The sequence below is a fragment of the Populus alba genome, chromosome 3 (assembly GCF_005239225.2).
Source record: "Populus alba chromosome 3, ASM523922v2, whole genome shotgun sequence".
Classification (NCBI taxonomy): domain Eukaryota; kingdom Viridiplantae; phylum Streptophyta; class Magnoliopsida; order Malpighiales; family Salicaceae; genus Populus; species Populus alba.
Genome location: NC_133286.1, coordinates 16,991,563 through 17,060,346, shown reverse-complemented (window position 1 = coordinate 17,060,346; position 68,784 = coordinate 16,991,563). Strand labels below are relative to the sequence as shown.

The following is a 68,784-nucleotide window of genomic DNA, read 5'->3' as shown; positions in this document are numbered from 1 at the left end:
AGACTAGTAGGATGACGACATAAGGGGAACAATTGAGTTCCGTATGATCAAGGATCTGATGGAGTGGTGATTTCTCCAAAGAAGTTGGATACGGTGACTGTAATTTCTCGAGGGGAGAATTGATGAAGACCCTGATAATGGAAGAGAAATACAGCAAGGGGATAAAGATTGGCACCCTATTTTGACTTGGATAGGTGTTGTGACAAAATGAGCTGTTGTCAAACATAAGTAAGGAATAAGGAAAAATCTGGAGAATAAAAATTGTACGAAGGCACACGGAGATTGTGCAGGAGTACTCGTAGGATTTAACGAGGTACTGTAATGAGATAACAGGTGCAAGAAGAAGAAGAGTTCCCAGATGAAGCTCAGAGCAGAGACTGTGTAAAGGTTATACAATAAGAAGTCTCTTGTGCTTTTAATGAAGACAACAAGCGAAGACCTTTCTAATACATGCAAGGATGGAAAGATGAGCTATTGCAGAGGCACTTAATTAAGGGGGTGCGAACGCCTGTGATAAAAGGCGACCGTTTATGAAAGACGAAGACACTAAATAGAATTGGTGTAGGTGGAGCTGTCAAGCAGAAAGGCATAGAAGCTCCAAACATAGAAATCAAGGTGGAGGATTGCGAGGAGTATACCACAACTTTCTCTTTCTATGTAGTCAATGGCAGTAATCTCTCCCAAGTCCACATAGTGGTAGAGAATCTTGGAGCCACTGAAGTATCCTATCTAAATGAGGATGCGATTGCCTATGAAAGGCGAAGACACCTTAGAGAGAAAGTGTGAGGACCATGATATGAGTCCCAGATTCAGACCGCCGCATGACGACGAACAGAGACACCTTAGATGGTGTGAGGGCCACAATGTGAGCCCAGATTCAAACCGCCGCATGACGACGAGCGGATACACCTCAAATGGAAGGTGTGTGGGCCATGATAGGAGCCCCAGTTCAAACCGTCTTATGACAATAGGCGGAGACACCTTAGAGAAGGTGTGAGGGCCATGAAAGAGCCCCAGTTCAGAATACTCAGAGCCGATGTGATGGCTAGATATAAGTGGACATGTGTATAGTCAATGAAGTGGCTATGATGAGTATGAAGACAAATGCAAGATTAACTTTCATGGATATTGCCCCCATGCTAAAGATCAATAAGCTAGAAGACATTTGTCTTGGACAATAAGTGGGTGACTTGTGGAGCATTAAGGCGCGACTGTTAGGAATGAGTAGAGGGTATGCCCAAGTTTCTGGAACAAGTCGACTCTTGTCAAGGTGGTGAGCTCGGTGATGGTATTGTAATACTCAGAGTATAAAGATAGATATGGATCAACCTTTAATGGGCTGCCCCCATGGTTAAAGGTAGAGAGTTACTTGGACTCTTGAGACTAAGAGCAGGAGACTCACGGAGAAGTAAGGCGTGGTTCCTAGGGTGGAATAGAGGGCAGACGTAACTCCTAGATAAGTAGACTCTTGGAAGAGTGGTGAGCTTGTGATCACATTAAAATACTCAGATAATGACTATTGCACTTGGAAATATCTGTTTGAGGGGGTGTTGTAAGCCTTGGTGTGAGGCTTGATAAATCATTCCGGACCGAGCATGGTTGATACGCTCGAAGAGGAATGTTATGTCCTAGAGACAAGCGTTAACACTCTTCAGATGTGATGTGGGAGACCATCTAGTTGAAGTGATCCTTTGGTTTGAGCAAGGGTGTGCTTAGGTGACTCTGGTGATTGAAAGGTTTGGTAAGTACCTATAAACTTAGTCGAAGACGCTCTCAGAATGGAAGCTTGGAAAAGTTGTAAGCTTGTGCTAAAAAAGTAAAAGGAAAATTGCTCAAATAAATGACAAAGGGGGTGATTGTTAGGATATTGCCATTTAGTGGCAATACCCCACCACCAAGCAAGTGGAGGCATGAATTATGGCACAATTCATGCCATGTTTTAAGGCTTTATTGTCTCCTCCATGTTGACAAAATGTGCTGGAGGAGCTCATCACATTTGCCTATAAAGGAGGCATGTTTTTTAGAGCATGTAGAGAGAGAGAGAATGAGGTGAAGAGAAGAAAAGAGAAAGAGGAGTGTATGTTTTATGGCAGTAGCCCTGCAGCCATATGCAGCAATGTGTGTGTGAGCTGGGAGTTGAGTTAGAGTGGATGTGATCCTTATCCTCTATGTATTTGTTTTGTATTTTTTCTCTATCTCTAATAATATTGACCTCTCACGTGGATGTAGGCGATTTGCCGAACCACGTTAAATATTGTGTCAGTGTGCTTACCCTCTTATGAGCAATTATCAATACATCACCGGTCGAATTTTCCCAACACTTATAACGTAGTGAAAGATGGATAACATGCCTACAATTTAGAAGCTAGTGAATAACCCCATTTGCAATGACTTGATTGTCCACCTCAAAATCGCAATCTGTTAGTCTACGCAAAGTATCTTCATTTGGTGCTAGAGCATTGTTGACACCAGTGTTTTCATTCCAATATCCTAAATTGAGAGAGAAATACTAGAAAGAAAATGTGTAATCGACATGATATTGCAGCCTAAAAAATCTAGCAACCTTATAGTCATCACTTCTCGGATCATAGCCAATTCCCAGCAAAGTGCTTTCATTAGCGTCCTATGATCTTAGAGCAGGAAGATCCAAGGTTTTTCTAATGGATGGATTCCAAAAAATAATTCTCTTGCTACTATTGATTAGCATAAATCTACTTGGGAGACATACAATTCCATTACAGGATCCATAAATCTCGAAAAGATCAGCTTTGTTTTGTATCGGAAACTCTAATTGTGAGTACCTATCTAAGCTGTTATTATCAAGATGCAAAGAATAAGATACTATAGGGTTGCTGGTTCGAAGGAGAAACAATTGTTTCCTTTGTTTGAATTTGGACAAATGGTTTTTGATAAAGATAGGGCTAGTAATTAGCGAGTTCCAGAATTTGGATGCACAACTAAATCTGATTATAGATTTAACTGGTAGTTTCAGAAAAATATCCATTACCATATCTTCTGGAATATGATTCTTTGTCCCTTCTTCTACCATATCTACTGGTATAGGATCCTTTGTCACGTCTTCTGCCATCTTCTCGGCATTCTTTTCTTTGCGGGTCTCAAGATTCTTTTCTTTGCGGGTGCATTGCAAAATGTCCACGGGGGTGGTGTTTTTCTTGGCAATGGTGTCAAGAAAGAAGGAAAAACTGAGAGAAACAGCAGAGAGAGCCCAAGGTCTTTTCTTTAGCTTCTTGGTTGAGGCAATATCTATGGGATGGGTGTTTTCTTGGTGGAAGAAAGAAAAAGGAAAAGAGCAACAACAGAGAGAGTCAATGTACGTGAGGAATTGGGTGGTGCTTGTTTTATAGCTTCATTGGTGACCTGGAGTGGGAATGACCTAGAGTGGGAATGGACTTCTCTTGAATGGAGGAAAGTAGGCGTAGAGGTTAAATGCAACTTCACACAAGGTTCAGTTCTTTAAATACATGTATTTACTGGATTGTTATTGTATTTCAAATGCTAACTTGTCAATCAAATGATGTGTAGAGTTTAATTTCTGGTAATCACTACCGCCTGTGTTATCCGGCTCGTGAATTTAAGATATTAACTAAAGTAGAAAATCAAAGAATTCAAACAAAAACATCAATGGATTTTTTCCGTCGGTATTTTAAAATAATATTTATTGATCAAATTTTTTTCATCGCTAACTCTGTCGGTTAATATATACCAAGAGAATCACCAACGAAATAATTTAAAATAATAATATTTAATGTCCCGTCGGTGATTCACTCGATAAAACATAGTATAAAATCCAACGGGGGCACCGGGAATTCATTTTTTTCTCTCATTCTCACAAACACTCTCACTCTCTCAATCCTCACCTCCTCCAATCCTCTCCTCAATTATAGTTCCATGTAGTAGAATTTAAAGTTCTTTCTCTCAACACAATTAATAGATACGTATGGTGAATCTTTTGATGTATTTTCTTTTTTTCTTTGATTTATTAACAATGCATTTTTTTTTGTATTACACGTAGATAAACTCTAAAAGTAAGCACGCCATTAAGGTAAGAATTTTTCATTCCTAAAACCTATATTTCTTTTTGTATTTTTTTTTTTGTCTACATTGCAATAATGTTCTCTTGTTTTGTTGAGTTTTAATTTTTATTGTCAAATTTTTAGTATAAACGTCAGTTAGATAGGGGCTCAATTGACAAAAATCGGGAGTGAAGTTTTAGGGTCAATTAGGGGTTAAATTGACAAAATTCACAGCCAATGACCGTTTTGCAATAAGCGGCAAACTATGGGGGCTCAATTGACAAAAACCGGGAGTGAAATTGAAAGTTTAATGGTCAATTAGGGGTTAAATTGCATAAATCCAAGACCAAGAACCATATTGCAAAAGATGCGTAAATACAGCGCTGAAGTTGAAGTTCTGCAGAGGCCTAATTGCATTAAATCAAAAGTTTAGGGTCAATAAGGGGTTCAATTGAAATCAATTGAAAGCTAGAGGTCTAAATTGAAAATCAGTTAAAATCCCTAATTCAATCCAAAACGGCGTTGTTTTACTTAAAAACAGGACCAGACGATGCGTCGTCTGGTCACTGTTCATTGTCTTCCCCGTTTTACCCGAAAAAAACAGCGTGAGAGCCTTATTTGCAGATGCATTTAATACTTGATTTCTCCATCAAATCGAACAAACTTGCACGAAACAGATCCCCTGTAGTTCTTCTACAACCCCATGTGAACGTTTCAGGATGAATGACAGCACGACAACACCGGCGACGGCGTGAAGAGGTCAACTCAGACAACCTTTTCCTGTGGATTTGACAACTCAGGGAGGCTATTTTGAACCAACGGTTAGGATCCTTCCCAACCAAATCAAGGGCTGAAATTTTACCCTGATGTAAACGAGATTACACTCTTCCATCGCCTCTAAATTAAGGCTCCGTTAATGACTTGAGAGGAGAAAATCGGGTCCAAAGTCGGCCAAAAAACCAGCCATTTTCCCGGTTTCTGCAATTTCTCTCTCTTTCCTCTCCCTCTTTCTCCATCGTGGCCTTCAACCACCACCATTCCTATCCCAAACACCAGCTCCACCATAAGAAATCATCGCAACCACCAACCGGCCTCCAAGTAGCCACCGCAACTCTCTCCCTCTTCTTCTCCCAGCCTTTCTCTCTCCTCTGCAACCTTTTCTTCTTCCTCTCACAGCCGACTTCGGCCATCGTCACCTCAACCGAAGCCTCTTGAGCCACTGGCCTAACCACCTCATCACGTTTAAAACCCCTATGCCAGGCAACTTCCTCCTCCCTGCTTTGCCTCTTTCTCCCTTGTTATGGCCGCTGCATGTAGAATTTATTTCTGCATGCAGCGGCTAGTTAATTAGCCCCTGGTTTGGGCCTGGCCAGTTATAGCCCAGCCCAAGTGGCTGGATCTGGCCTGACCCCCCTTTTTTTTGAAAAAAAATCCAAAAAATTTTAAAAATTATTTTTTAAAAAAATTATGATTTTCTCAAATATTTTCCTATCCATTTTACAAAATATCAGGTTGGATATTTACACAGTAAAATACAAATCCGGTATTAAAATATCTGGTTTTCTCTGAAATATTTTTAAAAAAAATTTCAAAAAAATTCTCAAAAAATTCTCAAAAACTTTTAAATCATATATATATATATATATATATATATATATATATATATTTGTTTTCATGCATACAGCCAAATCCTAAAAAAATTTCAAGCATATTTACATTAAAAGATTGCATCTTTCTCGTGTTTTGAACATCTAAAAAAATGGATATCATAACCAGTTTATGATCATTCATTAGGATTTGATCAAAATATCAAAAATCTTTTTTCAATCTTTTTTTAGGGGTCAGATGTAGACTTTAATATTTGTGGGGTGTAAAATTACACGATAAAGTACACCATCAAGCATTAAAGATACAATGTGTAAATAAATGCGATGCTAAAATTCAGACTTTAGAATGGTTAGGGTTTAACCCGATTAGGTAGAAATTTTCTCATGAAGAGAGATCTACCTTGAACCTTAGAGAAGATCAACGAATAGAAACCTGACTTAGAAAACAATCAAACAATAATGCAGCTTACCTTAGGTAGGGTGCACTATGGGTGATGCGTCTTCTCCTTGCACAACCAGTACCTTACCCAAACTCTCGCAGACCATTGGTTCCAAGTGACCATAATACTAGGTGGCGACTCTTAAACATTAATCATAATTTTATGATTAAATCCAAAAACCTTCCCAACACACGACACCTCACACAGAAGGCACGATAGAAAGCCTCCACCGTTGCCAGATGATGTTGCACCGGCCCGCACCCCTGTGAAATGCATGATAATGGCTTGATTAGCAGCAAATAGAATGAATAAATTGATTTGAAACTATGGGTTTTGGGATGGCAACATGGTAGGAACTTCGGCAGCCATGTCTTGGAGTTACACCATTGGATTAGGTTGATTTTGTGATATGTTAGTATGGTCAATGTAACCTACATTCTGACTGGAGGGATTGTCAATATTAGACTCCATTTGAGAGTTGTCACCCTAGGAACATTTCTGGAAAAGCACCCTTTAAGACAATTTTGTTTGTTAGCTGTTATCTCATCTTTCCACTGTTGAATTGGTTTGGATCTTGGATATGTTGTTCATTCAAATATTCTATAAATTCTGGACGGTTAAGATCGGAAACAAACACTCTGACCAGAAACATTACTTCCCGAACAGTATGTCTCCAGTTTTCAGGTCAGTTTGGTATTGTTCTGATATAGAGAGATTTAATCGTTTGATTCATATTAATTTTTGATATGTTATTCTAATGATGATGAGGTATGATGCCGTTGCTGGGATATATATATATATATATATATATATATATATATATGAATTAAATACGCTTGGGAGGTGAAACGAGACACAAAATGAAAATCTTAAATGATTTATGGAATCATGAATAACGCAATAAGAAGGTTAAATGAGAAGTTCAAAGAACTATAATTGCGTATCATTGAATATATGTTTAATTACATGTGCATGTATTGTGTGATTTTCCTTCTATGCTATATTTTATTCTTACTATATCTATTCTATACATTATGAAATTGCAGGTCCTTCACATTCACACCAATAGTAGTGTTTTAGGTCCTCTAGTCTCCTTTTGTTTGATTAGAGAAGAAATTGAACATTAATGTATTTTGTCTTTAAGAAATTAAATGACTTAATATGTAATAGTACTCCTTTTACATTAAGTGTCGGGACGTAAAATTATACTATTTTGTTTTTGTAATCTTAATGTTTGTTTACTTCCATTTATTATGAATTATGTGTTAATGAGAAAGAAATGAATATGCAAAATGTTATGCATGTATCATGAATGATGTGTTATTGAGGTTTAACATGATTATGATATGATTGAGAAATGAGTATAAGGCGTGTTCAAGATGATTGTTGATAACTTAGGATCTCCTATAGGGAAAACTCTGCCGAAGTTTGGTAGAAATTTCAGCGAGTCCTAGATAAGTTCGGCAAAAAAAAAAAAAAACCATTTTCTTAAGCTAAGGCTCAAAATTCCTTTATGAATGTATTAAATTACAGGGTTTTGGAAAATATGAATGATTCTCTACGAATTGTGAGGAACTCTGCCAAATGGTCATGGACATGAGATCATAAATGGGTGGTACGTGTGCGCTTTCTTTCTGGCCATATGGTCCCGAGAGCAACCGGCTTCCTCCTCCAGTACCGTCATTGTTCTAGTTTAATTTTATTTGAACATATAAATTTGGAACGTGTATTTGGCTTTAATATTAAGATAATTTGTTTTTACATACTTGAATTTTATACAATTTTATTTTTGTTATTATTTTATTTTTTTGTTCAATAGATCTTTCTAAAAATTATTTTTTCTTATAAATTCTATTTTTATTGTAATTTGTTTATGAAAAACAAATTTTAAATTATAATTTAGAGTCACAGATTAGTTTTCTTATAAAATATTAAATGAACCCTCAATAAGACAATCACGTAGAAGAGAGAATCGAAAAAGAAAAGGAAAAGGAAGTTCGATCCAGGGGCAGTATTCTTCAAGAGAGAATGGAACCGTAACTGGCCTTTCCTCGATGGCATTGCCATCACTGGCACGCTCATCACCAAATTCTCTCTCAGCAAAAACAAACAACCCTTAATGTTGATCTTCAACAGTGCATTTGGTTTATAAAAACGACAAAACTATGAAAGGTAATTTTCCCAAATAAAAACCGTAAGAGATTATGTACTATAATCGATTTATCCAGCCGGCTGGTGTTCTTCCAATTTTTATTAATCGGGAGCTGAGCCTAACCACGCACTTTTACACAAAATTAATTTGACCAGTTATCCAAGGCACCGCAAAGCCATTGCAATGAGTTCAGCTATAACAATCACAATCACAATCACAAGAATTACATGATGATAAAAGGCCACGTTCATGCATGGTAGCATAAAAGACTTGTAATATGGGGATTAACTGGTTAGTCAGTCCGGGTTAACCCGCCAAACTTACATTTTAGATCATGAAATCGCGATAACTTAATAAAAAAAAAAAACTAAAAAAAACACAAAGCCAATTTAAAAAAAATATTCAAACATCGAAATCAAAAAAGAAAAAGAAATAAGCCAAAAAGAAAAGATGTCAATCGGTGACTCGGGTTATCAAACCAAAAATACCATGCATAAAAAAATTGCGAAGAACAATCCCCAAGAAATGAAATGCTTAAGGACAAAATTAGAAAAAAAAATCACAGAAAAAGATTCAAAATAAATAATAATAATAATTAAAATAATAAGAGTTAAAATTGAAAAAAAAAAAATGAGAGGGAAACAACAAATTTATGATGAAGAGATTAAATTGAAAAGAATAATAACTTTAATAAAAAGATAACAAAAAAAAATTAGGATCAAATTATAAAAAATAACATACCATAAATTTAGATTAAATGATAAAATTAAAAATCAATAAAACTTCTATAAAAATACCAAGAAAAAAAATCATAAATTTTAAATTGAAAAAAATAACAAATATTTAATTTTAGTGTGAGTGTATGAAAGTTAATGTAATTATACTATTATCAGTAAAACAAAAAGGAAGAGTAGATTAAATTACTTTTCAGGTGGATTACCCACCACCTGTATAGTTACTCTAATACATCCATACAAAAAATAATTATAATCCTTTCCTTGTAAAAATAAAAGTAAAGCTTATTGTTCAATTGAATTTTAACAATATCTGAAACAAATTCCTATGTGATCCCGACACAAATTTTTAACCATAACTTGAGTTTTGTTTGGTAGTTTTTATTTGAGAGAATCACAAAGATATTTGAAGTTATGATTTTTTATATAAATATTTAGTCATGAAAGAGTCTATTTAGAATCAACATAAATGTAAAATCAAATTAAATTTTATATATGATTTGAATTCAATTCATAACTTATTATAATTTTTATATTTAAAATAAAATATTAAATCTTATAAATGAACTCAATTATATTTTTAGAATATTTAATTATAAAATTGAATTAAATTAACAATCTTGACTATTTTATCTTTGATTTAGAATTACATTTGACATATTTTCAGTAAATAATTTGATATTAAGATCGGTGGTATTATGTGCAATGGCCTCCTCAAGTTTTCTAGTGTCTGAACTTACTATTCAGAGTAAAAACATGGTTTGTAGATTGAATGAAGAATCTGTTTCTCTTTTCTTGATCAGATTCAATGGAGAATCCCCTGAACAAGAGAAGGGAAGGGAAGAAGTCTCAAACTTTCAAGATATAACGAGGCAAAAAGAGAAAACGAGTTGCCATTTTAGAACTGATGTGAAAGAGTCTGTTGGAACTTCCAATGAAGAACAAGAAGAACAGGAACTGTAAGTGCCAAAAAAATAATGGTTCTCGGGGACACCGTTTACTATATGCTGACCATGTCCGGCGTTTCCAGGTTACAGGGAAGCTGCCCATATTTTAGGCAAATGTGGTTGTTGATTTAAAAAATTAAGTTTTTAAAAGGTGTGGTTAAAAAGCGTGCTTTGATTACCGACAATCCCTGCCATCAAATCCTTAACAACATCGACAGCCCAAAGCCGTAAATACTAACAGATAGTTCTGAGTAAAGTCACCTCACAACAAACCATAAATCTTCAGAATTTGCCAAAATTATAGAATGGTTTGATCTGTTCATGCCCAGAAACCTCCAAGAACAAGTAAGTGTGAAGAAACATTAACATATAAAACTGGTAGTTCTGAGTAAAGCCACCTCACAACAAACTATAAATCTTCAGAATTTGCCAAAATAATAGAATAGTTTGATCTGTTCATGTCCAGAAACCTCCAAGAACAAGTAAGTGTGAAGAAACATTAACATATAAAACTGATAGTTCGGAGTAAAGCCACCTCACAACAGACTATAAATCTTCAGAATTTGCCAAAATTATAGAATATTTTCATCTGTTCATGCCCAGAAACCTCCAAGAACAAGTAAATGTTAAGAAACAATAACACATAAAACTGATGTCTTTTATATATAGAATACTGTCTTCCTTTTCAAATACAACCTCTCAAGTGCCTCTTTTGTTCTTTTACTAAGCTCCACTAGTTGTTGCAGGTCCAGCAGCCTGCATAGAAGCAAGAAAACACCGATCAATACACAAGAGGGCCCTTTTCCCATTACATGGTCTCGAGAGCATGCTTGGATGTATATTAATTTCACCTATGGTAACAATCTTTTTGCAGAATATAGTGTCTTTCACCAAAATCTAGTGGATGAAGCGAATATCACAAAACAGACTAGTAGAGCATAAATAATCAACACTCTCGGCACAAAACAGGGAGAAGGAACTTGTAAAAAGTTTGAAATGCTTACCGATCGATTGACAGGGGATCATGAATGCATTGCAGATTAAAACAAAGCTAAACTAAAAAAAGGCCACGTTCATGAATGGTAACCGGTCACATGCACAAGGATGAATACAAGATGAACACGCGAGTAATTCAAGAACGAAGAAAATTTAAAGAGAAAACATCCCAATTCATATCAATCCCAAAGAACAGTTAAAGATATTAAGATATGATCCGTACCTTTTGCTACCGGGTCTAGTTTGATCTATCAAGTAAAGCGAGACTCTCAACAAAATAATCAGCGTAGTCATCAAGTAACACCTCCAGCCCCATATCATGAATTTCCCGTGTCTGAGGATCACATGAAACTAACTGAGAATTTGCATATCCTGCCATTAATATCTCTCCATTACTCCTAAAAACCACCGGCCTTGCTATATCGAGCATTTCAATCCGGTATTGTTTGTCCCATGATTCCCTCGCACCGTATTGGTTCATCAACCATACCTCACAAACATAATTTCCGCCATAATCCTTAAGGACATTGAAAGAAAGAGAGTCCTTGAACACTGAAATGGACATCGCCGCCATCCGTTCCGTCGGATCGAAACATTCAGGCAGCATTAACTCTCCGAATGAATTATTGCTTAAATCAAAGGATAGTGCCAGCATACCGTTATTTTCTCTAGGATGTAGAAGCCAGTGAATGACCCCATTTACAATGGCCGGATTGCCAAAGCCATGTAGGGTGATGCTGCGCAAAGTATCTTCATTCGCAAGACTACTGCTGACATCAGCGTTTTCATTCCAAGATCCTGAATTGAGCGAGTAAAATTGAAAAGCAAATGGACGCTCGTCCGCATATTCTGGGCCTTTTAGCCTCACAACCCTGGCAACCTTATAGTCGTCACTTTGTGCATCATAGCCAAGGCCCAATAAAGTCTTGTCAATGGCAGCCCATGAACTCGGAGCTGGAAGATCCAAAGTTTTTCTAATTGATGGGTTCCACAAGACGAGTCTTCTGCTGCTATCGATTTGGAGATATTGACTCGAAAGACATGCAACTCCATTACAACAGCCAATAAAATCAAAAAGACCAGCTTCATTTGGAATAGGAAACTCCAAACGTGAGCACATATCTACACGATCATTATCAAGATGCAAAGAGTAAGATACTACAGGATTTTCGGTTCGAAGGAGAAGCAGTTGCTTGGCTTTGTCCAGATGGTTCTTCATGAATCCAGGGCTAGTAATGAGGGAGTTCCATGATTTTGATGCACACCTGAATCTCAATATAGATTTGACGGGTAATTTTAAGAGAATCTGCATCACCATATCTTTCGTAATAGAATCCTTCGGCATTCCTGTCATCTTGATGTCTATCTTGGAAGGCAGTTGCTGTTCAGAGAAAAGGGTTACAAAATTGTGAGATAGAAAGAGAGAGAAGTTTTTAAGAAAGAAAATTTAGGGTAAGCTTGTTTAAATATAAGAAAAATACTCTAATTAGTAAAATCTTAATTAAATTAAAAATTCTAATCTAAATAGAAAAAAAAAATCCAAATATAATAAGAATTTAAGTTTTGTTCAGTTTCAATAACAGTGTAAATTAATCCAATACATTGATTTTGTAAAGAAGATATACAGTTTATTTCGACTATATCAAAACTCTAATAAAATTATACTTGTAAACCAAAAATAACTCAATTGAGTACGGTAAAAATTTTATTTATCATTCTTCTTCTTCTTACTACTGTGAATTAACTATAATTTCTTATACCTCATGGCAAGAGGTCCATTGGATTCGAAACTCTAAAACATGCAAACTATTATTATTGAATTTGGATTTTACGTTATTAATTCAATAATCTTGTAGTCATATAATAACGGCAGAGTTCTATTCATATCCAAATAATTAAAAAAAAAACACAATTAACTAATTTTAATCGCATGACAATTAATCTATTAGTCAATAAAAATTAAAAAAAGCAAATAACATGAAAATTAGTCTAATCTTCTCTCTCCCCTCCCGTAATTCCACCAACAAACAAAACCCCATAAATATCACACTCACCACAGTCACAGTCCAGACTTCAAGGTTCAATCCTAAGAGGGTGTTTGGGAGTGTGGTAGCTGTTGCTTTTCAAATAGCTTTTCGTGCCGAAAAGTATGCCAATAATGTTTTTTTATTTTTTAAAAATCATTTTTGATATCAGCACATCAAAACGATCCAGAAAGTACAAACCGAACTCAATTTTAGCAAAAAAAAAAAAAAAAATTTGAAATTGGGCAAAAAGCCGTTTGGACCGCAGTACCAAACGGCCCGTTAATTTCGCTAACCTCAAAATCACCACCGCCGTGCCAACCCTCACGGGGCCTCACCCAGCTCCGCCACCTCTTCCCTCGCATTTTTAAATAACCAAAAACCCACAACAAAATCCCTAATTTCCCCCTCTCATAATCAAATACCCCCTCAATTTCAAAACCCTAAAAACCCCTAACTCTCAATCAAAGCTAAATCCTCCTCCTCGTCCAATCCCTCCATCGTCAATGGCGCCTCTGCCTCCTCCGCGCCCGATTCCCTAAAATCACGCCTCCAAAACTTTAACAACCACATTATTATTTTTAGAGAAAAAAAGTTACATTAAACTCCCTTTAAAAACAAAACCTTATGGACACTAATATCACTCCTTTTGATGTCTTGAATGTCGAAACCTTTTCTTTCGTAAATATTTTTGAATGAATCTCTCTCTCTCTTCTTTTAACTTTTAAGGATTGAAACAAAAAACATAATAAAATTTTGGACCAAAATGTAAAATTCAAAAATAATATGGACCATACGATGAATAAACTGAAAACTATAACAATCAAATTATCTGTTTTCGCCAATATCAAAACAGGTTTGTTTGTTTGGTTATTTTTTTAAATTTGGTCCTTCTTTTTAAATTTATATGTATAATTACAAATAAATTTTTATTTGGTAGAAAATTGCTCTCCAATTCATTACTAAAATATCCCTTACACTTTACATGTATAGAAAAACATAAATCAAAAGACATCTCAACATGTAATATAACTTGAAAGGATGAAGTTGCAATTAAAAAGGTTGAATAACTACAATTAAAAAAATGATTATTGTTCTTGTAAACAGCAATATTACCCTAGTTCTTTTAGTGTTTGTAGTAATGGTGACGGGGTTGGAGAAACAGTAATATCAACCCATTAATATGACTGGCTTGGAGTAAAAAGTGAGAATGCTCACAATGGAAGGGTCAATGTGACAAAAAAAAAAAATGAAAGTAGAGGTGCATTTCGTGATTTTCAACCTCTTATAACAAAAGTGTGTGGAGCACTTGACCTTAGAAAATCTTGAGAGGGACATGTTGGCACTGACAAGAGGGTTTAATCTCAACTGGAAGCTATTCTCCAACTCCAACCTCTCTAAAACCCTAATTCCTTCTCTCATTACACTCCCTCTCATGGCAGCCACGCGTCCTTCAGTTTCTTCTCCTACTTACTCCACTGGATCTCCTGTTAACGTGCCCCTAAAGCACGTGGGCACACACAATGGCAGCTTTCACTGTGACGAGGCTCTTGGCTGCTTCATGATTCGCCTCACTAGCAAGTATTCCAATGCTGAAATTGTACGAAGCCGCGACCCGCAGGTAATAATAAAGCAAACCCATATATTTTTTCCGATGGTTTGATGCTCTACACCCTGTAAAGATTCAAAATTTGGGGGTTTAGAGCAGGGAAGGTTTAAAAATTTGACGGTTTTGTTTTTGTCAGTACTGCAAACCCAATTTCTGTTATGTTGCCTAGAAATAATAGATCCTAAAGTAATTGAAACCTTGGGGGGGTGTAGAGTAGGTAAATATGAGAATTTAAAGCGTGGTTTTGTTAGTGTTTTGGAGGATTTTGGAATTTACTTGTATCTTTTTCTCATTTGAATTTGCTAGTCGTGCTAAAAAAATGCAGAATGATGTGCTGGAAGGTGAGCATTGTTTTATGAGAATGGGAGTTTGCATATGGGGATTGTGTGATTTAAAGTTTTCTAGTTACTCTTTGCATGTAGATTTATTGTCAGCTAATAACAGAGCTTGAGCTTGTAGTTTGGTTGTGTTTTTATGTAGGCCACGTGTGAATTGATTTGGGGCTGTTTCAGGTATTGGAGGGTCTTGATGCCGTGCTTGATGTTGGAGGCGTGTATGATCCAAGTCGTGACCGGTATGATCACCATCAAAAGGGTTTTGGGGAGGTTTTTGGACATGGGTTCTCTACCAAGCTTAGCAGTGCTGGACTTGTGTATAAGGTATTCATTTGTTTATTTGCAAATGAATGCATGTAGTGTGGAATTTAATAGAAGTTCTGTGTACAATTAAACTATGGCAGTTTAACTATTTTCTTGATTATCAATCTGATTTTTACTTTCTTTCTTTAGCACTTTGGAAAGGAGATTATAGCCAAGGAGCTTCAAGTGGATGAAGGTCATCCAGATGTGCACCGCTTGTTCTTGGCTGTTTACAAGAGCTTTATGGAGGTGCTAACTTCTTCATATGCTTGAGAAATTTAGGTTACAATCCGTATTAATATAATGGATGGTGTTCAGAACTGTTTTTTGAGATCTTGCTTTGTGCACCAAAGATTCTACTTATGCTCTTTGCCAAAAAAAACCATGGGTTATATCAGTATCCTATACTATACTTCTTATTTTGATCACATCAAAGTTTTCAAAAGATGATGCTGCATTTTTCAATGTTATTTTAGATAACTTTGGGCATGAACATCTATGTGTGGATGTTTAGGTTTGCAAACAAATATAAGATGAACCACTCATGAACTTAGGAAGTATAATCATGTCTTCTGGATAAAAGAATTCTGCATGAAGCTTCAGCATCAATTGAAACACCATGAAATGTATTGGTGGTGCTATGTGGAAAGTTGGGTTGGGCTGGTCCCATTCTAACATTGATATTGTGTGAACTCAACAGTCCTCATTTCCTTTGTCTACAGTTTTATGATTGTTATTTGTTATGCCTGTAATCTTTTAACTAGTGTGATTACCAGAGCTTTTTTGGTTTTCCACACCATTCCTGGTTTCTTTCAATTGCATTGAATTACCACAGGACCAGCCTGTCATGTTTCCTGATGTCTTCATAACCTGAAAGTTTTGATTCAATCTGGATGCTTGTTTCTGTTGCTCATCTTGTTTGGCAGTGGTTAACTTATTTTTTGTTATATCATTCAAGAAATCCTTGTTTTATTTGCTGCAGGCAATCGATGCCATTGACAATGGAATCAATCAATATGATACAGACCAGCCTCCAAAATATGTGAATAACACACATTTGTCTTCAAGAGTTGGGAAATTCAATTTGGATTGGACAGATCCTGATCAATCACCTAAGAAGGAGAATGAGGCATTTGAACGAGCAATGGCTCTCGCTGGCAGTGAGTTTTTAGATGTGAGTTTTTACTTTGTTTCAAGAGTTAGGTTTTTCAACAAACTCTTCAATAGCCTTTTTTTTTTCGCTACTATTCATTTCCTTTTTCCTCCATTAGCAGTCTATGCTGTGAGAATAAAGGGTTTTGACATGCATTTCCTGTTATTCATAACCTTATAGTCACTGACCATATCTTATTTACAGAATGTTCGCTTTCATGCAAAATCTTGGTTACCAGCTCGATCAATTGTAATGGAATGTCTCACAACTAGATTTGATGTTGATCCTAGTGGTGAAATTATGGTCTTGAAAACATTTTGCCCTGTAAGTTAATATGTGCACATGTTCTTGCACTTATGTTGACTTCTGTTATTCTAGTGATACCTTTTGTCTTTATGTGCTTCACTGCTGTGTATATGTTACAAATGATACTGGTTTCACTATTGCCTTTGTGTATCATGATGGGATTGGTAGTGCTTTGATAATTGCTTGAAACCTGCATATTCAACCCTCAAACCTCGAAAAATGAAAGAAGAAGAAGAGAAAAATAGTTTGCATTTATGCAATAGAAATAATTGGCTGCTATATGTAGTTCTTTAAGTTGGCACAATTCTCTCATGTGATGGTACTATCATCTTGCTTTAGGAACTTATTTTTGTCTGACCATGTCTTCTACTTCATGGATGAAAAAAAAGATGCAGCTATAAACTCTAATTTCCAGAGAATTCTGATTGCATTTTGTATCTTACAGTGGAAACTTCACTTGTTTGAGCTTGAGGGTGAACTGAAGATTGATCCTTTGGTTAAATATGTTCTCTATCAGGTACGTTATGCTTATGCATAGCTTTGTTGGTTTCATTTTCAGATTATTATCTTCTGTTTAAAATGAAGAACCATTCTTTGCAGTCCCTATCATTAGAATATATGACACGCGAATGAAATTTCAAGGGTGGTTTTCTCTTGTTGGTGTTTTAGCATGTGTAGATTGAGGTTAATGAAACTCTCAGATGTGTTTGGTTCCTTGACCTTAGGGTGAGAAGCTACTATATAAATCACCAATCCCCAACCCTAACACACATAACAAAGTAAAAATAAAGGAAAAAATAGAGGTTGTCCAGGTCTAGCTGTAAGTTTATGCCTGTGAAATTTCAGAATACTTGTGATAATTTAATATTTTGCAGGATGACAGGAGCAAACAGTGGCGAGTGCAGGCAGTTGCAAAATCACCTGACAGTTTTGAGAGCCGGAAGCCTCTCCCAGCTCAGTGGCGAGGTCTGAGGGATGATGACCTGTCGAGGGAGTCTCAAATCCCTGGTGGTGTTTTTGTCCACATGAGTGGGTTCATTGGTGGGAATCAAAGCTTTGAGGGGGCTCTGGCCATGGCAGGAGCTGCATTGAAACTTTAAAACACAGAAGAGTGGTTTTATAAAAAATTAGAGACATCACTTAATTCTAGCAAAGATATAAACTCGTTAATTGTCTTCATATTTGAAATCTTGTCTCTGATTTTAGTTGGCTTTCACCAATATAGGAACCCATGTTATTTTATTAGCACAATTTATTTCACAAGTTTTGCTACTCTATTCTCAACACTTCTCTATTCGTTTCCAATAGCACACAATTTGCTGCTGTCTGTGTGTGAATGTTCCACCGTCCAAAATATTGCAACAAGGAAGCCACATGGTCAACGGGGGTTTCTTTTTCCTGAATCATAATACATTTCCTCCAGGTGCGAATTTGAACATGAAGGTGTTAGGATTTCTACTGTGGATTTGTTTAGCTGAAGTATTTTAATTAAAAACCACGGCTACTCCAAACATAACATAAAGCAATCTTTAGTTAAACAAGGCTACTATTAACCTAAGAAAATCGTTTCCATGTTAAGTAATCTTCCACCACAAAATACATCAAATTCATTCGATAAGATAGCGACACTTTTCTGCACCATCTCGAGAAATAAACTCTTGCATTAGAAGATGGAAGAAATTACTTTCGAAGGAGTAGATCATGTAATGAAACAACTTTTCTGCACCATTACGTGAAATAAACTTGCATTGGGTGATTGTTTAAAAATTTAACTCTAGCTTACAAGATTCACTCGAGAATACTAGTTTTTTTTTTTTTTTTTTTTTATTATCTAGCATTGGCTTTATTTGAAATTTATCTATCTTTCAAAATAACAAGGTCTTGGACAAGTTCCACGGATACTCCACATGACATGAACAACCATAGTTATACAAAAACTACCTCTAACGTAAGAACAGCCTTCAACATGAAGAGGAAAAACAATCGCCTGTTAAATGGCTACTCTTCCACCACAAAATATGTTGCTTAATTGGTATCAATCAATGCCAAAGCGGCACAAAGGACAAGATGAGCTGTCGTCGAACCACCTGCGAGCGCAACCTGGATGATAGATGTGCGAACATGGCTGCTCAAGTGCCGGTTCTTCACCTCCCAAGCTTTCCAAACAAATGTTGCACTGTTCCATTGAACTGCTTTCCAGCCTGATTCCTTTCATTACCTGGCCAGATGAAAAATCAACTCTAGCTCCTCTCTCCATGAGTCTACCCACATAGCCTGCTATAATATGCGTGACTATTCCTGGATTGTATTGTAGCCACATATCAACTTTAATTTCAACAACAACAGGCACTATGCTCCGACGATTAAAACTAGCATCAAAAGCCATCAACACAATCTCGGAGGAGAATCTGTTAGTAATATCCTCAATCCCTTGATCCACAGGCACGCAAAAGACTTCGAGAGCTTGGTTAAAGAAGCGTTCTGCCTTGTCATGGGAGAGAAACTGGTGCTGTGGACAGTACAACGTGGTAGATATTTGCCCTATTTTAACTGGTTCAAGGAGTTTGCATATCCGTGTTTCTACACCTGCAAAACGCTGGAGTTTTCTTGTCGGATACAACACATTGATCGAATGATTAACACAGAATTTGATCAAGAAAGCTGAAGGCCATGGGGGTGTTTGGTTAACTGGCAAGATGCTCTCATCTTCTTGAATTTCTAATTCAATACGAGGAACAAAAGACATTATTTAGTTCACCTCTCTCTCAATGATACTTCTTGATAATAATCACAATTCACAGCAAATACTCTCTCCCTCTCTCTACTTCCACCAGGGATTCGATAATCTTGGAGAAGACACTAGAAGCCTTGTTTATACTTTTTCTTTGCAGTGTCCGAGTTTCATTCGGATTTGCAGGTGCCCTAGTTTGATAATGATTTGCTGTTTTCATAAATTGAAATTCTCCTGTAACCATATTAATGAGATCTTCTTGAAAAAAATCAAGAAATATAATTACAAGATAGAAATTCTAAACAAAGATATCTTTATTATTTTTAATGTGTCATAAACTCAATCTTTTTTTATATCAATCATTCTTTTATGTATATATATATTTTAAATAACTCAATTGAGTACGGTAAATTTTTTATTTATCATTCTTTTTTTCTCCTTACTACTGTGAATTAACTATAATTTCTTTTATCTCATGGCAAGAGGTCCGTTGGATTCGAAACTCTAAAACATGCAAACTATTATTATTGAATTTGGTTTTTACGTTATTAATTAAATAATCTTGTAGTCATATAATAACAGCAGAGTTCTATTCATATCCAAACAACTAAAAAGTAAAAACCCCATAAATATCACAATCACCACGGTCACAATCCAGACGTAAAAGTTCAATCCTTTCTAGTTTCGCTAACCTCAAAATCACCACCGCCATGCCAGCCCTCACCCACCTCGCCACCTCCGCCACCTCTTCCCTCGCATTTTTAAATAACCAAAAACCCACAACAAAATCCCTAATTCCCCCCTCTAATTTAATCAAATACTCCCTCAATTTCAAAACCCTAGAACCCCCTAAACTCTCAATCAAAGCTAAATCCTCCTCCACTTCCAATCCCTCCATCGTCAATGGCGCCTCTGCCTCCTCCGCGCCCGATTCCCTAAAATCACGCCTCCAAAACGGCGAAACTCTCTATGGAATCTTCCTCCTCAGCTTCTCCCCAACCATTGCCGAGATCGCTGGCCTCGCCGGTTATGACTTCGCCGTCGTGGACATGGAACACGGTCCTGGTGGCATCACCGACGCTCTCCACTGCCTACGTGCTCTCACCGCGACTCGAACTCCGGCGATACTACGGCTGCCGGAGAGTTCTCCAACTTGGGCCAAAAAAGCCCTCGATCTAGGCCCGCAAGGGATCATGCTTCCGATGATTGAAAGCCCTAAAATGGCTAAGAAAGCGGTGTCGTATTGCAGATTTCCACCCGAGGGTATTCGCGGATCGGCTCATACGGTAGTGAGGGCATCTGATTACGGAATCGATGAAGGGTATTTGAGTAATTACGCTGAGGAGCTATTGATCATGTGTCAGGTAGAGAGCGAGGAAGGTGTGAAAAGGGCAGAGGAAATCTCAGCCGTGGATGGGGTTGATTGTGTGCAAATGGGACCGTTGGATTTGAGTGCTAGCATGGGGTATTTGTGGGACCCTGGGCACAAGAAGGTTAGAGAGATGATGAAGGTGTCTGAGAAGGGAGTTTTGAAAGGCGGGGCCTATTTGGGTGGTTTTGCTATGCCACATGATGGACCCATTGATCTTAAGGCACGTGGATATCATATGGTGTCTGGAACAGCTGATGTGGGGCTATTTAGAAGTGCTGCTGTTGATGACGTGAGGAAGTTCAAAATGAGTTTGATTCAAGGGTCTGATGACGAGGCGGAGGATGGTAAAGATGGTGATGATAAGTACTGGAGTGAGTGAGAAAAACAATTTTTTTTTAATTTCGAAAATAATAATTGATGCTTTTAGTTGTTTTCTTCTTTCCGTAAAATGTATTGAGTTGGGTTTTTTCCCCTTAATTTTGTTTAGAATTTTGATAGGAGATGGGATTATCAATTAGTCACTTGTGTTTGCCAAATCCCAACTTCAATTGATGTTTGAATGTGATGGACAAGTGGATTTTTAAAAATTAGTTTTGAGCCAAAGTTTTTTTTGAGAAGGCATTGTGATAACCCGATAACAGATGGATGGATTTCACGTTCATACTCCACATCCTTATATTTAAAGATCTAGCTCGTTTCAAGCCAAACGCAGAGCCCAAAGTGGATATAAATTTAGAGAGTTGTTAGAACTCATGTTTTTCCGACCTGTTATGCTCAATATTTTCAGGTTAAGCTAATGCACTGAGCAGCGGGTTGCAAGATTTAGTTATGCATTGTGCATTGTGCCTAAGTGGTAATGGGTTTGGAGAGCTATGAAATTCAATATTTTTGGATTTGGCTATTTGTTGAGTTTAAGTAAATATGAATCTGGCAAGTTGTTAGATTAAATGTTTTTGGATTCAGCTACGTGCTAAGTCCAATCAAACATCAGTCTGGCAAGTTATTAGATTTAACATCCTTTTGTTTAATTATGCATTGAGCTCAAGTAAATATGAATCTGTCAAGTTGTTAAATCAAACGCTTTTGAATTCAGCTACATGTTGAGTCCAATTAAATATCAATTTGGCAAGCTGTTAGACTTAATATTCTTGTTAGTTATGCATTAAGCTCAAGCCGACTTGGATCTAACAAGTTGCTACACCTAAAGACTTAAGAATCAACTATGCATTGAGCTTATGCATTGAGTATAAGCAAACATAAGCCCAGGGAGTTGCTAAATACGATATTCTTAAGCTTAGCTCAAGCAAACATGAGATTTGACAAGCTGCTAAACTTAAAATCGTGGGGTTCAATTATGTTCGAAGCCTAAGCATATATGGATTTGTCGATTATTATAGATCTAATGTTGGGGTATAAGGCTTTATTTATTTATTTATTCTTATGATTTTTAATATAAAATTGTTAATGTTTAGGGTATTCATCTCCCTACATCTCTAGATGTATAAAAACATTATAAGAACCTATTATATTTTTGTTGTCATTAATATTTTGTAAGAGATATTTGTTTCTCATTTAATGTTGTATAAAAAATATTTATTTTTTATTAATACTATCAAGAAAAAATAACTCTTCAACACCTCAACTTTAATAAAATGACAAGGTTCATGTTTATTAATATAATCTAAACCACCTCAGTAAAGAATTCATAAACTATATTATTTAAATATTTATACTTTTAAATGTAATAGCATTTATCATATTAAAACAAGAAAAAAAACACTTCTATTCTTGAAATTTTAAGTTTATTATTTTATTTATTACAATCTCTTACTTCAAAGATAATGATTTTATTATCTTAGAGTCTCTAAACCCCATTATAAGAAATTAATTTGTAGATATTAGATATTTTATTATCAACCATTACTTCTTGAGATTTAAAAAATATAATATTATTATTTACTATCCAAACACTAAATAATTTCATTTATTAGCATATTAAATTTAAAAACATGTTTTATATTATTGCCTATACCTATGGAACATTCCTCCTACTCAAAAAGGTATCAAAACAAAATTTTATATACATACACGGATGAATGAGATGGAGACCCATCCTCATTGCATATAAATTATCATCATCGTTAAAGCTAGAAGTCATTTCTCATTGCTACAAAAATGCTGCAAGAGATAGGCAAGAACCCAAGAAGATGGCACGCCAGTGGAGCAAAAACAACGACCACATGAAGAAAACTAAAGATAATTATGGAAGTAGCTTCATAATTATGCAATTTCCAAACGGGAGATTTAGATTTTTATGGGCACACTTGTTAAAACTTATATCAGCCAAACACGATCTCTAATTTTAGCCATTTAAGTTTGTTGATGTATCGAGAATTAGTGGATGGTGTTATTTTATTATAATATCATGTGTTTTTTAAATTAATTTTTATTAGAAATATATTAAAATAATATTTTAAATTTTTAAATTTTTTATTGATATTAGTATATCAAAATGATATATAAACATAAAAAAATAAATTAATTTGAAGCAAATATAAAAATATATCTTTTTATTTTTTAAAAAAATATTTTTAAAATAAAAAAATAAATTGTTTCTTGACCACTAATAATTATTATATCGTTTTGTTGCATTGCATTGTTTGTCATCGAGTTTGTTATCGAATTAACATTTTGATAACTCATTTAAAAACTTGTCAAATGAAAAATGCATTTTTTTTTTTTCAAATTCTCTAATCTAAATTTTTTTATTCTCCAAATTATATTTTGAAAAATCCAAAAACAATTCCTAATTTTTTGAAATATTTTGAATCTCTTTTTTTATGGGCAGATGCATTTTATTTCTTTTCCAACCTACCTAAAAATTATATATATATATATATATGTTAATTATTTTTTTTTTTATCTTACGCGATTCAAGTTTCCCCAACCCTTCGCTAATTTTTTTGAAATTATTTCATTACTCGATATTTCCTTTCTCCAAAATTATTCAATTTTTTTTTTTATAAAGACAACAGATACTTTATTTTCGCCCAAAAATCTCATTTCAAAAATTTATTTGAAAATATAATAACAATTACAATTTAAAATGTTTTTTATTTAAAAATATATTAAAATAATATTTTTATTTTATTTTTAAAAAATCACTTTTAATTTAAGAGAACAAAACAATTTAAAAACATAAAAAACAAATTCATTTTAAACAAAAAAATAAAAATAAAAATAAAACTTCAAATTTCCAAACACGTAGAACACCACACCCACGATCCATCCAATTAAAGATCAAACCATTTAGGTGGTGGTCCAATAGTAAAAACTTGGACCAAGAGGTTTGTTCCCTCTGTGGTCTCGGGTTCGAGCCCTAAGTTGCTCATATGATGGCCGTTGGAGACTTACATAGTCGTTAATTTCAGGGCCCGTGGGATTAGTCGAGGTGCGCACAAGCTGGCCCAAACACCCATATTAAACTAAAAAAAAAACGAATCAATAATAATTTTATTTTATTTTTAGAATGGTTCATCATTCATGAACATAATATCATTCATGAACATAATATACTGTGAGGCTTATGTAGTTGGGGCATGGATATCGAGAGATAAAAAGGTATGTGTGATTCAAAATAATGCTTTGCTCAATTCTCAATTCTATGATTATATACAAATCTTAATTCAATGCTAAAATAAAAAATTACTAATCAATCCCATATTTCAAAAACTTCTCAGTTGGGTCCTATTATACATACTAATTATCAACTTTTTTTTATCAAATTTTATTCAATAACCGTTTTATTATTGAAATATGTAAATTAGACGAAAAATATTAATAGACATTGACAAAATATCCAATCGATAAATATGTGAAAGACTGGGATCTTAATTGATAAAATATATTTAAGATGAAACTAAAATTGGGTACAGAATTAATTTCCTAAAAACTTTGTTGACAAAGTGAAGTATCTTTTATCATTTAAACTCTCAACCGGGTTCAGACCTCCACTTCCAACCCGACCGGTTTGCAAAATTCCCGGGAAATCATGAGCCCATGAAAATTTCTTTAACTCCCCTTCTCTCTCTGCATGTGTTTGTGTGTAGATGCATGTATTTTCTTACCTTCTCTAATCAAAGCTTAAAATGCTCGATTTCATAGCTTAACAGCAACTTCGCGCTCTCCCTGTCAGATCCATAAAATAGCTGCAACAATGGAGGTTTTTTACTGGATGGTTTTTGGTGGCCTAGCTGCAGTGGTAGCAGCATTGGAATTGAGCAAAACAAGCAGAGATCGAGTCAACACATCCTCTGCTTTCAGTTCTTTTAAGAATAATTACCTTGTTGTTTATTCACTCATGATGGGTACATTTTAGATCTGTCCATTTCTTCTTGTTTTTATTTAAATTCCTATTGCAATGTGGTTTTATGATTGTTTTCTGGTTTAGAATGGAGTTTAATGTAGTTTTTTTTTTTTTTTATGTGGATTAATATTATCTTGTGCTAACATGTCTTGTCTAGATCGCATGAGTTTTATCTTGTTTTTGCGGTTCAACTTTGATGGCATTTTTGGTTTTGTGTTTGCGTATTGAGACGAGTTTGATTAAGAATGGAGGTTAATGCAGTCTTTTTATGTGGATTAATGTATTTTGTAGTAATATGTTGTCTAGATCCGTTACTTGCAACTAATTTAACTGTAGACATCTGATCTTGAAAGAGAATGTGGGGATTTTTTGTTTGTCTTCTGCATTTGATAACAATTATGTTACGTTTTGTGGAACTTATTAAATTGATTTCTGGAAACAGCTGGGGATTGGCTGCAGGGTCCGTATGTGTATTACCTATACAGTCAGTATGGTTTTGGAAAGGGAGATATTGGGCGTCTTTTTATTGCTGGTTTTGGATCTTCTATGTTGTTCGGGACAATTGTTGGATCGTTAGCAGATAAACAGTGAGATTGCATTTTGATTGATTTCAATGTTTGGTTGTTAATTGCTGATCACATTTAGGATTTCTGATTGGTTTTCTGTGATGAGTTCAGGGGTCGAAAGAGAGCATCAATTACTTATTGCATAACTTACATACTGAGTTGTGCTACCAAGCATTCTCCCGAGTACAAAATCTTAATGGTGGGGCGTGTATTGGGAGGCATTGCTACTTCTTTACTTTTTTCAGCCTTTGAGTCTTGGCTTGTTGCTGAACACTTTAAGGTGGGTGATGAGTTGCAGCACTGCACACTTATATTCTTTCTCTGGATTTGTCATTCAGTTTAAATTAACTGATGTCCTTTACAGCATTTACAAGTTTCAGAGTATATACTCCAATGAGAGCATTTATAAGCTTCAGAGTAGATACTCCAATGGATTTTATTAGCTGCTTTCAACTTTGAACCACTCCACATTATGCATTTAACTGAACATTCTCATCATAGGAATTAGGACATTTTGAAGTTTAACTTCGACATTTTAGGGGGATTTCTGCATTTAATACTTTATCTTTTCTACCACTCTCTTTAATCTTATTGTCTGTGTTCCCTTTTTTCAGAGGGGTTTTGATCAACAGTGGCTATCAGTGACATTTTCTCAGGCAATATTCCTTGGCAATGGTTTAGTTGCCATTGTCTCTGGTTTGTTCGGGAATGTACTAGTGGATACCTTGGCATTGGGTCCTGTTGCTCCATTTGATGCTGCGGCATGCTTTCTTGCTATTGGCATGGCAATTATAATGTCATCATGGACTGAAAATTATGGAGACCCTTCTGAAAACAAGGACTTGCTCACCCAGTTCAAGGGTGCTGCAGTTGCCATTGCTTCTGGTGAATTTCTAACCTTGTAGCTCACCTTTTAGCTTAGTAGATGGTATGGCTTAAGCAAATTCATGTCAACTGAAATTTGCCCTTTCACCGTGCCATTTCTGTTTCAACCTCCCAGATTTAACACAGTTGGTTTTGATGGAACATTTTACAATGTAAGATAAAAATGGAGTATAAGATTTGAGATATGCATGTCCCTTCTCATTGTTGACACATTGGCCCCTATTCTAGTGTGTGAAGGACTGGTGTCACATGAGTGATCCACGGATCTTCTTCCTCTCTCCCTTTGTTTTTTCCTTTTTTCATGCCTTGTGCATTTTTGTTGATATTATATTTCTTGTGGAATATAGATGAGAAAATCACATTGCTTGGGGCCATACAGTCACTATTTGAGGGTTCAATGTACACTTTTGTGTTCCTGTGGACCCCTGCTCTGAGCCCCAATGGTGAGGACATTCCTCATGGTTTCATCTTTGCAACTTTCATGATGGCATCTATGTTGGGAAGTTCCATTGCCTCTCGACTGATGGCTCGCTCATCTCTTAAAGTTGAAAGCTATATGCAGATTGTATTTTTGATATCTGCTGCTGCTCTTCTCCTTCCTGTTATAACAAGTGTATGTAGCCAACTCTCATCTTTATCAATATCTATCTATCAATTATTAATGTGCAAAAAAGGCTGATAGCGGACAAAATTTAACTGTGGTTTTGGAACAGTTCTTGGTAGTGCCTTCCGGAGAGAAAGGTGGAGGCATCTCCTTTTCTGGTTGCATCCAGCTTATTGGCTTTTGCACATTTGAGGCTTGTGTAGGTATTTTCTGGCCATCTATCATGAAGATGAGGTCTCAATATATTCCCGAGGAGGCTAGAAGCACCATCATGAATTTCTTCCGCATTCCTCTCAACATATTTGTATGCATTGTGCTGTACAATGTGAGTGTCATGTCTTGCTTATATACCATGATTTCCCTTTTCTGATGATCGCTCTTCCCTCTGATCTGGTTTATACCTTTCCTTTTGAAGGTCAACGCATACCCCATTGTCTTCATGTTTGGCATGTGCTCTGTTTTTCTCTTTGTGGCATCTCTTTTGCAGAAGCGGCTCAGGTTCATTACAGAGAGCCAAAGATCAAGTAAGTTTTTTAATTGTCTCACTCACAAGCATTGCATGTGGACAGTAAAGCAGTACATTGTAAGCATTTGTATTTTAATTTCAAATTCCTGATTATGGTGATCTTTTCCGGGTCCCTATCAGTTTTTTTCTTAGTTTACATGTCTGATCAATCTTGAATTATGAATATTTTGTTTCAATGTAGGATCACAAGAGTGGACCGCAATGAAAGAGACAGATTCTGAGGCAGAGCCTTTAAATATCTGATTGAATTTATACTAATAAACCTCTGGAACTTCTTAAATGTTGTGAGCAAGCCACCTTTTCTCCCTTACTTTCGACAGTGGAGCAGCAACTGGGTTTGCTGTTTGCAATCCAATCAATAAAGGAGGATCATGGATTATGTCCTGCTTGCAGTTTACAGTAAATGTTTTCTGGGGTTAAGGATGCAGTTGACAGTATAGTAAAAGAAATGTTTTTAGGTACTTTGGGTCAGAAGCTTGCTGTCTTTAGATCCTTATCGTCTACTATTATGTGAACTAGTGTTGAACTACTGCTCCTATATCTTCTTTTCAGATACAAATGCTGGAAAAATTTTGGTGTTTTAATATAAAGGTTTTTGGGTATCTCTTATTTACCAATCTCAATTTACAGTCTTCCTATGCAATCAGTTCATAAATAATTACTTTGGCAATTTCGTTATGTATTTTAGTAGCCTCCAGCCTTTAATTATCGCAAATGTGAGTTTGTTTTTCTGCCCATTCACTCTATTGTACCATCGGGTGGAAGAATTTTAGTTCAGCCCGTATCTTTTACAGCCAGAAGGAAATAAATCTCGCGAGGACTGGCCTCTATTTGAAGACACACTGGATGATTCACTGAGATATTGTGGCCTCCTGGGTTTTTGACTGTTCAGTTGGTCAGCTCATATCAATGGAGGTGACCTATTATGTATGGCATATGCAAAGTTCAAAATTTCTAATATCCCACTTCAAAAAAGGAAAAAAAGCATAGCATCCCGCTTGTATTGGTGGAGTGAAGTGTTACAAGCAAAGGCTCAATCGTGGAGAATATATTGAGCTCATCATTGATCATGGCAGACCCCCATTAGAAATGCCATACAATCTGAGAAAGGTTCAACTTCATGATCTAAGATGTAATCATACAAATCAGTCTCAATGCACCAAATATGTTCAGTTACTCTGTACAAAAGTTGGAATACCCGCTCCTATCTGTCAAGTTCAAGCCTTCATAAACATGATCGTGTGTCTAACAGTCTTCTGATATCTCTCTAGGTAAAAACCGGGCAGCCTTCAACAGAGACTCCTTTAGCTGTTGGGCAGGAAGCCAGGGGACATCCATCAAGGTCATTTCCCCACCAATTAATGCTAATATTCTCCAAACCCAAGCAAAAATATAATAGGACCCCCATGAAGGCAAGACCAGCATCTAATGACCCAGAAAGGACATAGTTGTATCTTTGCCACAAGTCTGGCCTATACCTATACACAACAAAGCCTGATAGGAAACCGACAAGGACCCAAGTTGTGTAGTTGACTGCAGTTGCCGGGGGCATCATTCCTGTGGCGCCTATTAACACTGGCATGTTAATGAGACGAATCCACTCTTGTTGTGGGAATGCCTTAGCAGCTAGCCATACAAGGATAGGCGCAATTGCTCCAACTAGGAAGAACCAATTCACGGCTTCATATGTACCCAAGTTTCCGAAAATTCGTCGCGGTCCGATCAAACCCCAAATCACAGATGCATCGTAGAAGACATGGTCACTTGGACATGTCCATACGCTATCAGACGCTGTTGCGTCGCAAATATCAGTGATTGTTTCCAGTAGCCACCATGCCGTGCCCAAGTAGGTAATGCAGGCTATAACGGTTCCCACGACCTAAGTAAATTAGTTAAGAAACTGTAATATTAGTGACAGAGTTGAAAGAAAATCGAGAAATTATAAGGACAAAAAGCTTGATGTAGGAATGTAAACTTACTTGTGCCATGAACATTGTTCTAGGAGGGATTTTCATGTAGTGACCAAGTTTGAAGTCTTGCAGGAAAGTTACAGCCTGTGTCATGCTTATGTACCCATAAACCTTAAAGCACATGTTAGCAACTGGATATCCAGGATAGATGTACCCAATTATATACTCTGTGATAATGTTCAATCCTGGTGACTGCAATCAAATATGTAATAAATGGGGGTGTTTAAACTGAGTTAGCTCCAACTCGGTATTGAAAATCATCTTTGACGTTGCTAGAAGAGAATACCTGATTAGTAATGGCAGTGATGATCCCGATTGGAAGAGTGAAAGTTATGGCAATTCCACAAGCTAGTAAGACGCCCCACCAAGGCAACTGAAGCTGATCTTTGTAATACTCACAAGCAAATATGGTGAGTGCGATATTAACCAAAAGGATGCACACAAACCACCACTCGGGAACTTGATTGTACTTCCTCATGTGTCTTGTGTGTATGTCCATTGTTTTCTCTTGAAAACTTGCCATGCTTTGCTCCCATATTTCCCTACATTTCAGAACCACACCAAGTTCACAAAAATAGTACGACGATTCTATGGACTATATCAAATCTTAACACGATGCAGATGTTGTTATCTAACTTCAAATTCAGTACCTTCCATGAAAGAGGGCAACATGCACAATCGTAGCAGTGAGTGCAGCAAAACCAACACCATAAGTCACAGCAAAAAATGTGCTAAGGTAAAGAGGTCCTTCGCGGTCGTAGGCCGCTAGGTCAAGATGGAAATTGGAATCAATAATCGCTGTGATATTATACTCTTGACCTGTTGCTGTGAAGAGATCATCGGAGAAGATAGGGAAGGTTTTGGCCTTGTAGACATTAAACCAATAGCACAGGGGTGTCAAAATGTACATGACAAAAACAAAACCTGCAGCAACATTAGCTGTGGCAAACCATGGGCTTGCGAGTGGGCTGCCAAGGTAGGAAGAGATAGTGGACCAATCAAGCCCAAAAGCACCAATTCCAAGCCCATAAAGACCTGAACCTAGCTGTTGGGCTAGGATTGATTTCGGGAATATCCAGCAAATCCAAGAGAGTGAAGTTAGCATTTCAAAGAGGTAGCCTGGGAAGACATAGTAAGCGAAGCTACATGTGAAAGCTATGAGGAAGAATTGGGTGCGTGTTACGCCACCTTTGGACCGTTCTTCTTTCTCATGCAGAGCCCTGCACATCAGCATGTTTTATTCTGGATTAGTTTAAACACAGTTTTCGCATATAGTGGTGTAATCAATCAAAACGACTCAAGAATTAAGCTCCTTGGTCAAGAAAGTAAACATATCAAACATTATCTCTGTACAAGAAATGTTCTCCCATGTCAAAATTAAGTTCCTTGCACGTTTCTTTCATCATCTAACAGACGTGTCTAATTTTAGTAAGGAAGATGGTTACAATAATGTCCCGAACCTCCTTACAGAACGGAAATTTCTAAACTCTTTGATGATTATCGGTTGGTCCCTGACTGAATCGTGAAAAGGTCAGTTTGCTGAAGTTAACCTACATCAAACCCCTCTGCTCACAGCCATTAGAGAGCTTTGGAGCTTAAAGGGCCTGAAAAATGACACCCCCTCTTCCCAGGATCCAAAAATAGTCAAAGAAAAGAAATTCTGATTGTTGAAAAAATGAAATTAAGAAGGGGAAAAGGGACAAAACGCACCAACCAGTCAAAGCCAATCACCAGCGAAATTCATCACAAATTTGGCAAAACATACTGGATTTCCGAAAAAAAGTAAACACGAATCCAAGAAAAAAGCTTTACGATATTCAATTACCTGAACAATGAAACTTGAACAAGATTTGCTGGCCACCACATAGCAGCAGGTTCCACCAAATACCTTCTAAATATCCCAGCCCATCCAAACCCCAACACCTACCATTCAAACAAACCCCATCAGCATCAACAAACAACACAATAACCTCCGAAAAAAAAAATTAATGATCGAAAAAAGAACTGATTACCAACCTGGGTTGTAATAATAACAATGAATGACACAAAGAATGTAATATTTTTCTTATAGAATGCCTTAACAACAGTAACAATATGAATGGCATAAACACTGCCAGCTCCAGAATTGGCAAAGATAGTGATGAGAACATGTTCTTTAACATTGAAAGGTCCTGGATTCAAGGTGAATTCCCATCGAGTTCCTTTAAAGAAGATCCGGTCGGTGATTTTTGCAGCCATTAATTGACCAAGAGGCACCACAGCAATCTGAGCAGATATAGCTGTTATAGATAAAGGCTCTGTCCTGTACCAGAAGAACTGGTTGAGAAATGACAGGAGGACACATGATAGGGTGCCTAACACCCACATTCTGAAAGTGAGGACCGGTAGAGAAGGGTCATCTGTTGTAGGTACTGTTAAAGCAACTTGCTTGACAGGCGAGTTTTCTTCATCATGAGCTTGGTTAATCTCTGAAGTTTGAGACTTCGATGATGATGGGAGGTTGTTATCAGTATTATCTTCATCTTTCTCATCCCTGCTAACTGTAATCCCAAATGACGACACAAAAGATCAAGAAACAAGCCAAGCGAATGAGTCTTTTGTTCGGAATTGGAGATTGAGAGAAGGTAGATACTTACTCAGAGGAGTTCTAATGCCATGATGTGTGGTTTCTTCCATGGTTTCTGCTCTCTGTTTTCTCGTGGGGTGTCAAACAATTGTGACAACTTTGTTAGGCAACATGTAATTTGTAAGGGTTGTGGTCAAATGAACTAACAAGTGCCACACGAGAGGAGAGAATCTAGGACCATGCGGTGGTTAATAGTAATGTTAGTGTAAAATATGTCTAGTTGAACTAAAAAAAGAGATACTATTTGCCAAAGATCATTAGGTGAGCTGTTTCCGGCTGGTACTTAATTTTCTTCCATAACAGGTAATCAATTAATGAACCAATAATTATTCCTAATCCCCATTTACTCAATAACTATCCTCATTTCTTAGCCTCTTTCATCATCAGAAATTGCTAGAGGAAATTCAAGCTGTTTTTGCACAGATTTTTCATTGCAAAAGGGATGGTTTAACACTTTGGATTACTGCACAAATTAGACCGTAAGCTTATGATCTTCTTGCCCACGATTTGAGCTTAGCCAAATCAACTAACTTGACAGTTGTACCGGTAAGTCTAAGCTTGTATCCTTCGACCTGGTACCTTGTTGGTTGGGATCTGAAGAGGAGCATTAGAAGTCACAGAATCCCAACCTTGTTTCTTTTTCAATGGGTATTACTTGGAGCCACGTTGCACACAGATCTACCATTCAAAACTTAATTCTCAGGTCAAGATTATCGCAGATCCTTCCCATAATTGAATGGACTGCTGGTCATAACTTTTGGTTGGTAGCTCAAACTTGGATCTTGACGTCTTTCTCATTATGCCCCCATGCATGCTTGTCTCTTTGGCATAGTGGCCTTCAATTAGTAGAATCGTGACAGCATCGCAAACAGTGACTGATCAGATTGGTTTTCATGTGCAAAAAACTATGCAAGATTTTTCGATCACGTCAAATACAAATAATTCTGTGAGCATGCTACTTGGAGAAACTATTAATTTTTAAAAAGAAATTTATCTTGCTGGAAAGAACGTGGATGTGAGTTCAATTATAAAGAGCGTCATCCTCTTACTTGCGAATTAATTATGTGCTAAAGGGGTTAATTTATTGTGGAAATGCGATATTTAAATAGATAGCGTGATTCACATAACAATAATTGTTGATAGCTCCAATCAAATGGTAGAAGCAATTGGAGAGGCGTAGCGAATAAAAAGGAAAATTTGAGGGCCCTTTTTGCTAGAAAATAAATTTTTAAAAAATAAATTATTTTTTGATGTTTGGTAGTATCATGAAAAATAAAGTTGAAAAATACTTTCAGTGTTTGGTTATATCATGAAAAACAAGTTGAAAAATAACTTATTAATATTTTATTTTTTATGTTTATTAAAATAATAATAAAAAATCTTAAAAATTAAAAAGTTGAATGGAAATTGGAAAAAAAACATAAATTATCTCAAATAAAATAAATAGTAATTAAAATAATAGAGATCAAATCTAATAAATAAAAAATTGAAAGATGATAAAATTAAAATAATAATAATTAAAATTTCATAAATTATTTCAAATAAAATAAGTAGCAATTAAAAGAAAGAAGATCAAATTTGATAGATAAAAAATTTAATTAAAAAATAATAAGAGAAAATCAAATAACAATCATAAAAATAAGGATCAAAATTAATATAAAAATCAAATTCTAAGAATGAAATTGAAAAAAAAATCAAAATAAAATATATATAGCAATTAAAAGTTTAAAAATCAAATTTGATATAATCAGTAAATAATATAATATTTTTAAATATTTCATAACTTCTAAAAATTTTAGTATTTTTTTTTATCTAAAATAAAAAAAATACTTTACTGAAAACTATTCTATATTTTTCTTTAACAAGTTCATTGATTAATTTTTTAATAATAAATAAATATAAAATAATTTTTAAAATAATCATTTTTAATCAAACAAACAAATGGGCTTGAATTTATTGCTGGCCCCCAGGTAATAATAATAATAATAATAATATGCACGGCGACAGTCTGTAGAGGAGCCCACTGGCCCCACTTGCTTTATCTGCCAAGAAATGATACAATTAGCCATGAATGACGACTGTTAGGCCAATATGCAGGCAAAAGAAGAATAATAGTTATAGTTGCTTCATCAAGCGGTTGAAGGGTGTTGTTCTTTTTCTCTATTTGTTCTTTTCCTCTGCATTTTAGGTTCAAACTTCATTGTGCACGCTTGTCACCCTCGTGGTGCCTTACATGCTCACTGGGTTTGCAGGATGTTCAGTGAGCTATGAGATTAGTCGTGGTACGCGCAAGCTGACCCGGACACTCATGTAAATAATAATAAAAAAATAATAATAGTTATAGCTCAACTATTTAAGTTATGAATTTTCTTTCAGAGTTTAATGGTTTGAAATTTATAAATTTCAGAATTATTAACATTTTATATAATTATTAATTTTAAAGTTTGTAAAACTAATTGAGATATACAGTTTGGCTATCCACATTAATCTAAAAATAATAAAAGAAGAAGAAGGATATATGTAGCAATGAATGGATTGGACATTTGTGGAGATCTTGAAAATTACTTCCTCTGCTACGTAAAGATTCCTGAGTGAAACTTCTTGCGTATTTTTTTTTTTAATCTCAATTGACTTTCACATTCAATATCTGTTAATGAATTCTTTATTTGCTGTAATTTCCATTCTTTTTTGTAAAAACGATTTCTTATTTTAAGAATTTTACCGGCAAATAAAAATAATTTTCTTGTATTTCATTAAAAAAAAAAAAAAAACCCTCCACGTCTCTATACTAATTAAACATATTTGATCTAAGAAAAATTAACACATTTATATATATACAAAAAAAAACTATCCCAAGGTACTTTAAAATACCATACTTGGGAAATGCGGTACAAGAAAAAAAATATTTTAAAAGATAACATGGTTTAACAAAAAAATGTAATTCCCAAGTGTGATACTTTAAAATACATACTTGGAAAGTGCAGTATTTTAATTTTAGAAGTTGGAGAAAAAACAATGAGAACTCAAAGTCATATCAAAACTCTAGTTGACTCGTCTTTAGGCAGCGTACGTGGCTCAAGTTAGTTGCTGGTGGTGACTTTCCTTAATGTTCATGGACTTTTTTTATTGAATTTGTTTTCAATAATATTGAGGGTGTTATCATCGGAACTTCGGTGTGACTTTAAAGTTATTGGTACTAGAAGTGTTATCATCAGAGCTTCCATGTGACATCGGGTCTCACTCTTTCTTTCTTTTCTTTTTTGAAGAAAATTAAAAGTTTAATAGTCAATTAAGGGATCAAGTGCACAAATCAGAAATCAAGATAAAAATGACACTAAACTTTGGGGCTAATGATTAAGTTTGGCAGGAGTGAAATTGTATGAAATTAAGAGTTTGAGAGACAATTACAGGTGTAATTAAGAGCAATTAGAAGAATAAGGACTAAAATGAAATCTGTCAAATCCAAAATTAAGAACTTTAATTTCTAGAGTTTAACCTATACGACGTGTCATTCAATCATTGTTCATCTTCTTCCTTGGTAGTTTTTTATAATTAAGTTGGCACCTCTCAAGAGCTTGCTATGGAATTATAAACCTCCAAATGGCACGAGATTTTTTGCAATTGGAAGAACATCCTATCTACAACCCCATTTCCATGAAATTGGATGTTTACATCCCAATTTTTACATGGAAGTCTCCAATATCTTGTTCCTGATCAGTTATCACTATATTTTCTGATTTTGGGTTGATCAAGTTCGTACCTTCAAGGAAATGAATGTGAAATTATAAACCTTCAAATCAAGTAAGGATGAATCCAAACAAAAGTTATGCATTTTCTCTACCAAGTTCAGGCGGTATTCGATGACATTTATATCGGAGTTGCTTTGACTCAAAAGCAGTCAACTCAGTCAACTTTGATTGAGATACTCATTTGCACAAAACCACTAAATTTTTTCATGTGTTCACACTTAAAAACTCCTAGAGGATTCTTATCAAGGGCCATAAATTTTTCATCCAAGATCAGAAGGTGATAAATGCATGCCTTTGTCTCTAATAAATAGAAAATCTCCTAGGCAAAATCATCATCCCTAAGAACCATGGAAGGATAAAGGTTCCAACTGTTAATACTTGTCCAGAGCTCTCTTATTTTAATCAAAGAGCTGAGCTTTGATCACACTAGGATCCATCAAAAACTTTAGAAAAAACCCTACAAATACACCTTGAAAAATCTAAAAAAAAAAAAAAAGAGGAAGAACAAAAAAAAAGTTGATAATATACTCTATAAAGAGACCTAGTGTGAAGGTTCAAAGATCTAACATAAAAGGTCTAACAAGCTTTGAAAAGAATAGAAAGTGAAAGAGAAAGAAGGAAGGAAAAGAGAAGGGAAGTAGTAGCTTATAGGTAGTAAGCTTGAAAAAGGTATAACCATGTAAAAACTCAAGGGTAGAGTCCATGTGGCCTACTCATTCATATTTTTTCAATGTTTAATGATATTTTTTTTGTTTTTAAATTTTTTAGCACTATTTTGTGTTTTAACATTGATGTGAATTGATGGATAAAAATATTGTTTTGATTCCTTAATCCTGTTTTGAAGTTTTTGATTCTTGATACAATCTTTAGTACAAATAATTTACTGGTTCTTCTTATCTAAAGATTTGATATTTGCACTCGCTTTCATTTCTATTGTGTTTGGTGCAGATTTCTTGTCAAATAAAAGATGCTAGCTTGTTGGTCTAGAAAGTGAGATTCTTCTCTTCATAGTTCATATCGATCGTTTTATGCGTTCTTGATTTTGTTTTTGTTACAGTGAATTAATATATTTATTTTGATTCCCAGAAAGGATCTTGATCTTGGTGGTACCGGTTAGCTGGGAGGTTTTGTTTAGTGATTTTCAATGGCAGAGGTGGTTGGGCCAAGGTTGTACAGCTGCTGTAATTGCAGAAATCGTGTCACTCTTCATGATTTCAATTCACAGAAGCATTGTTGCAAGTACTCGATTGGAGTCCGTTGCTTGATCGTTTATTTCGTCTTGTATTGATGAGTTTATGTATGTTTGTCCTTGTTGTGCTTTGATGGTGATTCAATTTGCTCAAAGCATCTGATTGATATTAATGTTCCGCCATTATTGTATAATTTGAGCTTCTTGAATACCCTTCTCTGTTCTTGCACCTGATAGACTCTTAAGCTCTCAGTTGCAGGGAAGACATCGTCGAGCATTTCTGTTCTCTCATGCAATGAATATCATGGTGGGACCAGAGGAGGATAGGCAGCTAATGACTGGCCTTCACACGGTTGCTGCCGTCGATTGCTCAGACTGCCGTGGAGTGCTTGGTTGGAAATATGAAAGAGTTTATGAGGAAACTCAAAAATACAAGGAAGGGAAGTTCATCCTTGAGAAGTTAAAAATTGTCAAGGAAAACTGGTAGCAACTGTGCAGGCTTTTTTATTATTATTATTATTTGGTCATATGAATACATAACTTAATAATAAAAGATAAATAGAATAAACTAGGAAGTATAATATTAAAAAAAAATCTAATTTTAAAAAATAAAACTAAAAAAAATACTCAAGTTAACCAGCCAAACATTTTATCAAGACCATAAAATTAAGATAACCTAATTGAAACAAAACCAAAGAAAATTATGATGCTTATTTTTCAAAATAAACAACATTGAACGAATGAGATCTAAAAAAATAAGTGAATAAAAAACACCTTTGAAAGAAGGTGTTGCATTGTGTGGAAGGACATGCTATTTATTTTTTTAATTTTTAAAAAATATTTTTATTTATTAAAATACTAAATTATTCCTCATTCAAATTCATTATATATATATATATATAAACATGATGAAAAATGAAAGTGCTCTTGAATGTTAGTTAAAGTTCTTTTGCTTTTAAAGGTAATTTGATCATTTGACATTGTCTTGGAAATTAGAATAAACCAAGCAAATTTGAGTGCGTCTTCTTGAACCCAAGTTAATCTTTAAATTTTGTAATCAGTGAAATTCTAGATCCAAGTACAACCAAGAAGCTTAATTTCCAATAATTTTAATATTGAAGTATGAAATAAGAAAAATATCAATCTAAAAAATCTATCAAAGCAAAATAAAATAGCAATTAAAAAAAATAAAAATTAAAGTATGATAGGAAAAAAATTGAAGAAGGATGAAATTGTAAAAAAAATCAATTTTAAAAATTATTCTAATTTAAAAAATAACAACCAAAAGAATAAAGATTCAAATTTAATAGATTAAAAAACTAAGGAGAATGAAATCTAATTTTTTTAATAATAATTTTTTTTAATTAATAAAATATGGATCAAATCTAAAACCTTGAATGAAAAATCAGAGATGTCAAAGCAAGTCGCACATGCTGTCTATGGATAAAAGAGCTGCTGAGAGGATTCTATCACCTCCTTTGAAGCCGCTGTTTGGTCACTCAACACCACCTTACATGCCATCAAGGAATTATAGTTTATGCAAAGAGCTTCTCTTTTTTATTTAAATAATATTATGTATTTATTAAAAGATCTAATTGTTTCTATGCTAAATTGATTAAAACGGAAAAAACATAAAGAAATTTTTTTTTAAAAAAAAAAACAATGCCTATGCATGCCAGTTTATATTTATAATTATTTCGTTTCATCAATTTACTATTTATAAAAATTAAAAAAAAAAAAACACTATGAAAGCTTTATTTAAAAAAAAAAAAAAAAAAAAAAGTAAAAACGCCATCTCACTACGCTAAAAAAATACGTGCAGACCAATTTTCCCTTATAATTACATTGTTACAATATACACTGTTTTGTGTCCTAGTCTACCGTAAATACTACCCCTTTTCATTTTTTTGTTAATGGTACGCAAAAAGAATTAAGCAAAATAATCATCATTGTAATCTTACTCGAACTTAGTTAGACCATTTTGTTTGTTCAATTCTAACATAATTTGATCACTTAAACAGGTTTTGCTACGAATTCCCAGGATCAGCACCGATCTGCAGACGATTCAAACACCTAAGCTGCTATAAATGACAACGAAAGACAATAAATCAAAGAAGTGAATGAGCTCATGCCATTAATCAATGAATTCAACTTAGTACCCCAATTCTCTATATACACAAAAAAACAAACAAATGATCAAAGTTAAATTGAATGATCAACAATCAGCCAAGACGAACAAACCGGATCTGCCGAAAAAAGGAACCAAACCCCAGTCACAATATGAAAGGCAACCACCATAGCAAAAGTAAAAAGAAAAATAAAATCTAAATGTGTGTCTAATCATCACATAACGGATATCTTCTTTGTGATCCCCCTTTTCTTGGCATTTTCTATGGCTTCCTCCCTCATCTTCATGAGTTCTTGGAGACACTGATTATAATGTGAATCAATTGAATCAAGCTCCTGTTTTAGTTCAGAACCATCTTTGTCTGCTAGGCACAGAGAGCAAATGCTAGACATACTTGCGTTTCTTGACATACCAGAGAATGAACCGATATAGGAGTCATTGGAATTTCTGGCAGATTTGTTATGTTTTGATATACCATCTTCAAGCATCCCAAACTCCAAATCATACATATTTGATTGAAGACAACAATCAGAGGATCCCAAAGACTTGTTAGTACCAGAATCAGAGGCAATAGCCATATTATATTCAGCAGATATGTCTGAATTGACGGATTGTTGAGTCTCAAAATCTGTCATGTTAGTCAATGGTAAGAAATCAGGTTTTTTCACTGCCTCAGAAGTTGAATGGTTTTCCAGTTCAGAAGAGCCATTTCGTACACTTGATGAAGTATTCCAGCTAGGAACGAGCTTCACTATCAAGTTATCAATCAACTCAGCAATGACAGCCACATCTTCAGTTACCAAATCAAGTTGTTCAACCATCTCCTCAGCAATCAAAACTGCAGTATCCGAATCAAGATAAAAGGTAAAATGGATATTCCTTGCTCGACCTGTTACAGCAACGACATTATTTAGACCACAAATGAAAAGAAGACATAAAAAAGATAAATGTTAGTTTGTACAGCATCAATTCTCACCGCATGGATCAGCAATGCGCAGAGTCAATGAAACTGTATTATCATTGTTTTTCGCCCCCCTCAATCTGAATTCATTATTCTCAGTGAACCTACTGAGTTCTAGAGTTGAGAACTGTGGAGATTCATTGATGCTTTTTGTACAAGAGCCCACTGAAAGTTTCTTGCAGTCAATGTCCATGAGATGGGATTCTGATTGCGGCGAGTGGACTTGTCTGGAAATAAGATTTGGTAACTGTAACGAACTAGAAACAAGTTCCTTTGAATTTTCAGTTGCTAGGAATGGATCTTTCAAGAGCTCTATTGCAGGCAATCTTGTAGATGCTGGAACTAAACACTTCTCTATGAACGCCTTAACCTGGTGGTCACTCACCTTACCGAGGGAAGCAGGCTTTATGCCCTGCAATAGAAGTTAAGAATGATGACCACATGAGCACTTGTATGTAAATTCAAAGTAAATCAAATGCAGCAAATGGACTTAAACTCACCGAGGAGACCTTCTTGTATATCTGCGCAGGATTTTTGCATTCACTATATGGGTATTCACAAGTAACCATCTCCAACATGCACATGCCAAAAGAATAAATGTCAACAAGCTCATTGTATTCCTCTTCATAGAGCTCAGGAGCCATGAATTCAGGTGTACCTGCAGAATAAAGAATGAATTACAGAGTTCCAATGCATAGAGGTTTGACCAAAGTCATAATGGTTCAGAAACTGAAGCTGTTACCTATGACGCTTCGTGCAATGGGCTGTTGCATGACAATTGCTAATCCAAGATCTCCAATCTTAACTTCTCCAGTGTTTCCATTAACAAATATATTGTCACATTTCAAATCACGATGAATGATAGGAGGACTGTGAGTGTGTAAATAGTGTAAGCCTCGAAGGATTTGCCTTGCCCAGTTTTTGATGGCTTTCATGTCAACAGTCTTGTGCTTCTTTCGAAACCTTGATCCCAAAATAACAACAAATTAAACAAACAAACTTGGAAGACAAATGAAACATGGAACATAAAAATCAGATATAGCAAATGAAACTCACTGTCTCATACTCCCAGAGGTGAATAACTCTGTGATGATGTTTATAGTCTTATTCTTATCATCCACCCAAGAGCTATAAAACTTGATGATATTTTCGTGTTTCAAAGACTTCAGCAGATGAACCTCTGAATACAATCTCTCAAGCTGCTGTGATGATTGCAAGACATCTTCTATATTCACTTGGTTCCAAGCCACTTCAATCCCATCAACTTCATCAAATGCCTTATATCTGCCCATAATAACAAAAAATTCAAACCAGAGAACGAAAATGTCAAAAATTACCACAGGTTCTTCATAAAAACTTCATAAAGTATGTGATCGACAAGGAAACTAAAAGATATAGATTTAAGAGCCATACACAGTCTTGAATGCTCCTTTCCCCAGAAATTCATCATTCTGAAGCAGCAAAAACAAAATAGAAATTAATATCAGATATAGCATGCAAATAACTCAATTTTCAACAACTTCCAATGTCGTTTGATGCTGATACATAAGAAAGTACAGCAAAACCTATCAATTTAGCATCAAAATCTGTAACTAAAATGCCATATTCATAACTTAAATATCAATTTAGCGGCAACACCGCTAAAACACCTAAATTTAGCTAATTTGAGAATCAAATAAAAATGCCTTGCCAAAAAGCCCTAGTTATTGAAAATGAAAATTTCAAGCACAAGAATTCACACCCGAATGTACCGACCGGTCGGATCTTTCTCTGCGAAAACACCACCACCATCTTCACTTAAAGAACCGAAATCCATATCAACAGAAAACACACGAAATCCACCAAAACGACGCAAAAAAAAGAAAAGAAAAAAAATTGACTTTATGAACAAAAGAAAAATTATCAAATCAGCTTAATTGGATGGAAGAAGAAGAATTGAAGAGAAGAAACTTTTTTCAGAGAAAGCTTCACAAGCAATCGAATAGGAATCGAATGGAGAGCGGAATTGGAATCGGAATCCGAATATGAAAAACATATCAGATTGCTCTCGTGATTCCAATTCCTTGCGATTCCGAATCGATTTCCTCATCATACATGACCTAGATCCACCATATTTCTATTGCATGCATATTTTGTTTTTCAATTATCTCTCTTGGTTAGAGCTTGAAGAAACCCTAATTCTTTTAGAGAAGAGTAACCCTAATTAGTCCAATTTGGGGAAAGAATTTATCGAGAGAGGGGCGCGTGTATTTCACTATGATGAGAGGGGCGTGGGATTAAGGTGTTTGAATTCACGGGGGATTTTGATTTGGATTTGGGCAAACCTAAATCAATCCTTTATATATATATATATAGAGAGAGAGAGAGAGAGAGAGAGAGTCTGTAACTGCGAAGTTTATCAATTAAGTCCTCTATCTATCCACCTTTCTTCAATCAGATCCTTATGTTAGAATAATTGAGAGAAAACAATTCACTTGTTATTCATTTGTTATGAAACTATCCCAATGACCAAAAAGCCTTAAACACAAAAAACCTCATTCACCATGTAATGCTCAGGAGAACTAGGTCTAGTTAGAAAACACTTCGAATAATAGGTGTAATATTTAACACAGTCTTGAACTGTTGTCACTGAAGAATCCGATTGAGGAAAGGTAGACAGATAGAGGACTTAATAGATACAATAAGTAGTTGGGGGACTAATATGAGGATTTCCCTTGTGATTTTCCTTTTCCTTTTATTTATTTACTTAGAAAGGAAAAGGGAATTCTGGATTATTATTTTTCCTCACAATATAAAAGAAGGATGGAGATGAGGAAATAGAGGCCAGGGTGGCCTGTGTTCCAGTATTAGAACTTAGAAGTCTTTGTTAAAGTGAAGAGACGAGGAGTCATAAAATAACAATTTGATTATTATAATAATAATAATAATAATGAGCATTTTTCGTATAAAAAAAGAAAAAAAATTACCTCATCATAACCTTAATCCAAGAAGGATATGATATTTGAATAATATAAAACGTTATATTTAATCAATCCTTTTATGTTATACATCTTAAATTACATTTAATATTTTAATAATTCTTAACAATACAAAATATTCTTAAACAAACACTAAAAATTAAATTAATAAAAAATACTTTTTAATCAATTTTTATATAATGAAAATATCAACTTCTTTATACTCACCAACACTATCACAATCACTACTATTATTTTATCACTATTCCAATGTAACTTTCCACCACCATCACAACGATATTATCATCAATATCACTTATCACCATTAATCTTTATTGTAAACACTATTTTATTATTAATATAATTATTATTTTATCATCATTCCATCATAATTTAATATCACCGCTGCTACAATAATAACAATCATCACCACGTCATCATTAATACAAACATAATAATAACAATAATTATCATAATTCTTATTGTCGTCGCCACCATTTGTTATTAAAACAATCTCATTTTTTTGTTATAACTAATATTATCACTATAACAAATATTGTTATCCATAACTATCATATGTTTCTATCATAACTGTTGTTGTTATTATTATTATTATTATTACCCTTATTATTTTTATTAAAATATTGTTGTTTTTCTTGAAAAACAATTTAATACATCTAACAATGAAAAATAATTCTTTTTTCAAAAAAATATATTTTATGTTACCCTAAGAAGGAAAAAAACTGGCTGTTTCTTGACTGATCCGCAGCCCCATTTTCAATTCATTACCATCATTCAAAAGAAAAGATGTCTCTTGGGCAAATAGAAGAAGATTAGTGTATTTGTCAAATTAGGTGCCACGTCAACAAAAGACATAAAAATAGTTAAGCATGAAGCTGCCTGGAAAAAAAAAAAAAAACAGCAATTTCTCAGTCTCACCAAAATGAAATGGATGGATTTCCTTCTCTTTAGCTCCAAATAAGCTTAGGTAATCTTGTTCAGTTTTCTGAATCACTGCTCGTCAAGAAAGCAACAGAGAAAGCATGGCGCGTCCCATCTACCTTGGAAAGGGAAAAGACGAACCTATGAATTTCCACCATCACAGAATACTAATTCTTATGCGAAGAAGGTAAGACATTTGCCTGATCTTAGAGCTGTTCTTAAGAAGAATGGAACCATTACCGAGAGAAGGAAGATTGTTATCAGGAGGACTGGTCGAGTTAATCACAGTGACTGCATCAGGTGCCAGCTTCCTGATGATATTCTTCTCACAATTCTCTCCTCTCAATCTAAAAGAAGCTGCTAGAACTGGCGCCCTCTCCAGAAGATGGGAGAGACCTGTGGTGGGTTTCTGGAAAATTAAATGACGCGTCGTCTATGTTTTGGGGGTGGGGGGTTAACATGTCGTCTGCCCCTTAGTTCAACCAGAAAAATATAACGGACCACGCGCGTCGCATATTCTGACAAGCCGCATGCATGGCTTGTTGTATGTGTATGGGTTAGGCCACCAGGCCCAATCGCTTGCCCTTTTTACATAAGTTATAATTATTTTTAAAGTTGTAGATTGGACAAATTAAATATATGTGCTTCATACATGACCACGTGGGAATTCGATTTAAACTGAGCTTAGTTAACTTAAATAAATTTATATTTTTATATGTTTGTTAATAAAGTATTTTTGGATGCTTTTTTCTATTTAACTTAGAACTTTAAATTTAAATAGTATTTTATTATTTAGGAATCCTAATACTAGATGAATTCTATTAGGTAAGTTTTAATTAGAGATCATTTTATAAAAAGGATTTCAGGTCAAATTAATATAAATAAGGATGTTCAATTTATTTTAAGAATATTCAGATTATAATAATTATTTAGATTTTATAAAATACTAAAGTATTTTTCTCTAAATTTCTTTACAACTAAGGTTTGTAATCTTAGAACTTGAGAATTTTAACTTCTATTCACGCCATACACTACAATGATGGATGAAGACGATAGCACCCCATCACGCGATGTAGAAGTAAACGCCATCTAAGGCACTATACGAGTTGAGGAGCAAACTAGATTGTTTGGTGCTATCTCATAAACAAATTACTTATCCTCTTCTCGTTGAAACAAATGGTGTTTCTGGTTTTGTCGATGTTTGAAATAAATTTGATTTTTTTTTAAGCAATTTTATGAAAAAATAATAGATTGATTGGAGCAAGATATAGCAAGTTTAAATCGGCCAATGGTGATGCAAATAGGAATCACAAAGAGATTAGAAATGTACTTAGAGACTTAACTCTAAGTCAACCTTTCCTTATACCTATTTCTAGAATTCACCTAAACAATCACTTCTTTATATGGAGGAATGCGGTGAAAGTAGAATTTAGAAGTCATCTAATCCTGTTATATATAAAGTGGCCAAAAAAAGTGTTGACAATTTAGTTTTTTTATTTTAAGTTGACGATAAATTTTAAGCCATGGATAAAGAACTTGCAAACAAGAACATGGTGGAGGACAGGGTGATTTCTGACAATTCTTCTAAAGATATAATAAAAAACATGTCTTGAAGTTTTTTTATATATAAATTTTGAAGTATTAGATGTAACAGCCCGACCCAACTTGCCATATATTGTCTGCTTTGGGCCTCACTGTCCTCACGGTTTTGTTCTGGTGACGCGAGCCCATTTCTGAGCCCGACACCCCAAAACGCGTATAACAAGTTGGCAACCAGCACCACTTACAAGGCCAGCAACATACCCCTCACCCGCCGATGTGGGATCTTACAATCCACCCCCCTTAAGGAGCCCGATGACCCCGTCGGCACAACCGGATAGCCAGTGAGGTCGGCTCTGATACCAAATGTAACAACCCGGCCCAACTTGCCATATATTGTCCACTTTGGGCCTTACCGCCCTCACGGTTTTATTCTGGTGACGCGAGCCCATTTCTGAGCCTGATGCCCCAAAACGTGTATAACAAGTTGGCAACCAGCACCACTTATAAAGCCAGCAACACACCCCTCACCCGCCGATATGAGATCTTACAATAGAAGTCATAAATAATGATAATGTCAAGTTTGGTCTAGAAGGATGTGAAAAGAAACTATATCTGGACTTTATGGAAATAAAAAATAAAATATTAAATATAAATCTTTTTTTATCATGCAAACATCATAAATTAAATTTTAAAATGAACAAGTTTAAATCTTATAGATAACTCGAGGTCAAGTGTTTTAAAAGTATAAAGGACTAACATGGGTAAATTTCTTCAATATTCTTTGCCTAGTAATGTCCATTGCATTATTTCATTAATGATTAAGGTTATTATGTTTAGAGGGTTTAAGAAGAATTGAAGAAGCAGTTTGGTAAATCATGCATAATTTTTAATATAGCTATCAGATTAAGCTAAAATTTTGACAGATTCTGTAGAACTTGTTTCATATTAATTTAAAATTTTATGATGTTAAAAAATCATGATAGTCTTCAAAATAGAAGTTATTATGTGAAATCGTCTTTATTTATCTTATTGTATTTGAAATCTTTTTTATATTTAGATTATAATTTTTAATTTAATTAGTATTTTATTATTTAAAAATACTAATGTTGGATTGATTATATTAGTGAGGTAAATTTTAATTAGGAATCTTTTTAACTATTTCCCATGCTTTTATTGGCATATAAATATTTCCAGGCGATGACTGTGATCGGTAGTTTGGTATAATATCATAAATGTATAAAATATGTTGCTCAAAAACCTATTTGCTTGTGTCACCAGAGGCTTCCAGCGAAACAAGGTCATCTTACAATTTGCAGGTTTATCTGCATTGTATCTGTAAGAATGGAGAAGGCCATATCAGGACATTTGAGCTTGCAATTACTAGGTTATGTGGAATGTTATTCTCTGGATTGAATTGAAGACTTGCAGCTTATCGAACATTTATTCTTTGCTATAGTATCAGCTAGTCAGTTGACCCGCAATCCGTCATGGTCACAGGTTGGAATGACACAGTGAATAGCATGGATAGAACTAGGGTTTCATGCTTTAAGGTTACAATCTTGACAATGGAGAGGGATTAAAGATAATCTCCAAATATTTAAATCTTTATAAAATAAACTAGTGCTACTGTTAAAGAGAGAGTTGCAAAAAATTAAAACAGGTTGATGTCCGTTTCCGAAACTATCAAACATACAAGCTTAAGAATCTTAAAGAAAGGGGAGACAAAGGCAATGGAGGTGCCATTAGCAGCAAGTCAAAAACTACAGTTCACAGAAACCAGCAACAGCAGTTAACAGAAGCCAACCCGCAAGGTCAGAACACAACCGTAAAAACTGCTATGGAGGCAGCCACATGACTGGCTTAGTAATTTCTCAGATAATCTAAACATTAAACAGAGAATTAGTGCCGAGGTCTAGGACTCTAGGACATTTAGTAGTCTCAAGCATGAACATGGTGCTCTCAGTTTACAATTCAAGTCAATTCCTGAAACAGGTTTCCCAAGTAAAACAGCATGCATTTCACAAGTCTTGCATTCTATCAACAGCACATGATAAAGCACTCAAGTGAAATTTCAATCCACTCTTGCAATCAATGTCGATAAGCTACTAGAAATTCCAGATCGAGATATGTGCAAAATCAATATCATTATTTCAACCCTACTTTCCACCTTGACTCCATTCGTTTGATTGACATTTGCAATTGAAAGAAAATGGAACATCACAAAGAGACCAAAGTAGCTATCCAACAAAGTATCCTACTTGATGGTCCTGCTTCTAACTGCTCTTGATAGCTCAACTTGGCATTACATTGCTCTAGTTCAGCTCCACAAAAAGGCTGGCTTGAGGGTGCAAACCTGCTTCTTTTAAAGATAGAGAGAGCTTATCTGTACCATAGACAACTCGGGGAAAGTTTGAGACAAGACTGTAATTCTCAACATCTAAGCAACCCAAAGAATCAACATAATCATACAGGGACTGGATAGTGGCTGTACTGTGGAATCTCCTCTCTTTGCGTTCTCCAGTTGGAAATCGAACCAAAACCTGATTAACAAAGTTACATTTGAAGTCATAGATTAGTTCAAAAGATTCACATGACAACTCTTCATAAAGACACTATGAGGGTTAGGAAGTCCAGTAGATCAAAAGCTAAACGACATACAAAAAAAAAAAAAAAAAAACAGAAGAAAAAACACACTTGTGAAACCAAGACAAGGCTAGAATAGAGTACCAATGCTTGTAGTACAGATAATTGAGTAATCATCCTGAAGTCCTAAACAATAAAAGATTACAGATAACAGCATCATTAAAAAAGCAATAAATAAAATAAGACACATTACTTGTGTAACATTAGGTCCCTTTTCAGGTTCAGCACCAAGCGACAAGGCTTTCTCCTGCCGCATTCTTGCCAGAGCCGCCTCTTTTTCTGCAGCCTCACGTGTTGCTCTCTCCTGAGCCTCTTCTTCCTCCTTGCGCTTTCTCTCTGCCTCAGCAGCCTCCCTTTCCAGACGTTCTTGTTCTTCTCTCATTTGTCGTTCCCTAGCCTGAAGCATAAAAGAAAAAAGAATACAAAGGCAAATAGAAAATCATCACCACCACCATGCAAAAAGAAAAAGGACCATCACATCTGACCAACAGTACCAACGTGATATAAACTAAATGCTCAAGTAAAAAAAGAAAAAAGAAACAAAGGCATACTTGATCGGCTTCAAGTGCTGCTCTGTATGCAGCATCTTGCTCCTCCCTCAAACGCATGTTTGTTGTTCTCTCCTCCGCTTCAAGTCTTGCTGCAACAAGAACCGGGGCACTTTCTTCAAGAACTCTCTGTAGTGTCATGAGCATTTCTTCAGGAGATTTTGGACCCTCAACCTAGATCAAGAGAAAGATGCACATAATTGTCAGCAAAAAGCTACCAAGCAACAACACAATTAAACAAGTTGAGTCTATTTAAGACCCAGCAACCTCCAAACTAAATTCCAGCCAACTCATGAATTGGGTAAAACCTAAATATTCAATTAAATGCTTCAGCGGTTGACACAGATGACAAACAAGTCATTCAAGGCTCATCACCCAAACCAGAGTGTTTTTGAAGGAAAATTGAGCTATATTTGAAAATGAAAACGATATGGAAACTTTGGTGCATATGTAAAAGGGTGGGATAAACCCATGCTATTGCAACAAATGTTGAAAAAGCTCAATATGGGAGGTGGAGAATGCGCTAATTGCATCCATGGAAAAAATAATTTTCATGAAAAGATGCACACAAACCTACTATCACAAGGAAAATACAAAATGAAATCTACAAGTAGGATAGAAAACAAGAGAGTAAGACACCGTAAATCCAACAACATCAAGTACCCAAGAAACTATACAGAAAAATATAAATCGACCCTATAGAATAATACCGAGGTTTCAATGCAGTAACTATATTTAAAGAAACAATCACAATGTACCAAAGCTTAATATCTCTGATGGCCCAATGCCAAATCCAATCACCTTTAACACTTTCCCGTGCAGAGTTGAAACAATGTACTATCCCTTCCCCCAACAAACACAACCATCTACTTCATAATTTGCCTAGCCAAATCTATCCCTGCAAATCCTAATTTCCCTCATTCAATAATCAATTCAACAACAACCATAATCAAAATAGGAGTACATATAGCTCATCAAAATCATTCAACACCTCAAATTAAACCACCACACACCCAAAAGAATTACCTGTTGAAGCAACGCAATCCTCTGATTTGTAGCAGGCATAACAACAGCACAAAACGGAAACCTTGAAGCCTTCAAACTATTACTCATCTTAAACCCCTCACTCCCTCTAAGACTCCCACCCCACGCAACAAAATTCTCATTAACAAACGCGCTAAAAACCTCCGAACACAACGTCCCCTCACAAAACGCCGGGGTATCAGGATGATCCGGGGAATGCAAATACACAAACAACAACTTAAAACTATTCCTCGACCTCGTCAACGCATCCATAAATCCTTCACCAACAAAATTCGGCCTACTAGAAGAACCAGAACCACCATAATCCCTCTCAAATTGAGCAATAAACTCCAAGGCTTCTCTCGACGCGGCGGAAACAGTTACCAATTGCGCCGAAGAATCCCCACCCCGGCCCGAATTCGAGCCAAACCCAACAAAACCTAATGAATAAGAGAAGATACTACCAGCAGCCCAAAATCCAAACCCAACAGCACCAGAAATTAACCGTAAACTACCAGAAATGATTGAGATTGGTAAAGTAATTATTTTCCAGCCCAAACCAGGAGGAGGAGCAGCCACGGGAGCGATGGCGGTGGAATCGGAACCATAATTGGATGAAATGGGTGGTTCGACGACGGTGGATGTGGTGGCGGTGGCGGTGGATGAGGAGTAAGAAAGGGGGTCATTATTGTGATTAGAGGTGAAAGAGGAGATGGCGAGTTCGAGGTCCCAATTATGGGCTTGGAGGATCTGGGTGCATAAATCGGGATCTTCAAGGCCTGTAATTGCTTGAAAATACGCTAATTTATCTGCTACATCAACCATTATTGAATTACTGTAGCTTTCTTTCACTCTGATTTTTAATTTCAGAGTTTTCTGGAGGAAATTTTGATCTTTTTTGGGGAGAAATGGGAATGGAAGGAAAGAGGAGCAGTTGTTTTTAACTCGGAGGTTTATGGCGCTTACCGACAAGGAAGATTGGCGAGCGTGCGTGCGTTCGTTATGTATTCATATAGTTTTCCGTATTATGAATTTGGAATAATTTTATAAAATTATAAGATATAATATTGAAAATTAATAAATATATAAAATATATAAAAACACTATTCTAATAAATAATATCATAAAAAAATATACATTAAGAAGCCCTTCTCCTTTATTTTTCTTTTTAATTTTTGTTTTTACGGTATATTATGGACATGGTTGCCTTTTTAAATTACAATAACGCCACAGCCCCCCCCCCACCCCCGGGGCAAAAAATTAGATCCACTTTTTAGGGCTGTTTAAAAAATGCGATAAAAATTACATTTTAAAATGTTCTTTAATTTAAAAATATATTAAAAAAATATTTTTTAATTTTTTAAAATTCATTTTTTATATACAATTTTTAGACAAATAATATTTTGAATGCACCGACAAACACGCCCTTATTTACTGGACAATTAATGATTGTGCAACAAAATTGAATTTTTTCCTGACCAGGCGACGAAAGGTAAGAGCTGAGAAAGCGATGACGTTTTATTGATGAGCCAACAGTTTGGGAAATCTCACATGTAACTCACATGTTTGTAGGTCCCACAGAGTGAGCGATGTCCCATGTCACTCAGAGGGATTCATTGTGGCTGAAGACGGATATCATTGCGAAATCCATAATGAAGAGAGAGCATAAAGTAGCAGCGAAATTACGCCAATGAGCTCCAAAGCCCGAGCTGCAACTGAGACGCGAGGGGATGTACTCTCGAGGATTTGCCAGCCAGCCAGAAAAGCAATTGATGTCTACTGCCAGGTCTGCTCGGAGATCAATTCCAGAAAGACATCTACGTATCCAACTATCAGCGAAATCATTTCACTTTCTTCGATCAAAAACCTCTTCCATAGTTTGAAATATACAAGGGTTTTTACATGTCCAGATCATACAATAATCACCAGCTCATTACAATTCCTCTATCAAAACCTTTCCCTTGGATTCTGTTTTTGGTTCTGCTATCTGAGGATTTTTACCTGCTCTATAATCCAAAGCTGAACTTTTTTCTGCCCTTACGATGGCAGCTAGCGAAGACCAGGCTTCCCCTGGCTGCTCATGCACCCAACACATTATGAAATAGATCTTCTTCTCCGCAAGCTTCAGCTTACTCTTGATTTCTGTCTTTGACTTTCTCTTTTTCTCAGCTTTCAGCTCCTCCTCTCCAGTCTGAACCATCCTCTGTAGATCACAGAGCACGCAGATTAAGGCAGGGCCACCAAGTGACAGAATGTGTAATACATCTTCAACAAGACCCAATCCAAATGGCAATCCACCCATGTTTCTATACTCTGGAGAGCAAGTTCTCTCCAAGCAATATGACAGAGCTTCCAGGACAGTTTCAGGCTGGCCGGCTTGACCTAAGACAGAGGAGACATTCAATACCACTGTTGCTGACCCAATGGCATCTGACTGCCAATCTCCATTGTAGAGGCGTAGTGTGAAGCAGTAGCTATATATAATGTCAACCAAGTGAACGGCTAAGAAGGGTGATGGCTCTCTAGAAATAAGCTTCCTTACAGGAGGTAATGGAGCATCAGGGCCAGGAGGAATCTCACTGGGTTGGTCCCCTGCGCCATCATCTTGACACGATGACAATGCTTCCTCTTTGGCAAGTGGGTGGATAAGCCTGGTTCCTTCCTTGCTGAGAGAGATGGTTCTAGCAGAAGACTTCAACCACCATGGATCCCATGCTTCGATCAACTTGCTGAGTTCCCCAGATGCCACAGCTCTTTGGAAACGTTTCTTCTCTTCTGCTGATAAATCATCATAATTGATTGGACCACCTGCAATGAGAAATGATACATGAATTCCATTAGCTTCTAAAGTTAAAGCATCAGAACACACCATTAAATAACACTCTAACTACAACCTAATGAGTGAGAAAATTCAGTTTAAATGGAAATGAAAATATCTGAAGTACTGAATGACAGGCAAAGAAGAACCAATGAGAAGACATAAAAAATTTTACAAGAAAAAAATAAAAAATACATGAAAACACACCAGACAACACCTTCTGAACAGTCTCCTCAGAAAGAACAGAATCTGCCAACAAATAAAATATGAGAAAAATCAGGTCAAAGCCCTTCCATAACTAATTATAACATTTCAAAACATCGCACAAGTTATGCACAAACCTGTCCTCAAGAGTTTACAGTCTTATTTTACTGAAAAACAATTGCATAAGAGAACAAAAAAAAAAAAAAAAAATTTGCCCTTTTAACAGTAGAATGCCACAAGGATCTCAGTAGCAAGAACCCAAAATAAACAGATTTCCTTACATTCCAATTCACTACGTTAGAGTATGCATTGCAAAATTAGACAAAAATATGAATAAAGGTAGAGTTATAACCATACCATCCTTCCAGGACTTGAACAAATTATATATAAATGCCACTTTACGCACCCCGTTCCTTCAAGACCAAAAATTAACCTCACTCACCAATCAATTTCTAAATTCCAAAACTAAAGCTAGTATTACTACAAACTGAAATTGTCACATTTTTCAAAGTTCTTCACCAACACAATTCTCAATAATAATAACAATAAAAAAAAACATTTTCCCAGATATCATCATAATAAATTGAAAATTACCATCCTCAGGATCGTCGTCGTCGGCATCCATGCTATCATCCATTCCTTCTTGCTCCTCAGAATGAAACCGTTTCAGAATGTCAAGCATTTTCCGCTTCGTTTGCTCATCCGATTGCATCAGCTTCATCTCTTCCATCACATTTTCTCTCATAAACGACTCTGTGCACCTCTCACTATGCGACTGCACACACCGCGACAAAACCAAAATTAAAAAAAAAAAAAAAACCAATCATCACTCGCATTGTTATTTTACCTTATAGCAGTGAAGAGAACAATAGCGAGAATTGCATCGAGGACACGTGTACTGTGAAAACTGTTTCTGGCACCTACACAATCAGAAATTAAGTCAGAAAAATAAACAACTTCATCACAGTGACTGGAGGAGAGATTTAAGAGATTAAGAACGTACACGTGGCAGATGAAGCGAGAAGGAGGATCGAGAGGGGAAGGATTTGAGGTTTTCTCTGAGGTAAGGATTGTGTCTTCCATTTTTAATTATAATTATTAGCACAACATCAAAATAAAACCGAGAGAGAGGGGCGGGGGGTTTTGTCCATTTTAATAGAAACCCCTAGAAAACTCGGGGATTTTTTCTTTTCTTTTCTTGAGAGAGAGAGAGTTTTGGATCTCTGGGGTTTCACGGTTAATTTGAAATTGTTTAGAAATGGATCTGAGCCCATTTATAAGTGGGCTAGTGTGAGGCTGAAGTTGGCCCTCCAGAGGGCTGAGATGGACAGGGTCTGTTATTTGATTGGGCCTGCAAACACAAGGTAAGATATCCATGAAATTAAAATTTAAAAAAAAAAACACGAAACCTCATTAGTGTTTTACTATAACTCATTGTATTGGACATTGCAAAGATGTCTTTCCCCTTTATATCAAAACCAAATGACCTATTTTTACAAGTAAAATTATATTTTATACAGAATTCATCTTTATTATAAAATTTATCTGTATAAAATTTATCGGTGTTATAATAGTTTATTGTTTTTTATATAGAGTTAAATAATATAAATACTTTTAAAAACAACAGTATGAATTGTTTTTTTGTTTTTTCCTTTTTCAAACAATAAATGACTTTACTACTCTTAATGTAAAAAATAAAAATAAAAAAGACATTCACGGGTATTTAAATCTTTTCATTATGGTTATTTTATTATAATTTATTTGAATTAATAGCATATCAATTCTTTAAAAAAATAAATAAATAAATAAATAAATAAACAAAAAACAAGTTCAATACACTAGCAACTGGATGCTATTCGTAGCATTTTAGTAGCGCATGCAAGGTTTGGTAGCCAAAACACCCAACACCGTGTCTTTGATCACTTATAGTGGCAGCGCAGCTAATGGATACTTATATTACGTCGGCTTTCTCTCTTCTTTTTTTTTCTTTTTTTTTTGTGTAACTCAGGGTATCCGAACTAGCTTATGCGCACCACGACTAGGTAAGGCACCGCGGGAATGACAGACGTGCACAAATAAGACTTGAACCCTGATATAAAGAGAAGGACACAAAACCCTTCCACCACTGGGCCACAAGCTCAAATGAAAAAACTCGACTTTCTCTTTTTTTTGTTCTCAAGTGGCGGCTTTTCTTATCTTTACCTAAGAGTCAAGTTTCACCTTCAATATATTCCGAAAACTCTCATCATATCAACTTCACGACTATATATATATATATATATATAAACTTTAGTCCATGATAGGGTTAAGAACACAACTTAGCAGATGAGTTCTCATTCCAATTTGCATGGTTGCGGTGCGAAAATGAATTTATTGTAAGATTTTGAAATGTTTTGTCCGCCTGTCATTCATTTGACAGCTGATATATATACATCACTGTGGAAAGTGGAGGTGGCACATAATATATTTATTTACATATTCTAATACACCCCCGTAGTCGAAACTGGAGGTGGTCGAATGTTGAGACTATTTCTAAAATCATCAAATAGTTGCAGCGGAAGTCCCTTAGTGAAGATGTCAGCAATCTGATAACGTGAAGGGACGTGGAGAACTCGAACTTGACCACGAGCGACTTTCTCTCGTACAAAATGTATATCCATCTCAATATGTTTAGTGCGTTGATGTTGAACTGGGTTACCGGACAAATACACCGCACTGACATTATCACAATATACTAAAGTGGCTTTCAGAATAGGACAATGTAGCTCCAAGAGTAAGTTTCGAATCCAACAAGATTCAGAAACTACATTAGCTACCCCACGATACTCAGCCTCAGCGCTAGACCTGGACAAGGTCGGCTGTCTTTTTGCAGACCAAGAGATTAAGTTGTCCCCAAGATAGACACAATAACCCGAAGTCGACCGTCTGGTGTCTGGACATCCAGCCCAGTCGGCGTCGGTGTAGGAAATGAGTTTATGAACTGAAGAGTGATAAAGGTGGAGACCAAAGTCGATAGTACCCTTAATGTAGCGAATGATACGCTTCAAAGAAGACATGTGTTGAGTCCTGGGGTCATGCATAAACAAACAAATTTGTTGAACAGCATAAGAAATATCTGGTCTTGTAAATGTCAGGTACTGTAAGGCGCCAACAAGACTACGATACTCAGTTGGATCATGATAAGGATTTCCTGAAGAGAGACTGAGTTTTGCTTTCGTATCCACCGGTGTGGGAGATGGGTTAGAAGAAGACATACCGGCCCGCTCAATGATTTCCTCGGCATATTTCTTTTGGGAAAGAAAAAGACCTCCTGAATTTCTGGTAACAGAGATGCCCAAAAAATAACTTAGGGGACCCAAATCTTTCATAGCAAACTCAGAACCAAGCTTAGACATGATGGATTGACGAAGAGCAGCTGAAGATGCAGTAAGAATAATGTCATCCACGTAAAGAAGAATATATGCCATATCGTTGCCCTGACGATAAATGAATAAAGAATGATCTGAAATACTGTGAGAGAAACCCAATGTAGCCACATAATCTGTAAAACGTTGGTACCAAGCACGAGGGGCTTGCTTAAGCCCATAAAGGGACTTCTTAAGCAAGCAGACATAATCTGGGTGTTCTGAACTTCGAAAGCCAGGAGGTTGATGCATATAAACTGTTTCCTCGAGATTCCCATGCAAAAAAGCATTCTTTACATCCAACTGATGAAGACACCAAGATTTAGATAAAGCAATACTGAGTACCGTTCGAATAGTGGCCGGTTTGACCACCGGACTAAAAGTCTCACCACAATCAATACCCGTTTGCTGACCTGCACCATCGCCAACAAGACGAGCTTTATATCGCTCAAAAGAACCATCAGATTTCTTCTTATGCCTGAAAATCCACAAACTTCGAATGATATTAGCATTAACTGGACGGGGTACCAAGTCCCACGTCTTATTTTCAATAAGAGCATCATATTCGTCTTTCATGGCCATTTTCCAATTATGATCATGGAATGCATTAAGGGGATTTGTGGGCAAGGGAGAAATGGAGTTATCAGATAAGGTATGAAGATTAAGGAATTTGCGGGGCTTAAAAATACCATGTTGGGATCTTGTTGTCATTTGTGGAGAGTGAGGTGGACCGTTAAGTGGAATGGCTTGGGTTGTGTCTATTGGAGGAGGTGGACTGTGTGAATTTGGTTGATCGGTGGGAGAAGGAGATATGGGTCGTGGTGAGGAGTTGGATGGACTAGGCAGCATTCGGTTAGGGGAAGCGGATTGATGCGGGGAGAGGTCCCTAATTGGAGAAGTAAGAATTGGGGTGATGAGTGGTGTTTGTTGGGCCTGCGGAGGAGGTGAAGTTTGGGCCGATGGATCAACGAGCGGGGTGGGACAGACTTGGGCTTTAAAAGGATTTGGTTGATTAGGTGAGTGAAGGAGAGGTGTAATTCCTGCATCCAAAAAATCATAAGTAGGAGATTGAAGAGCATGTAATTTAGAAAAGGGGAATGTATGTTCATCAAAAGTCACATGCCTTGAAATAAGTATTTTACGACTCGATAAATCATAACATTTATAACCTCTATGATTAGATGGATACCCCAAAAAAACACATGGTGTTGACCGAGCTTGCAATTTATTTCTAGAGGTAGATGGAAGAAGAGGATAGCATAAACACCCAAAAACTCGAAGGTGAGAGTAGGATGGGTCTTTTTGATAGAGAATTTTTGTGGGTGGTTGGAAAGCAAGCTTTTTGTTGGGGAGTATGTTAAGAAGATAGGTGGCCATTTGAAGTGCATGATGCCAAAAGGAGGATGGTAGAGAGGCATGAGCGAGGAGAGTGCGGATGATATTATTGATGGTACTAATTTTTCTCTCGGCTTTTCCATTTTGAGGAGATGTATGAGGGCAAGAGAATCGAAAAGTCATTCCATTTAATTGACAAAATTTGTGAAATGGTCCATTATCATATTCCCCGCCATTGTCACATTGGAAACATTTGATTTCCCTTTCAAATTGTGCCTTAACATGAGTACGAAATGATAGAAAAATGGAGTGAACTTGAGATTTAGTGGCAATTGGAGAGGTCCATAGAAAATTCGTGTAATCATCAAGAAACAAAACATAATAGCGATGACCACCCGAGCTAAGAGTAGGTGATGACCAAATATCACTATGCACAATATCAAAAGGCAAAGAGGTATACGAGAGAGAGTCATAAAAGGGCAATTTAACTTGTTTCCCAAGAGGACATGAATGACAAATAAAATTATCTTGAAATTCATTGCAAACAATTAAACTGTTTTTACGAAGAGAGCTTAAAACAAGAGCTCCTGGGTGTCCTAAACGACTATGCCATAATTCAGGAGACAAAACAGTAAAAGTTGATGGTGGTGAGATTCCAATGGGTGGTCTTGTGGTAACTGGATATAGGTCACCCGTGCTGTTACATCTCAGTAAAGGCATCCCCGTTTGAAAATCCTTCACAGAAAAACCGAAAGGATCAAATTCAACAGAAACATCATTGTCAATGGTAAATTTTCTCACTGAGACAAGATTTTTAATTAATTTTGGGGCATGCAAGACATTATTCAAAGATAAAGAAGGGTTGGGGTTAGGTAGTAATGCGTTTCCACAACCAATAATTGGAATAGTATGACCACTACCAACAGTAATATTACGATTGTTGCTCATATTGAAATAAGACGTAAGATTACCTCTGTTTGCGGTCATGTGAGATGTGGCGCCGGTGTCCATGTACCATTGATTGTCAGGAGGAGTAATTGAGAGTGTATGCATAGCTGCTTGAATGTCGGTTGGAGCATAAGATGATTGGGCCTGCGGTGTAGAGGCTGCCATGTGGGCCTGTTGTGGCCTGGGCCCAAGAACGCCTGTCTGACGTTGAGAGCTGGGCTGGTGAGACAAGTGGTTTGCCGTTGGGTATGGGCATGGGGGCGTAGCCCAAGGTTGCCACGGCCCGGCCCAAGGAGGAGAAGACCATTGCTGCTGTTGTGAGGACATTGGCTGCCAGGGTGTAGTGTATTGTTGCTGGTGCAACTGGCCTCCACGGCCACCACCCCTTCCTCTGCCTTTGCTACTACGGGCACTACTGCCACCTCCTCTGCTATTACGAGTGGTGGAGCTTCGGTTGGAAGTGTGATTGGGGCGGTAGTGGAATGGATTTCCAGCCGTATGGCCAATGGAATGGGCGACTGGAGAGACAAAGAAGGCAGAGTTGAAAGAGGTCTGGGCAGCCTTTTTCGTCCTTGCTGTCTCCTCCAAAACCAGCATAGACCGTGCTTTGTAAAAGGGGGGGAGAGAATCACCATGACGAATCTGGGAACCAACACTAGCATAGGCATCAGTTAAACCAGAAACAAGTTGAAGAACCAACCTTTCATTTGTTACAGGAGATCCAACATTTGACAGCTGATCCGAGAGGGACTTAAGATGTTGACAGTAGGATGAGGCATCTGCAAAATGCTCCATTTGAACCTTTGAAAATTCTTGTTCGAGATAAAGAGCCCTAGAGTTTTTATTGTCCGAGAAAATGTCCCTCAATCTGTTCCATGCAAGTGCAGCGGTGGAGTCACGTTCAAGGATGGTGTTAAGAAGATCTTCAGAGATAGTGCCGTAGATCCATTGTAGAACAATGGCATCAACACGGGACCAGAGGTCAGGGTCCGTGTCTTGACGGGATGTGTACTGCTTCATCTCTGCTGTTGAGGGAGGAATGATATGATCAAGAACTTGATAAGCCCTAGCATGGATTTTAAATAGCTCTGACCACGTAATGTATTGACCCTTTTCAATGTCTAAGGTGACTTTGATGAAGGTGTTGATATTGGATACTGCAAGAGCAGGATGAGAGGGATTAGGTCGGGGAGGAGGAGGAGAAGAGGGGGAGTTTGCTGGGTCGGATGTGTGCCCTGTCATTATATTTTTGGTGATGCAGTTTTGAGATGAAAAATGGGAGATGGTAGAAAGATGGAGCGGCTGGCCAGAAGAAGGAGAAGAAAAGGGAAAGCTTCGGGGGGAGAAGGGAGCTCAGCTCTCGCTGGCCAGAAGAAGGGAAAATAAAATAAAATGACGAAGGGTGAAGAAGATAAGCCGGCTGTGAGGCTATGGCTGATTCTCTGTTTTGGCTTTGAAGATGAGCGAAAAGGGAGCTGGCGGCTGATTCATGGTGAGCTGGCGGCTGGAGAAGGGAGCAGCTGAGAGGTCAACGACGCTGAAGGGGGAAATGGACGTGCAGGAGAGGGGGGGAGGAACTGAGGCAGCGAGATTGTGTGTGGGGAAGATGAGGTTGTCTTGGTTGTGATCTGTGACTGAAGAAAATGGGAGAGTGAAGGGGAAAGTGAGGGGAAACCTTCGGCTGACAGGGAGGCGGAAATGGAGTGTTCGGGTGGCTGGTCTTCCTAGCACAACTTCTTCACCATTTTCTACAGTAAAATGTGCTGGCGGCGGCTAGATGTTAAGGAAATAGAATTAGGGTTGCTCTGATACCATGTAAGATTTTGAAATGTTTTGTCCGCCTGTCATTCATTTGACAGCTGATATATATACATCACTGTGGAAAGTGGAGGTGGCACATAATATATTTATTTACATATTCTAATATTTATAATGTGACGAGATTAATTTTAAGGAAACTTGCAATCGGTTATTGGATTAGAAAATTATGAAAACCTCTAAAACAAGTTTTTCTTGGGCTCAGGGGACTTTCAATGCTTAAGATGGAAGAAGATGATAAAAAAAATATATATATATATATATACACCGAGAATTTAGAGCTTATGAAATTAGAAACTATCTTACCTCGTATTTTATGGATTTATATAGCTATAAATCATGCTAACTTGTGTAGATATGAGGGTAAAGTAGAGAAAACATTTCGTTGCTAGATTTAATATAATGATGCAATAGAAAATAAATAGAAATAAATTATAAATCACAATTATCAACTAATTCAATTTTAAAAGATTAAATTGAAAAAAAAATCAATTAAAAAAAATAACTCGAGTCAATTCAAATTAACCCGTTAAACTCGTGACTCAAGTTATAAGATAAGGATAACCTCATAGAAAGTAAATCGAAACATATCATGAAATTTAGCTCATAATCAACCTAATTTTAAAATATAAAATTGAATAAAAATGTCAATTAGAAAGGAGGGAAAAAAACTCAAATTAACTCGTCAAATCTGTAGTTTAGGTTATAAAATTGGAATAACAAGTATAAAAAATAAATTGAAAATAAAAACTACAAAGCCTAATCCCAATAAACATAATTTTGAAGGATAGAATTAAAATTGAGAAATCAATTAAAAAAAACACCAAAAATAACTCGAGTTAACCAGAAAAATCCATAATCCAAGTCATGAGACATAGATAATCTCATAGAAAACAAATCGAAACAGATCATGAAACTCAATTCTCAATTAATCAAATATTAAATGATAAAATTAAAAAAATAAGTCAATTAGAAGAAAAAAAAAAAACCTAAATCAATTGAGCTAATTTATCAAACTTTTGGTCCAGCTCATAAGACTAAGATAACCTTATAAAAAATAAATTAAAACAGATTATAAAATTCAATCTTTAATAAATCTAATATTAAAAAATAAAATTAAAAGAAAAAGAAAAAAACATAGATTGAAATAAAAAAACCTAAAAATATTATTTCAATTAATTATGTTATTCGAAGAGGTAAACAGTAACATCCAATCTTTTTTTAGTTTTTGGTTAATTAATTTTGGATAGTAGAGTCAAGCAGGCTCTTTGGAAGTGGTGCAGCTCATCCTAAGAATTAGACGATGCGATATTCTCGAGCTTAAAGTATGCAATCAATCTGGATCCGCTAGTACCTTCCATGACCCATTAGCTGTTGGGCTTGGATCTTGCCTCATGCGTTGTGTCACAAGCATGGTAATTAGGGTTTAAATCTCGAATCCATCAGGCATTAATAAGCATCATCAACCTCATAACTATAATTAAGAAATATTCAAAGTAGTCCTGTGATCTCACTAGCTTTTATTTATTTATGTCAGTTGCTACATTGATTTTTACAGTGCATCCAGCCTGTCTAAATTGTTTCTTCTCACTGAAAATATTTGAAAAAACTAATATGGAAACTCAGGCCCTTTCAAGAGCCTTCATGGTTTGCTGATCATCATTTTGTTGACTGGGTACAATTCTATTAATATTGGCTTGATTTTGTTTGGCCTTGTCATCAGCTTCCTCCTTGAATTCTGCTACGTTAGCTAGTTCTTCAACCGTTTTGACAATATCTTGGATCCTTGACGAAATATCTATCAGCAAAGAAGCTAAAATTACTACTGGAAGAACTTCCAGGAGATGTATTGTGGAGGTTGTTTTCTCAGTTTCCTTGCTCTCAGAAAGTAAAAGTTCTGCTGGGCTAAGCAGACTTGAAAGAGATTTTATTTCGTTTTGGAGATCTTGCACTGCACTGCTCATTTCTTCAACTAAGAAATCTATGGAGGATGATTTTTTCAATGTCTTGATAGTTTTTGCTAGCTCTTTTATAACACAGGAAGAGTTGGAGCTCACTTTCAGGCAAACGTTGCTCATGCGCTTCTTTATGAACTCCGGGGCCTGTTTTCAGACATAGCAGTGTAGGGAAACAAAGACTTTGTCAGGACAAAAATCAAAGGGTTAAAAGTATTAAGCGAGAGTATAAAGAAAATTTGTCACCTGATTTTCTGAGTCGATGCAGCTATTAAGAGCCTCAATGGAGTAGGCACAGCTGCGCATTGACGCACCGATTTTAAGGTATTGTTGCCATGGATGCTTGAAGTTGAAGCGACCATGTGCAGGCTCCAATCTAGCAAAATTGGCCTGTGTCAAAAACAGTGTCATCCACAACTTCAGTCAAACATTCTGAGAAATTATTATATATTTCGATTGATTTTATTCGCAAGTCCTGTCACGTACCATGGATTCCTCTGTGGTCTTGGAATTGAGCACACATTTGTAACCAAGCAATTTCTTGTCAGGATGTTTATCGCTGTCTTCAAGTTCGCCATTATTATCGAAATACTCTTCTACACAACCTGAAATGCGATGGATTTGATAAATTTTTTGCGAAACTGAAAATCTTCATTCATAAGTGTCTGCATGGCATGCCACTTACCTTCTAAAGAGCCGGCAAGTTTGTCCATGTTGCGACAGGTAAGAGCATGCAGCTCCTGACCAGCCCAGATGGGGCAAATAAGCATGGTTACAAGGATGCATAAACAAGTTCCGATGATGATCGTAGATATTCTTTGATGAGCCAGGGCAAACAGTTTATCCACTCGATAACCAGAAACAGCAACCAAGCTGAAAGTGAGGATAAAGATCAAGGCTCCATAATCAAACCGAGCTTTCACCGAGGGAATAAATCTGGAGAAGGTTGCAGCAGAGGCTGAGGAGAAACGTGATTAATTAACACTTGATTAGATAATTGTCCCTTTTTTTTTCTCGTAAAACAACTTCTAGTAAAATATTAGTTCAAATTATATTAGATGCAAACCTAATAGGAAAACTGAAGCTCCAATGATCAGGGGCTCAAATTTCTGTCCTGACAGACTAGCCACCCAATGGACACCAAAGGCAAGAAATCCAGCAAGAGTTGTTCCAATCACTCTATTCAAACTTTTGGATATTGTTGCACCTGCAAGAGAATCAGGTTAAGTCTAAAGGTTAATGTAAAATGCTTTAGCCTTTTGGGCCACTGGCTTAAAGAACATTGCAGAATTCATTAAAAAAAAATAAAACTTGTTTCCTTGTTTTCCTGTGATGTTTGATCCTCAAATGGTGGGGAGGACCAGTGACCATGGATGATGATTGGACATTGAATAATTAATGTTTCAACAAATTTGGAGTACTTACCTACAGTATTTTCAAAGACTACCACAACTGTCATAACAGCCCACATAGCATTGCCACCCACACCTTCATACAGAGGTCTCGTGAAGTAAACGAGGGAGACAACAGTGAGTGCCATTCCTGCTTTTAGACAATGGATCACTTTTCTGGGGTCTTCCACCCCTATATCCCATGCTTTGTTTAAGAACTTCCATACTTTCAAAACCAGTCCTGCCATCAAACCCTTTAGCCACATCCAAATTCTGCTGACAGGCCCTGTCTCCGGGACCAAACTCTTTGATGATCCATCTCCCAAAGTTATTCTCCACTCCAATCCACTTGTTTCCTTCTCCTGATGAGCCATATTTTTCACTTTACAGTGGTCACAACTATGTAGTATGTGATGGGATACCTTGAAATGAGACAGACAAGATTGGAGATATCAGAGAATTCTGCTATAAAGACTTGCAAATGAGTTAGTTACCAAGCACCCTATGGCCATGCAATGGGAAGGTGATGCTTGGATTGGAAGACCAGTGCTGAATGACTATTGAAGTGAGTGTGTATGTATATGTATATGTATATATATATATATATATATATATAAGGAGGTGTATGTTACTTTGCACTGAGATTTTGTTTATAATAAAAGGTGTTATCAGGATAGAAAAAAATAAATATAAAATCCAATGACATGGAAATTCTAGAGGATGATTTTAAAAATTTTTCTGGTAGGTAAAGCTGCGATTATTGGACAATCTCTCTCTCTCTCTCTCTCCCCCTCCTGGGTTCACTATAATGTAAGGGATTTTATTTAATATATTATGGACAAAATCAGACCCGTAACTCATCATTGTTATCTTCATAATGCCATTTCTGCTACGCAGAGAGACAGGATTCTTTTGTGACCTAAAAAAATTAAGATACAGTTGACATTTGTGTCCCCAAAAATGAAAAGCTGAACGTCATTCCATGATGATTTGGATCATAGGAACCTCACGTTTTGGGTGTTCTACTGCTCAATACTTCTTCTAAGTGGATCATCGACCAGAATCCTCTATGATTTGTCTCCTGTAGATAAGAAAATTAGGACTCAGCACCACCCTAAGGTAAATCATTTCTATATATACAGATATTTCTGAAGTGGGTATCCTGATTTAACAATTGCCATTGTGGTCCTAAGCTACTGACCTACCAATGCTTTTTTGTGGCCCTGCAGTAGTTTCCTTTCATATTATGTAAAGGGCAATGCCTGTGCTCTGTTCCAGCAGAGGAGTCAGGATTCATTGCCAAGATAAGCGTAGCAAAGTATTGATCTTACAAGGAGTTGCTAGGCAATAATCTGCATGTTATTTCATGTCCAGAAAACTAGTGTGACCAACTTGTTTCTGTGTAGTGAGTGCGCTAGAGTGTCATGTTTCACTTATTTTATCCACTTGTATACTAAATTAGCGATGGGAAATGACTTGTTAATGCTTCTGCTTTTCAGAAAGAAACTAAGAATGTAACTCTGTCCCGCTCTACATGACCAAATTGCTTACTATTCACAGAAATGGAGGTAAAATCATCAGACTATTTTTTATAGGTCTTCTCTCATGTATGCCATAAGCAGTTTTTCTATTCGCAACGTACAGCCAAGGCCTCAAATCTTTTCCATTTTGATCCACAGGAGAACATTACAGCTTCTCTATCTCCTGAATAGCATGGTGAAACCATGAGTACGTACAAAAGGACAGGCGTGCCTGCATAGGTAAGAGAGAGCCCTAAATCCTTTGTGCTTGCTGTGTTTACTCCTTTTTATTGGATTTCAGCTAAAGTGGAAAGTCCAACATGAATGTATAGACTCTAGTATATCATATCATCTGTCAAGTGGAAGAGGACAAATGCAGTGAGTGGTGTTGACATGCGTTTTGAAACTGCAAATTGGTTGCAGCTGTTACCACTTGTCACCACACTGCAGCAAATCTCAGTTTATGATAGTCTTCCAAATTAGGTCATGACTAGGACTGCTCTGTCTTTCCCTGTTTATAAAACTTGTATATAAGGTAGAAGGCTTTAAGCAAGGTTTCTGGTTGGCCTGTGCTAATTTCAGTTGAATGGAAGACGGAGCACTTATCTTCTAATGCCGGGAGCTTTCCCTGTCCACAAGTGCTCTGATTTGAAAAGCACACTCAGCTATCAAAAGTCGCTTCTTATTCCAAAGTGTCAACTTTTTTCTTATACTCAATTCATTAATGATAATAACAGTATTAGACTTTTTCAAAAGCTGATGCTAATCACCTTTTAAAATCACTTGACGATAAAGCTCGAGGCTTAACATTTGCGTTGGAAAGCTTTGTGCTTGTCTACAACTTTTTATATACCCGCTGATGTATGGCAGCAGAGATGTTGAAGCATGCTTCCCTCCACATTTAAGTTCTGGTGGAGGAGATGGCATGTCCTTTCACGTGGCTTCTCATAACCCTCATGAAAATTCCTAATTTTTTTTTTTTTTGTTTATCAAGGACAAGAATACCTAATGCAGTACCTATATTAGCACGGAATCTTTTAGTGCGTGGTGATAAGTTCACTTACAACGGTGTATGTTAAACTATTACGACTGCCACCGAAGGTATGCATCCATCTTTAAAAAAATAGTGACCATGAGGACGATGATAAGGTATTGATGTTGAGAGAAATGTGCTCATATATTAAGCACTTGGGATTCACAAGGAGGGAGGGAAAAGGGTTACATTATGAGGATGCTTGACTATAAATTAAAGAAAAATAAAAGCTGAGAAAAAAAGAAAGAATACAAGAAGAGAAAGAAAAATTAAGAAGATGAGAGAAAGAAAAGGAGGAATATTCTGTTATTTTTATCTAGTCATAAAGCATTGCTCATAATATCAAGAAAGTTACATAAATAATAAAATCCTAATTATAATTAAATTTAGGTATAAAACCGACTAACTAATAACTTAACATAATTTAAAGTGCAATAATAAAAATAAATAAAATATAATAACTTGAGCTTGTATGAGTCCAATCTCCCTATCAAAAAACAATGATGATGTCCAACTATAACTCAAGACAACTCTGATAATGCTCTCAAAGATTAAGCCATTATGATATCTTTCTAGTAATTCAAGCACAATCTGAATCCGATTGCCTAGCTCATATACTGGGATTCACTGAACTTCATCATTCATGATAAAAACAACTTGTGCATTTAAAGTAATCTTTTTATGTTCTTATGTGCCAATGATAGGGATAATGGGGTGGAGATATCAAAATAAGCATCAGGAATAGGTTGTGTTTTATATATATCAAGGTCTTTCATGTCAAAAATATACCTAACATCAAAGTTTAATGGTAGTTTAATGATATAACTATTTGATACAATTATTTGTAGCATTTTAAGCAATCTAACAGTACTCACTTGCAATTTATAACTAGTTTTCATATGACACCATCCATGTCTAATCTATATCATGAAATGATCTTCAATATTAAATGTATTATGATACTTATGTAACTCAACTCAAAATTTATTTATTCATTACTTGTTTTAATTTTTTATTTATGATCTCAACATATAAGGAAGGAAAAAAAAAAAAAAAAAAACCTCAGCTACATCAAACATTTAGAGTAAAAAGACATGGAAAGAAGATCAACATGCTTTATATATTCATAACTATAAACACTAAATGACTGAGGGTGTGAAGTGGAACAAACATTATTTCAAGTCTTAATATATATAGTTTGTAAATAACCTAGTAAATTAGGATAATCTTCGTCTTTCTTATCACATGTCAGGGGTAAGGGATCAAGAAGTTCAACATGTTGTTCTAAGCCTATGATGTGCTAGATGTCAAGAATGAGCAAGTGAGGAGCATGTTGTTATAAACCTTTAATGTGTCGGACGTCAGGCATGGCAGGTGGAGAATTAAGTAGTTTAAAAGAACTAATATCATTAACTCTTTTAATACCATATTTATCTCTTCAAGCGATTCCACTAAAAAATTTTCTAAAATTTCTTCCTCTTCCACTAAAGTAGAATTATTATATTTTTATTAATTTCATTTTCAAACTCATTTGGACTTATAGTGTTAAGTCTCCTGTCTTGCACAATATCCTTTTTCATCTAGTTCATTACAGTCTTCATATCAGGTCTCATGATTCTCTCATTAAGGTTATCATATTTAAAGTAACCTAAATATATAATAGTTATATTGGTGGTGTTCAGGGTGAAGAAAATTACATATAAATAATAAAACTTTAATTAAAATTAAATTTGGGCTTAAACTCGCTAACTAATAAAAATTTAATAAAATAACATAAACTAAAATTAAATAATAAAAATAAATAAAATTTAATAATTTGAGCTTGAATAAGCTAAATTTCTCAACCAAAAAACAACGGGTTAAGTTATTCATCATCCATCAATGATCATTTCATGCATAAATGATACATTGAACACGGTGTCCCCATCAAATTCTGTGAGGGATAGAGACCATTTACACAGATATCCTCAGCCTAAAAAGCGATCATAGGTACAGGTTAACTGGGTTTTACAGCAACTTTCTCTGCCAGCAACAGGTAAATAATCCAGGGCGGTTGTTGGGGCTCAAATCCAGTTTGCTTGCTAGGTCAGCTAGTTGCAGGTTAAAACTTCTAATCGTGAATGTGGCCTACGGGTATCACACTAATAGCTGTTACACAGTAGTTCAGAATTTGAATGAGCAAATGAAAGCTTAGGAGAAACCCATTTTCCTCTGAGATGTTTACGACAGAATCCCTGTTAGGATGGAGATTCCCTCATACTTCAGCTTATTATTGTGCCATGTCCTCCATTACATGGGATTGCTGTATTGAATCCTACCGTACATGTTAGTTAATGTAAAGAATCTGAAAGCTAGTCCCCATTATTTCCATGCATTGTCGCATTCCATGG

General features: G+C 35.9%; 10 protein-coding genes and 1 long non-coding RNA gene across 13 annotated transcripts; 4 read left to right on the top strand and 7 right to left on the bottom strand.

Moving 5' to 3' along the window:
* Positions 1-10,499: 10,499 nt before the first annotated feature.
* Positions 10,500-13,507, bottom strand: LOC118035233 (F-box protein CPR1). The gene is made up of 6 exons (XM_035040765.1): positions 13,393-13,507; positions 13,231-13,292; positions 11,307-12,291; positions 11,134-11,176; positions 10,611-10,670; positions 10,500-10,521 (listed from the first exon to the last, which is right to left on the bottom strand). Exons 1-6 carry the CDS (start codon positions 13,505-13,507, stop codon positions 10,500-10,502), a joined length of 1,287 nt encoding a protein of 428 aa, XP_034896656.1.
* A 735-nt stretch (positions 13,508-14,242) lies between these two features.
* LOC118034612 (uncharacterized) lies at positions 14,243-17,924 on the top strand. The gene is made up of 7 exons (XM_035039953.2): positions 14,243-14,555; positions 15,056-15,202; positions 15,332-15,430; positions 16,164-16,355; positions 16,539-16,658; positions 17,086-17,157; positions 17,516-17,924. Exons 1-7 carry the CDS (start codon positions 14,271-14,273, stop codon positions 17,738-17,740), a joined length of 1,140 nt encoding a protein of 379 aa, XP_034895844.1. The 5' UTR covers positions 14,243-14,270; the 3' UTR covers positions 17,741-17,924.
* Positions 17,925-19,971: 2,047 nt separating this feature from the next.
* Positions 19,972-21,346, top strand: LOC118034622 (uncharacterized). The gene has a single exon (XM_035039965.2). The coding sequence runs from the start codon at positions 20,082-20,084 to the stop codon at positions 21,120-21,122; it is 1,041 nt and encodes a 346-aa protein (XP_034895856.1). The 5' UTR covers positions 19,972-20,081; the 3' UTR covers positions 21,123-21,346.
* A 3,400-nt stretch (positions 21,347-24,746) lies between these two features.
* LOC118034605 (uncharacterized) lies at positions 24,747-28,313 on the top strand. Its single transcript, XM_035039943.2, has 8 exons — positions 24,747-25,110; positions 25,552-25,696; positions 25,787-25,955; positions 26,290-26,560; positions 26,908-27,173; positions 27,274-27,489; positions 27,580-27,688; positions 27,872-28,313. The coding sequence occupies exons 1-8, from the start codon at positions 24,960-24,962 to the stop codon at positions 27,931-27,933; spliced, it is 1,389 nt and encodes a 462-aa protein (XP_034895834.1). The 5' UTR covers positions 24,747-24,959; the 3' UTR covers positions 27,934-28,313.
* Positions 28,314-28,661: 348 nt separating this feature from the next.
* On the bottom strand, positions 28,662-32,725 carry LOC118034596 (oligopeptide transporter 7). Its single transcript, XM_035039936.2, has 7 exons — positions 32,297-32,725; positions 31,677-32,200; positions 31,486-31,583; positions 30,311-30,880; positions 29,947-30,202; positions 29,670-29,852; positions 28,662-29,569 (listed from the first exon to the last, which is right to left on the bottom strand). The coding sequence occupies exons 1-7, from the start codon at positions 32,334-32,336 to the stop codon at positions 28,958-28,960; spliced, it is 2,283 nt and encodes a 760-aa protein (XP_034895827.1). The 5' UTR covers positions 32,337-32,725; the 3' UTR covers positions 28,662-28,957.
* Positions 32,726-36,548: 3,823 nt separating this feature from the next.
* On the top strand, positions 36,549-37,433 carry LOC140955361 (uncharacterized). Its single transcript, XR_012169351.1, has 3 exons — positions 36,549-36,704; positions 36,984-37,025; positions 37,122-37,433. It is a non-coding gene; the product is annotated as an uncharacterized lncRNA (long non-coding RNA).
* A 1,895-nt stretch (positions 37,434-39,328) lies between these two features.
* On the bottom strand, positions 39,329-42,631 carry LOC118034587 (serine/threonine-protein kinase WNK8). Of its 2 annotated transcripts, none has more exons than XM_073408394.1 (7): positions 42,069-42,631; positions 41,727-41,764; positions 41,370-41,597; positions 41,056-41,276; positions 40,814-40,971; positions 40,329-40,725; positions 39,329-40,241 (listed from the first exon to the last, which is right to left on the bottom strand). In XM_073408394.1, exons 1-7 carry the CDS (start codon positions 42,102-42,104, stop codon positions 39,568-39,570), a joined length of 1,752 nt encoding a protein of 583 aa, XP_073264495.1. In that variant the 5' UTR covers positions 42,105-42,631; the 3' UTR covers positions 39,329-39,567. The 2 variants fall into 2 exon arrangements, with proteins under 2 accessions (XP_073264495.1, XP_034895821.1); XM_035039930.2 differs by having other exon boundaries at positions 42,055-42,630.
* Positions 42,632-47,802: 5,171 nt separating this feature from the next.
* LOC118034572 (plant UBX domain-containing protein 10) lies at positions 47,803-50,961 on the bottom strand. Of its 2 annotated transcripts, none has more exons than XM_035039918.2 (4): positions 49,972-50,958; positions 48,949-49,119; positions 48,591-48,794; positions 47,803-48,294 (listed from the first exon to the last, which is right to left on the bottom strand). In XM_035039918.2, the coding sequence occupies exons 1-4, from the start codon at positions 50,791-50,793 to the stop codon at positions 48,067-48,069; spliced, it is 1,425 nt and encodes a 474-aa protein (XP_034895809.1). In that variant the 5' UTR covers positions 50,794-50,958; the 3' UTR covers positions 47,803-48,066. The 2 variants fall into 2 exon arrangements, with proteins under 2 accessions (XP_034895809.1, XP_034895816.1); XM_035039925.2 differs by having other exon boundaries at positions 48,077-48,294; positions 48,482-48,794; positions 49,972-50,961.
* Positions 50,962-51,461: 500 nt separating this feature from the next.
* LOC118034564 (uncharacterized) lies at positions 51,462-54,215 on the bottom strand. The gene is made up of 5 exons (XM_035039906.2): positions 53,994-54,215; positions 53,838-53,910; positions 53,585-53,765; positions 52,994-53,035; positions 51,462-52,776 (listed from the first exon to the last, which is right to left on the bottom strand). Exons 1-5 carry the CDS (start codon positions 54,071-54,073, stop codon positions 51,902-51,904), a joined length of 1,251 nt encoding a protein of 416 aa, XP_034895797.1. The 5' UTR covers positions 54,074-54,215; the 3' UTR covers positions 51,462-51,901.
* Positions 54,216-58,371: 4,156 nt separating this feature from the next.
* On the bottom strand, positions 58,372-60,597 carry LOC140955356 (uncharacterized). Its single transcript, XM_073407888.1, has 2 exons — positions 58,701-60,597; positions 58,372-58,464 (listed from the first exon to the last, which is right to left on the bottom strand). The coding sequence occupies exons 1-2, from the start codon at positions 59,917-59,919 to the stop codon at positions 58,430-58,432; spliced, it is 1,254 nt and encodes a 417-aa protein (XP_073263989.1). The 5' UTR covers positions 59,920-60,597; the 3' UTR covers positions 58,372-58,429.
* Positions 60,598-61,983: 1,386 nt separating this feature from the next.
* Positions 61,984-64,434, bottom strand: LOC118034556 (aluminum-activated malate transporter 10). The gene is made up of 6 exons (XM_035039893.2): positions 63,876-64,434; positions 63,517-63,657; positions 63,136-63,408; positions 62,937-63,055; positions 62,697-62,840; positions 61,984-62,597 (listed from the first exon to the last, which is right to left on the bottom strand). Exons 1-6 carry the CDS (start codon positions 64,213-64,215, stop codon positions 62,118-62,120), a joined length of 1,497 nt encoding a protein of 498 aa, XP_034895784.1. The 5' UTR covers positions 64,216-64,434; the 3' UTR covers positions 61,984-62,117.
* Between the last annotated feature and the right edge of the window lie 4,350 nt (positions 64,435-68,784).

Coding starts and splice junctions, on each gene's coding strand:
- LOC118035233 (XM_035040765.1), bottom strand. CDS start 13,507: ATGTGGTTGTTAAAGTTTTGGAGGCGTGATTTTAGGGAATCGGGCGCG. Junction 13,293..13,392: donor GGATTTAGCTTTGATTGAGA/GTTAGGGGTTTT, acceptor TAAAAATGCGAG/GGAAGAGGTGGCGGAGCTGG. Junction 10,671..11,133: donor ACTAGACCCGGTAGCAAAAG/GTACGGATCATA, acceptor GCTTCTATGCAG/GCTGCTGGACCTGCAACAAC.
- LOC118034612 (XM_035039953.2), top strand. CDS start 14,271: ATGTTGGCACTGACAAGAGGGTTTAATCTCAACTGGAAGCTATTCTCC. Junction 16,659..17,085: donor TCTTGAAAACATTTTGCCCT/GTAAGTTAATAT, acceptor TGTATCTTACAG/TGGAAACTTCACTTGTTTGA. Junction 17,158..17,515: donor TTAAATATGTTCTCTATCAG/GTACGTTATGCT, acceptor AATATTTTGCAG/GATGACAGGAGCAAACAGTG.
- LOC118034622 (XM_035039965.2), top strand. CDS start 20,082: ATGCCAGCCCTCACCCACCTCGCCACCTCCGCCACCTCTTCCCTCGCA.
- LOC118034605 (XM_035039943.2), top strand. CDS start 24,960: ATGGAGGTTTTTTACTGGATGGTTTTTGGTGGCCTAGCTGCAGTGGTA. Junction 25,956..26,289: donor TTGTTGCTGAACACTTTAAG/GTGGGTGATGAG, acceptor CCCTTTTTTCAG/AGGGGTTTTGATCAACAGTG. Junction 27,174..27,273: donor TCCTTCCTGTTATAACAAGT/GTATGTAGCCAA, acceptor GTTTTGGAACAG/TTCTTGGTAGTGCCTTCCGG.
- LOC118034596 (XM_035039936.2), bottom strand. CDS start 32,336: ATGGAAGAAACCACACATCATGGCATTAGAACTCCTCTGA. Junction 29,853..29,946: donor TCACTGCCATTACTAATCAG/GTATTCTCTTCT, acceptor ATTTGATTGCAG/TCACCAGGATTGAACATTAT. Junction 29,570..29,669: donor GAACAATGTTCATGGCACAA/GTAAGTTTACAT, acceptor TAATTTACTTAG/GTCGTGGGAACCGTTATAGC.
- LOC118034587 (XM_035039930.2), bottom strand. CDS start 42,129: ATGGATTTCGGTTCTTTAAGTGAAGATGGTGGTGGTGTTTTCGCAGAG. Junction 40,972..41,055: donor CATTGCACGAAGCGTCATAG/GTAACAGCTTCA, acceptor TTTATTCTGCAG/GTACACCTGAATTCATGGCT. Junction 40,242..40,328: donor GCGCATTGCTGATCCATGCG/GTGAGAATTGAT, acceptor TTGCTGTAACAG/GTCGAGCAAGGAATATCCAT.
- LOC118034572 (XM_035039918.2), bottom strand. CDS start 50,793: ATGGTTGATGTAGCAGATAAATTAGCGTATTTTCAAGCAATTACAGGC. Junction 49,120..49,971: donor GGATTGCGTTGCTTCAACAG/GTAATTCTTTTG, acceptor CTCTTGATCTAG/GTTGAGGGTCCAAAATCTCC. Junction 48,795..48,948: donor CAGCACTTGAAGCCGATCAA/GTATGCCTTTGT, acceptor TTTATGCTTCAG/GCTAGGGAACGACAAATGAG.
- LOC118034564 (XM_035039906.2), bottom strand. CDS start 54,073: ATGGAAGACACAATCCTTACCTCAGAGAAAACCTCAAATCCTTCCCCT. Junction 53,911..53,993: donor TCTCGCTTCATCTGCCACGT/GTACGTTCTTAA, acceptor CTGATTGTGTAG/GTGCCAGAAACAGTTTTCAC. Junction 53,036..53,584: donor CGACGACGATCCTGAGGATG/GTAATTTTCAAT, acceptor ATTTGTTGGCAG/ATTCTGTTCTTTCTGAGGAG.
- LOC140955356 (XM_073407888.1), bottom strand. CDS start 59,919: ATGACAGGGCACACATCCGACCCAGCAAACTCCCCCTCTTCTCCTCCT. Junction 58,465..58,700: donor TCACATGACCGCAAACAGAG/GTAATCTTACGT, acceptor TTTTCTGTGAAG/GATTTTCAAACGGGGATGCC.
- LOC118034556 (XM_035039893.2), bottom strand. CDS start 64,215: ATGGCTCATCAGGAGAAGGAAACAAGTGGATTGGAGTGGAGAATAACT. Junction 63,658..63,875: donor AGTCTTTGAAAATACTGTAG/GTAAGTACTCCA, acceptor ATTCTCTTGCAG/GTGCAACAATATCCAAAAGT. Junction 62,598..62,696: donor GCATCGACTCAGAAAATCAG/GTGACAAATTTT, acceptor GTCTGAAAACAG/GCCCCGGAGTTCATAAAGAA.